Source organism: Bos taurus, chromosome 18 (assembly GCF_002263795.3).
Source record: "Bos taurus isolate L1 Dominette 01449 registration number 42190680 breed Hereford chromosome 18, ARS-UCD2.0, whole genome shotgun sequence".
Lineage (NCBI taxonomy): Eukaryota > Metazoa > Chordata > Mammalia > Artiodactyla > Bovidae > Bos > Bos taurus.
Window position 1 is genome coordinate 61905543 of NC_037345.1, and position 68059 is coordinate 61973601.

Consider the following 68059-nt stretch of genomic DNA (forward strand, 5'->3'; position numbering starts at 1 on the left):
ACCAAACAATTGTGGTATCAGGCTAAAGATCCTCCCCTGCAGCCATGTTTAAAATAGAGGAGACCTGGAAGCAGCCTAAAGGCCCATCAACAAATGAATGGATCAAGATGTCATTCACAGATACAATGGAATATTACTCCACCAGCAAAAGAACAAAATCATGTCTTTTGCAGCAATATGGATGGCCCTAGAGATTGTCATACTGAGTGGTCAGGAAAACTGAAACATTGTATGACATCCCTTATATGCAGAATCTTAAATGATACTGATGAACTTATGTACAAGACAGAAGCAGACTCACAGGGACTTCCCTGGTGGTCCAGTGACTAAGACTCCACACTCCCAACTCGGAGGGCCGGGGTTCAATCCCTGGTCAGGGAACTAGATCCCACATGCAACAATTAAAACTTGATGCAACCAAAAAAAATAAACAGACTCACCAACTTAAAAGAAGGCTCTTAGGTTCTGGAAGTGGGAGAGGATGGGGAGGGAAGGATAGTGAGTTTAGGATGGACATGTTCACACTGCTATATTTCAAATGGATAACCAACAAGGGCCTACTGTATGGCATCACTATATCTTACGTGATTTGGAGAATAACTTTGGTGTTTGTCTTAATTTTTTATTCAATAAAAGTTTTATTAGAAAAACAAAGATCCTCCAGAATTGTACAGTCCTGAAGGGCAACCACTGGCCACCACGTGGCTCTCGAGCACTTGGCACGTGTCCAGGCTGACCTGAGGTGGGCTGCGATGCAGACACCCCTCAGATTCTGAAGACTGAGTACAAAGAGTGTAAAGTACATCGTGAATGATGTCTGTGTGGATTCCACTGAGAAAGGATACTCTGGGTAAACTGAGTGGGTTAAGTATTAAATGAGTCCTTAAAATTATTTCAGCTGTTCCTTTTCACTTTTTAAAGTGTGGCTCCCTACTGTACATCGTTGGTCCTACAAGTTCTTCCTCCTCTAGTTTCATGGCAGGTGGTAGGGAAAATGGATGGAAACTGGTGGATTGAGAGAGTGTGCCCAGCAGTGGCACCCCACTCCAGTACTGTTGCCTGGAAAATCCCATGGATGGAGGAGCCTGGTAGGCTGTAGTCCACGGGGTCGCACAGTCGGACACGACTGAAGCGACTTAGCAGTAGCAGCAGCAGACCGGCTTCAGGGGCCAACACCCCTCTGTCTACACCAGGCCTCTCAGCTTTGGCGCTGCTGACCTCTGGGGGCTGGGCCATTCTTTGCTGTGGAGCTGTCCTGCACACTATGGGAGGTTGACCAGCATCTGTGGTGCCACCCTTCAGATGCCGGAAGCACCGTCAGCCCCGCCCCCACCCAAACCTCTCAGCCGGCTGTGACAACAGGTCTGGCCAAATGTCCCTGGAGGGAACAACACAGATCCTGGGCTACAGAGACACCCCCGTGAATCTCTCCCCTGGATCCCTTTCTTAAGTTTCAGATCCAGAAAACTAGCTTTGTAGGTGAGAACCACACCCATCTCGAAATAGTAACAATGACTAACATTTATTGGGCCTTTCCTACGGTGCCCTTGGACTCCAAGGAGATCCAACCAGTCCATCCTAAAGGAAATCAACCCTGAATATTCATTGGAAGGACTGATGCTGAAGCTGAAGCTCCAATACTTTGACCACCTAATAAGAACTGACTCCCTGGAAAACACACTGATGCTGGGAAAGACTGAGGGCAGGAGGAGAAGGGGACGACAGAGGATGAGATGGTTGGATGGCATCACAGACTCAATGGACATGAGTTTGAACAAACTCTGGGAGATGGTGATGGACAGGGAGGTCTGGCATGCTGCAGTCCATGGGGTCGCAGAGTCGGACAGGACTGAGCGACTGAACAGCAGGGTGCCAGCGGTTGTGGTCGTTAGATGCACCAAGTCCTCAGAGCAGACCCAGACGGGAAGTGTCTTGAGGATCCCAACCTTATAGACGAAACAGAAGCTCAGAGACGTCACGTGATGGGCCGGAAGCCATGCATCCTCAGGTGGGGGAGCCAGGATGGCACTGCCTCTACCTGACCCAAGTCAGAGGTCATGGCCACTGTCTGCGGGCACCTCGGGCTTGTCCCCAGCCCACTGCTGCCATGGTAACAGCCTCCCCTCCCACCCCTCTGCCTCCTCTGGCCTCCTCTCCCTATGGCAACACTGAAGCAATTTTGTAAACCCACCAAAACATGTCACTCCCTAACCCCAAACCCTTCTTGCTGCACTTTAGACTAAACCCCAGAAGCGCCCCAGCCCTGTGTGGACTGGCCCCTAGCGCCACGGTGCCCCCTTGCCAACCTCTCCCACCTCCTGGGCCTTGTATGTGCTGCTCCTCCCTCTGCAATGTTCCTCCCAACCCCTTACAAGGACGCATCCTTTCTGGCCAGGTGGGAACTCAAGTAACCCTTCATCACTGGAGCGCTGCAGGTGATATCAGAGCCAGGGAGGGGAGGGGAAGCCCCCCTCTGCCCCTCGGGCCATCTCCTCTGCATCTCGATTTATGGTCAGTGAGGGTCTTGCTCCTTAACGGATTTGCTATTTTCCTGCCTGCCTTTCCTGCTCTGTCCTGGGCAAGTCTATCCTCAGACTCTAGAAAAGGTCTGGGGAGCCAGGAGCAGCTGAATTCAATACTAGTTAAATGATTGAATGAATGGAATTCAGTCACCCTGCCCGAAGGTAAAGCTCATCTCCCCCACCCAAACAAAATGCCCTGCTTCTCTCCTGGGACAGGGTCACGGTAACACCCTATATCCACCCATAGGTCCCCATCCCACCACCCCCCCCACTCCCCAAAGCCGGGCAGGCACCGAGTGCTCCCTCCCTCCTCCTCCACCCCCCAAGCTCCAGCTCTGGCTCCTTCCTCCCACCTGGGCCCTTGCACCAGCCTTCTCCCTGGTACCCTGGCCCCCAGAACTCCTCCCACCCTGGCCCGATACTCATCTCACAGCTGCCTCACATGCACATCCCCTGTGACCCTCAGGACCAAGTCCCCAAGTTCCTCCGCCTGGGATCTGAGGACCTTCTTGAGGTGGCCCAGCCACATGTGGCATCACCCAGCTCCGACCCAACTGAGGGACCTACTCCTAGGACAGCACTCCAGCCTACAATCCACACCCACAAAGGAAAGGTTCCCACCTTGGTAGGGTTCCAGCCCTACCACTGCAATTTAAAAAGGACTCAAACTAACGAACGTTTATTTTCATCTGCCTCGGCAGGCACCATGAGTTACTAGAAAGAAGTGATGAAGGTAACGTCCTGGCAGTCCAGTGCTTAGGACTCCTGGCTTTCACTGCCAAGGGCGCAGGTTCCATCCCTGGTTGGGAACTAATACTAAGATCCGCCAAGGCGCTACGAAGACTCCGCGAGTTGTTCTGCTCGGTCAAAGGGAAAAAAGAAAAGTTATGCCACACTGTGTGCTACCTTCATATTAGGTGAGTTTGCAGCTCACCTGATAAGGACGCTTCATTCTGTCCCATCTCACAGAAACTGAGTCCAGGATGGGTGGTGATCGATCCCAGGCTATGAAGAGAGACTGTGGGAGAGTCAGGGATCCAACAAGAGACTCCTGCTTCTCCCCGCTGGCCAGGATAGCTGGAGGTCACAAGTAATTTCAGGAGGAGGAAACTGGCCCAGCGAGGCAGCCTCAGATCACAGGCAAGTAAGCAGGGGGCCCAGACCCTGCACTCTACCCTCTGTACCAGAAACGGGAGCCTCTACGGGGCCCCTGCGGTCCCTCCACCGTCCAGGAAATCCCTTCCAGCCGAGCGGTCCTGGACGTGCTGGGCCAGCCGCCGGGCCTCCTGAGAACACAAGAGCACAGCGGGCAGGTGTATGAAGCGACGCCTCCGAATCCTCGCTGGCGTGCTTGAAGACCTCCGAGCGGGAAGTGCTGTGGCTCCGGCGATGCGGGGAGCTCCCGGGGAGGGACGGGGACAGGAGGAGCGCCTGGGCTCCGGCCACACCGGGCCAACACCATCCCCGGCGGTGAGCGGGTGACGGGCCTCCCGAGGTGGGCAGGGTCCATCCTAGGGAAGGAGGGCCCATGGCCCCCGAAGAGGCTCGGGGTCGAGGAGCCCTCTGAGAGCCTGAGGGGCGGACAAACGCAGGATCCTCTAAATTAGCTCTTTCCACGGAACCCACCAGCTCCGAGTCGTTCCGCCCCGCGTGCCTGCGTCTGAGCGGGCGCCCCAGCGGACGCACCGCGCCGCTCGGGCCTCTCCGGCCGTGCGGAGCTCAGGCCCTGCCTCCCGGCGCCGGCTGGCAGTGCGGGAGCCTCTCGGGTCCGAGCGCGGCGGGAAGTGGCCCGAGACGCGGCCCTGGGACATCCGTCCGCGGCGCGGTGGAGATGGACTCTAAGAGCCCGAAGCCCTCTTCCGGCTCCCATTGCGGCCGGGCGGGGCCCGAGGCATCTGTCCCGGCGGGAAACAAACACCCGCGAACCACAGTTCCGGGTGCCTGCGCGCCTCACCTCTGCCATCGGAGGATTGAAAAAAAGAAAATACCCAGCCAGTATAAAGTCACTATTCGGAGACGCGGCAGATGCGGAGGGAGGGAAGACAAAAGAGATAGCTTTTGTCCGAAAAGTGACTTGCCTTTAAAGTCACTTTATCAAAAAATATAAAAATAAAAAATAAAAGTCACTTTATCGTTCTAGGCTGGAGAAGGAACCAGTCATTCTACAATAGGAAAAAGTGTTGTTAGTCGCTCAGTCGTGTCCAACTCTTTATGACCCCATGGACTGCAGTCCGTCGGGCTCCTCTGTCCATGGGGATTCTCCAGACAAGAAAACTGGAGTGGGTTGCCATTTCCCAGTCCTGGAGACCTTCCTGACCCAGGGATCTCCTGCATTGCAGGCAGATTCTTTGCCATCTGAGCCAAGGAGACCAGAAATCGCCCTGGGAGTTGAATGCATCTTTCATGATACTGTCTCCTGCTTCCCCTGCCACCCACGGACTCGCAGCACACCCGAAGGCTGAAGATCATTCAGTGTTAGAAAGACTCAGCATAGAAAAGGATGCTGCCTTGTCCTTCAGAGATGCCAGGGCCTAGCTCTGCAACTGACAGCCCTCGAGCTGGATGCTGGCGGCCTGGGGCAGGATTCCCAGGACGTGGCCCCCTAAAGGCATGCCTGTTGTGCCCTTCCCTCCCTATGCATCCACCATGGGCTTCCCTGATGGCTCCCCCGATGGCTCAGCTGGTAAAGAATCCGCCTGCAATTCGGGAGACAAGTATTCAATCCCTCGGTTGGGAAGATCCCTTGGCGATGGGAACAGCTACCCACTCCAGTATTCTGGCCTGGAGAATACCATGAACTACAGTCCATAGGGTCGCAAAGAGTCAGACACGCCTGAGAGACTTTCACTGTATCTTTCCCTTTTTGTGCCCACATTAGCAGGAGACCCAGTCTGCCCTGATACACCAGGGCGTGCTGACCGGCTCCCTGGTAAGGCTGACCTGCCAGGAGCAGCAGGAGCAGCGGCAGGAAGCTCGGTGGGTGAGACGGGGCGGGCAGAGACAGCGGGGTCCTTTGCAGGCCTTGCCACAAGCTTCACAAATGAAGCACAGGACGTCCGGACGGGCGAGAGCGTGGGCCTTGAGACAGGCCGCGTTCCTGGAAGCCGGCGGGCAGCTGGGACAGCCGCGCGCTGGGTGGGGCCGTGTTACTGGGCTTCCCCACTCACGGCGTCTGTGCCCGTCCAGTCAGTGAGCAGGGATTGATAAGGACAGAGCGAAGGGGCAAAGCAAACGGTTAAATACCCTTGGAGTATCTTTCTCTCCAGCTCCAAGGTCTCTTCCTTTCATGCAGGTCCTGCGACACCAATTAAGTGTTTCCACTGCCCCCCACCCCCGCCATCCCCACCGCGGCCGCCAATGAAGCCTCTCACCTCCAGAGTCTGTATTCGGTCGATCCCATCACCTCCCCACCGTCTCTTTCCAAAGCCACCTCCCCCGCTCCCCGCCCCAAGACCTGCCTGGTTTCCGCCTCTTCTCTGTTCCCAAGAGGCTCGGCACAAACCATAGACAGAGGTTTCTGGAGGGCTACAGTCCATGGGGTCACAAAGAGTCGGACATGACTCAGCAACTAAGCACAGCACATCACTAGCACAGCAGCAGCTGCAAGCACCATGTCCCCTCAGTGGGTCAGCAGGTCCGGTCTTGGTGATCTGGTCTCGTGCTCCAGGGCCCTTACTCCGGGCGTGACCCTTCTGTTCGTCCGTTATGAGGAATGGCCTCCCGAAAGCCCGATCCCGGAGTGCAGGAGGCGAAAACATTAACCCCCTACCCGGGAGCCCTAAGTGGGGACACACGGGCTCCGACCACCGAGCAGAGGGGCGGGGTGGGGGAGGGGGGGTCACGAAAAGCCTTCCGCCCGGAAACATACCCCTCAAAGGAAGGGTTCCAAGGACCTTTAGTTCCGCTGGCTTGAAGCGGAGTTATTTTGTTCAACACATATCTGTTGTGTATTGTTCAACACAAATGGCTCTTAGATACCAGCTTATGGGGGTAAAAGCGTGAGCCAACCAGACCTAGGTAGTCCCCGCCTTCCTCTACCTTAAGAGGCGACACATGTTACCTGCATTGGACACCTGCTGCAACAAGGAACTCTCATAAGCCTCATGGGGGCGACAGAGACCAAAATATTGACATCTTCCCAGGAACCCGAGCACCTAGGAGAAGCAGGTAGGGATGACAATCAAGAGACAAATTCAACAACGACGAGTCAGCATCACTAAAGAATCGGATATATGCCGAAAAGAGACCTTGAACAAGAAGGTGTCAGATTCAGTCCTAGCATTTTACAGATGAGGGAACTGACGCGCAAGGAGTTTAAGTGAGAGGCTGATGGTCCCACAGCAAGTGGGTGCCGGAGCCAGGGTTACATCCTAAATCCGGGAGGTCTTTACACTTTCTCATCCCCAGACCGTCATTTTCGGGAACGTGTCCTATGGTCCCTGAGAGTTAGAGGGGTGCAGCTGAAAGATGGTTAGGGAAAGAGCTGTCCGAATGTGACACAGCCCTCAAGGCTGGCTGTGGGTGCTGGCCAGGAAAAACCAGAAGGCTGGGCTTTCTAGCTCCTACCCACGCAGAGCGCTGGGAATTCACAAACGGCCGCCTTCTTGCCTCAGTACCCACTGTCTTGAAAGAGTGGGCATTCCATGTTTCCTGGCAAAGATCAGATTGTAATGAGGAGCTTAGAAACAGCAGGATTCCAATTCTCGTTTCAAATCAATCAGACCTCAAATTTCTCCAGGCCAACCTCCCCACCCCTCCCCTCTCCAGGCTGCTTGGCTTATGGGATCTTAGTTGTCCAACACCAGGGATTGAACCCAGATCCACTGCAGTGAAAGCACCAAGTCCTAATTACTGAACCGCCAGGGAACTCCTGTCTCTAGGCAAATCTGAAAAGCATGTGATGACTCAGTTTCCTCATCTGTCATGCACTGTTAGACACTCTTTGCTTTTCCTTTTAATCTTACTTTTCTATATTCAGATGTAGATTAAGAAGAAATTTTCAGATGTTGATGTATGGGGAAGTCCTTCTGGCTGATACATGATCTGTCTTGAACTTTATGTTGACCAGAACAGCCTGTTTTATGGCCTGTCAAGCATACATTGTCTTCGTACATCTTCTATAACCAGTAAAGAATGTAAGTAAAATAAAAATGGAGTCACTGTGGCTTAGGCATCAAAAATGGAGCTGGAGGATTTCCCTGGTGGCACAGTCAATAGGAACCCACCTGCCAATGTAGGAGACACAGGTTCGACCCCTGGTCCAGAAAGAGCCTAAATGCCAAGGAGCAGTTAAGCTTGTGTGCCGAAACTAATGAGCTCATGCGCTGCAACTCCTGAAGCTGGAGCACCTAGAGCCTGTGCTCCACAAGAAGAGAAGCCACGGCAATGAGAGGTCCCACACTTCAACAAAGAGTAGCCCCTGCTTGCTGCAACTGGAGAAAGCCTGTGCAGCAAGAAGAACTCAGTGCAGCCAAAAAATACATATTTTTTTGTTAATGGAGCTGGGTAGTCATTGTAGACGTGGTCTCAGATGCACTGTTCCATTACTGAGAACTTGAATTTTGTGAACTGTATCAGACTCAAGGCCAGCACCTGCCATTCTCAAAACAGTATCTGCTAGCAGCTGCCACCTTAGACCTTAACCTGGACTAATCCTGTTTCAAGTGCTCAATACCGATGCATGGCTGGTGGCCTCCATATTGGAGACACTAATCTACGGGAGGCCAACTAACAAACAGGCAACTACAAAGTAGGGTCACAAGTGCGGTGATGAGGCACTCCAGGGGGTCAGAAGGGGCACAGGACCCAACTGGGGTGGGGGGAGGGGTGCAGAATTAGAAAGTTTTCCTGGAGGAAACATCTGAGCTCAGATGTGGACAAAAGAGTTAGCCCGCCTTTGGGAATCGTGAATGCAGTTACAAGTGCAGTGAAGTGGAGGCAAAGGCCAGGACTGCAAACAGCCTAAAGAACCATTCTTCTTTCAGGGTGATGAAACATCCTTGGCGGCTCAGTTGTAAAGAACCTGCCTGTCAATGCAAGAGATGCAGGTTTGATTCCTGGGTTGGCAAGATCTCCTGAAGAAGGGAATGACTTCTCCAGAAATCTTGGCTGGAGAATCCCATGGACAGAGGAGTCTGGCAATCTACAGTCCATGGAGTCACAAAGAGTTGGGACACATTTAAGAACCACAGCTACCCACTTCAGTATTCTTGAGCTTTCCTGGTGATTCAGACAGTAAAGAATCTGCCTGCAACACAGGAGACCTGGGTTCGATCTCTGGGTTGGGAAGATCCCCGGAGGAGGGGATGGCAACCCACTGCAGTATTCTTGCCTGAAGAATCCCCATAGACAGAGGTTTCTGGTGGTCTACATGACTCAGCAACTAAGCACAGCACATCACAAGCACAGCAGCAGCTGCGAGCATCATGTGCACAGCCAGGGACAATGCTAGCTGAGACATCAACAGGGACCAGCTTGAAGAACTTGGAGTTCGTGTCGCAGGCATCGGGGCGAGCTGGGAGTTAATGAGGGAAGTGTCATATGAGGGCTTTACAAGCATTCCAGTAAACCGGTAGCCTGAAGGAGTGCCTCAGTCAGCCTGGGATCTGGAACTAGGCAGGAGTCAGAGGTTGCTTTCTGGAGGAATTAAGGCTTGATGAAATGGCCAGGATCCCCCAGGAAAGGTTATTCTGGGTAGTGAGAAGAGTCCAAGACCTGGCACCTGGAGCAATGAAAGCATGAGGGTTTCACTGGGGGTTATGACATGCTGTGTTTGAAAGATGCACAAAGGGGTAAGAGGAGGTCAGCGAGCTTGGCGGGAACTTCGTTATGAAGGCCTTCCAACGCAGGGCAAAAGGAGTTGAGATTTCTGTCTTGAGTCAAGAGGGAGTGTAGAAGGATTTTGAGCTAGGAAAGGATGAGAGTTTAGAAAGGTCTCTCTGCCTATGTTGTCGGGCTAGAGAGTGAAAGTTCAGAGAGTAGGGAGGAGGCTGGGGCCGAAATCTAGCTGAGAAACAAACGAGATTTGAGCTACAGAAGGGGTGATGGGGCTGAGAGTTCTAAAGAGATAATGTGTGTGCGCGCGCTTAGTCGCTCAGTCGTGTCCGACTCTTAGTGACCCCATGGACTGTAGCCCGCCAGGCTCCTCAGTCCATGGGATTTCCCAGGCATGAGCACTGGAGGGGGTTGCTATTCCCTTCTCCAGGGGATCTTCCCCACCCAGGGATGGAACTCCTGTATTGGCAGGCGGATTCTTTACCACTGAGCCACCAGGCAAGCCCCCACCGCGCCCCCAACCACCCTAAAACACCGAAGGAAATGGTCCTTTCGGCTGTCCGCATTAGAAGCCAATTACCCTCATACCTACCCACCTCCCCGCCCAGCATGGCCCCTCTAGTCCTCCCTCTAGCGCCTCTCTACGGTTTCCCCTCCTACCGCTCTTGCCAGACGCTTTCTCTCGTTTCCCTTCCACCCTGGACCCCTCTATCTGCCGCCAACCTCTCTATGGTCCTCCTTCTCCCTCCTTCATTTATCCGCTCCTCTTCTAAAGTTTAGAGTCTAAACTCCTCAGTATTGGCCATCAGCCTCCCGCACCCATCAGATCCGTCCTCTGAGCTCCCTTTCTGCTCAGTCGAGCGGGAACGGCGGACAGTGGGGTGGTGCTTTTACGGGAGGCCCGGCGGGGAGCGACCCGGACTTCTAAGGGGAGACCCCTGCTAGAAGCTGCGCGATTCAGGCCCTTTGCAAAAATGCTCGGGCTGCAAACACGAAGCCCAGAAAGGAAGATTCCGCTTTGCGCTTAGGCTCTAATAAGAGGGATCCCAAAAGAATCACTCTCTAGGGGAGTTCCCTGCTCCTCGTTTCTTCTTCTTCTTTTTTTTTTTTAAGTTTGCAAACTTGATTTTTCTCTCTTTATAATTTCCCCCCTTTATCTGCACCTGACATGTGGAGCTTCCCTGCTGCTGCTGCTAAGTCGCTTCAGTCGTGTCCGACTCTCTGCGACCCCATAGACGGCAGCCCACTAGGCTCCTCTGTCCCTGGGATTCTCCAGGCAAGAACACTGGAGTGGGTTGCCATTTCCTTCTCCAATGCATGAACGTAAAACGTGAAAGTGAAGTCGCTCAGTCATGTCCGACTCTTAGCGACCCCATGGACTGCAGCCTACCAGGCTCCTCTGTCCATGGGATTTTCCAGGCAAGAGTACTGGAGTGGGGTGCCATTGCCTTCTTATAACCCAGCAAACCCACTCTTGGGTATATATATACCATGAGGAAAGCAAAATTTAAAAAGACACATGCACCTCAGTGTTCATTGCAGCACTATTTGCAATAGCTAGAACATGGAAGCAACCTAGATGTCCATCAACAGATGAATGGATAAAAAGTGCTGGTACATATACACAACGGAATATTACTCAGCCATAAAAAGGAATGCATTTGAGTCAGTTCTAATGAGGTGGATGAACCTAGAGCCTATTATACTGAGTGAAGTAAGTCAGAAAAAGAAAGATAAATATCGTATACTAATGTGTATATATATAGAATCTAAAAATATGGTACCAAAGGATATATTTGCGGGCAGCAGTGGAGAAAAAGACAATAGAGAACAGACTTACGGACTTGGGGAGACGGTGAGATGTATGGAGAGAGTAACATGGAAACTTACATTCCCATATGTAAAATAGATAGCCAATGGGAATTTGCTGTATGTCTCAGGGAACTCAAACAGGGGCTCTGTATCAACCTAGAGGGGTGGGATGGGGCGGGGTGGAGGTGGGAGGGAGGTTCAACAGGGAGGGAACATATGTATACCTGTGGCTGATTCATGTTGAGGTTTGACAGAAAACAAAATTCTGTAAAGCAATTATCCTTCAATTTAAAAATAAATTTTTTAAAAAGAAAGAAAATAGATGAAGTAAATAGTAACAGCACGGCTCCTAAAGGAGGAATGCAGGGCCTTCACAGTCAAGTTCCATCTGATATTCTGCCCCATCTACAAGGATTCTTCTTCACACGTAGCAAAGCACATAGAATTCTTTGCTATAAAATTAGTTAAGCATAACTGCAGAGGTGGGTTTACCATGAATCTAATGAACCTTAAGCTTCAGGGGTTCCTCACTTGCCCAAGATATTTCCTGAGTAGTAAGTACTGACAATTCAAAGAGTCGTTAGATTAGTCACTGCTCAAAAGAAAGCAAAACAAAAAACAACAAAAAACTTGCACCAGGATGTCCAGTGACAGATGAATGGATAAAAAGTGGCATATATCAATATGCAATGGAGTATTGCATTTGTGCTAAGTCGCTTCAGTGGTGTCTCTTTGCGACCCCATGGACTGTAGCCCACCAGGCTCCTCTGTCCATGGGGATTCTCCAGACAAGAGTACTGGAGTGAGTTCCCATCTCTTCCTCCAGCAATGGAGTATTACGCAGCCATTAAGAAAGAATGAAATGATGCCGTTTGAAGCAACATGAATGGAGGAGAGATTATTGTGCTAAATGAAGTAAGTCAGAGAAATACAAATTATATGATACCACTTATATATGGAATCTAAAATATGATACATACGAACTTTTTATACATACATATAAAAAACAGAAATAGACCCACAGAAGTAGAAAACAAATTTATGGTTACCAAAGGGGAAAAGTAGGGGAGGGGATAAATTGGGAGGATGTGACTAACAGAATCATAGTACTGTATATAGATAACCGTCAGAGCGCTGGGCAGCACTGCGAACGTGTCTCTCCTTCCACGGTGCTCGGACAGAACAGGCCCAGGGACGCCCCTTCCTCCAGCCTCCGACCACCTTCCAACCATTTTTCCAGTGGCAACCTTGGAACCAACCAGATGTCCTCGGCCCCCAGGACCAGCCAACGCCATTTGCAGAGATCGGCTCCTTGTCTCCGGCTACCCGTGAGCTCCCAGATTCCTGAGAATCATTCCCACAGGCGGAGGCGCCCCAGCCACCCGGTCCACGTGCAGCCTCCGCCTCCCGCCCCGACCTCTCTCTGGGCTTCCCAGACCACTAGGACCAGGCGGCTCTGGAGGGCGGGCCATCTCCCCACGGATTGGGGGAGAAACGGGGGACGGGGGGCGGGGGAGGCGGGGGGCGTCGAGCTCCATGGAACCTGCAGAGCCAGCGCTGTGGCCGCACGCTCTTCCAGGACGTCCGTCCAGGGCAGGACGAAGGGCTCAGACCCCGGAAGCCTTGGGGCCGCCCTGCTCGCAGAGAAGAACCCGAGCCAGGCCTTCGTGGACCCGCAGGCCCCGGGTCCTCCCCGCCCGACTCCACCTCCGTGACTTCCTGCAGTCACGTCCTGGACAAACGGGTGAAACTCATCACGACGGTGGGCGCCCACCTGACCAGCGCAGCAGGCCGCCTGGTCCCCGGCCGGGCTGGACCGCTTTCTCCTGCAAAGGTTCAGCCTCCAAAGCACCGCTAGGAGCCTCTGGGGGAGAAGGCAATGGCAACCCATTCCAGTACTCTTGCCTGGAAAATCCTATGGACAGAGGAGCTTGGTAGGCTGCAGTCCATGGGGTCGCTAAGAGTCGGACATGACTGAGCGACTTTACTTTCACTTTTCACTTTCATGCACTGGCGAAGGAAATGGCAACCCACTCCAGTATTCTTGCTTGGAGAATCCCAGGGACAGAGTAGCCTGGTGGGCTGCCGTCTATGGGGTCGTACAGAGCCGGACACGCCTGAAGTGACTTAGCAGCAGCAGCAGCAGGAGCCTCTGGAGCCCAGCAGCCTTTGAGGAGCCCTTCTGGTGGCAGGGCTTCTGCCTGAAGCCTCTCTCTGCCACTAGGCAGTTTATTTTTGTTTGTTTGTTTGGTTGGTTGTATTTTATTTATTTTTGGCTGTGCTAGGTCTTCATTGCTGCTCAAGGGATTTCTTTAGTTGCCGAGTCGGGGGCTATTCTGTGGCAAGCACAGGATCTAGAGCTCAGGCTCAGAAATTGTGGCGCAGGGGTTTAGTTGCCCCAGGGTGTGAAATCTTCCCAGACCAGGGATCAAACCTGTGTCCCTTGTGTTGGCAGACAGACTCTGGACCACCAGGGAAGCCCCACTAGGCAACTTGTTAACCACTTTGGAGACCTCTCTGGAGCCTTCCATCAAAGGGAAATAATACAGGTTTTTGCAACAACAAAATAAAAAAGAGAGAGATAACCAAAAAGAACCTACTGTATATGATAGGTAGCTATATTCAATATCTTGTAATAAATTATAACAGAAAAGAAGCAAAAAATACATACATCCAAAAAAGAATATATATATATGTGTGTGTGTGTGTGTGTGTGTATATATATATATATACATATATATGAACCACTTCACTGTAGTGAAACTACCACAATTTTGTAAATCAACTATACTTCAGTAAAAAGGAAAAAAATTGAAACCAACCCAATGTCCACCACCAGGAGAATGAATAAAGGTAATCTGGCATCATCAGTCAGCTATCAAAACAGCATTGACAATGAATGACTAGACTACACTACACTATGGATGTTTACAAATACAAAAAAAGCAATGTTGAGGGGAGAAAAGATTACACTGAAAGACACCATTTATCCTAGAGATGTTAAATGTGCAGGACAGTATCACATTGCATCATGTATGTAGCAAAATAGAAAGACATACATGCATAGGAATGGTAAACAAAAGATGCAGAATCTAATAACCTCTCTCAGGGAAGGGAAGGAGGAAATCGATGGGGAGGGGTACACAGAGGGCTTAGACTGCTTCTGTAAAGTTGTACAGTCTTTGTTTATTAGTGAGAACAGGGAGCTATTTATTATTCTGGATATTTTTTTGTATAGAGAAATGGTTCCAGATAAAATTAATATTAATAAAAGACTCCCTATATTCATCTGTCAATAGATCCTTCTGCAGTAACAACACATGATTATTTTAAATGTTATGTATCTAAGGAAGATGAGCATCAGGTTCTGGTCACTGTAGACACATATTCTGGAATTCAGGCTGATGAGTTCACTTCACTTCACCCTACAAGTCCCCAAGCACAGAACAGCAGGAATGGAAAGTGATCAATAGTTGAGCTGGCTCTTACCTTGTGCTGAAGTTGACACACATCTCTTCCACTTATATTTCATTGGGCAAACAGAATCACAAGGCCACGTCTAATTGCAAAGGAAAATGGAACCTTATCATGTTCCCAGAAGGAGAAGCAGAATTTAGGAATGATCGTCATGTTTAGCATCTCTTCCCCTGTTGCCGGGGGAAATATCAATAACCTCAGATATGCAGATGACACCACCTTTATGGCAGAAAGTGAAGAAGAACGAAAGAGCCTCTTGATGAAAGTGAAAGAGGAGAGTGAAAAAGTTGGCTTAAAACTCAATATTCAGACAACTAAGATCATGGCATCCGGTCCCATCACTTCACGGCAAATAGATGGGGAAACAGTGGCAAACTTTATTTTCGGGGGCTCCAAAATCACTGCAGATGGTGACTGCAGCCATGATATTAAAAGACCCTTGCTCCTTTGAAGAAAAGCTATGACCAACCTATACAGCATATTAAAAATCAGAGACATTACTTTGCCGACAAAAGTCCATCTAGTCAAGGCTATGGTTTTTACAGTAGTCATGTATGGATGTGAGAGTTGGACTATAAAGAAAACTGAGCAGCAAAGAATTTATGATTTTGAACTGTGGTGTTGGAGAAGACTTTTGAGAGTCCCTTGAATTGCAAGGAGATCTAACCAGTCCATCCTAAAGGAAATCAGTCCTGAATATACACTGGAAGGACTGATGCTGAAGCTGAAACTCCAATACTTCGGCCATCTGATGTGAAGAACAGACTCATTGGAAAAGACCCTCATGCTGGCCAAGATTGAAGGCAGGAGGAGAAGGGGACAACAGAGGGTGAGATGGTTGGATGGCATCACCGATGCGATGGACATGAGTAAACTCCGGGAGTTGGTAATGGACAGGGAAGCCTGGCATGCTGCAGTCCATGGCATCGAAAAGAGTCGGACACTACTGAGCGACTGAACTGATGCCCCTACTCTCCCAAGAAAACAATTTAAAGTTGCTCCAATCCAAATATCTTGCAAATTTCTTTCTTATTGGGTTTTACAACCATCTACATTGTACGTGTGAGAAATGCAGGCACGACCCTGAGAAATGTGGTGACCTTTTCAAAGTCACACAACCAGGCCACAGAATGAATTGGACTCTTAAGACCTCAGCCCTGTCCTTGGTGCTGTAAAAACCCATCTTTGGGCTCTTTCCTCCCAAACATCATACCACCTAAGGTCTTTTGCTAACAAACCCCAGTACGACCACTGTGGCTGTTTGATGACTGTATTTCTGCAAATGGACTTTAAAATCCTTACATTGGTAAACTTGGTCTCACTGGGTTAAGGCAAGCCATGCAGAGGAGGTGACCGCAAAAATGTGTAGCATGAAAACAAAAATCATTCAATTCTGGTCAGTGTCAACTGACTGCCAGAGCCTACTCATACAGGTTAAAAAGAGAAATTCGAGTTAGTTTCTCTGGCACCCAGCGCACCACGCAGAATGGCTCCTGAGGGCACTGACAGGTGATTAGAAGAAATTCACCACTTTCTTCCCAGCTCCGTGGATGCCCCGCCCAATCCTCCAGTGCGCCTGCGCCAAGGCGCTGACGCCATTCCCAGGCCACGCCCCCTCCCGAGGCGACCACGGGCCTCGGGGGCGGGGCCTGGGCAGAAGATGGCCGCCGCGCGCCCGGAACCCCCGAGTCCGAGCTCAGCGGCCCCGGAGCCGCCATCCTCGGAACCTCCGGACGTGGTGCGGGCGAGGAAGGGGCCAAGGCTGGGAACTCGAGATGGCAGGAGGTCGCAGGGCTGGGGGCGGGACTTAGGACGGGGCGGGGGTGGCATTTATGGCTCCGGCTCTGGGGGCGGAGCTTCTCGGTGGGCGAGGGGACGGGGCTTATCGTGGAGCCAATGAGGGTGGTGGGTGGGGCCTGGGTGGGTGGACCCCGAGGAGGGGTGGGTGGGACATCTGAGCTGTTGATGAGTTCGGAGAGGAGTTCCAGGGGATGGAGTTTGTCTAATTAGGGGGCGGGGCCTCCGAAATTTTAGGGGTAGCGAACCAGGTAGGTTGGGAAGGTGACCCTCAAAGACAAAGGTGTGGGGTTATAGCTGGGGCATCCACGCTGGGGTGGGGTATGATTCTGCAGGGATCTGAGGGATGCGTCTTGATGCCCAGGAGAGGATTTGGGTGGAGGAAGAAATGACTGTTCCAGGAGACTTTGGACACGCGCTCAGGATGGGAGAGTACCTGAGGACATTCATTCATTCAACAGAATTTACTAGTCCTACTTGGACCAGAGAGATGGAGAGGCGAACGAATACATAAACTGTATTCTTTCGGAGCGCGCAGTGGAATAGGGGAAGAGACTCAATAAACCAGACTTAATTGTGATCTGGAAAGAGTGAGCTGAGAGAGTGGGGGGTAGGGGAGCTAAATTTAGACGAGAGCAGTCAGCTGTGTACCGGCTTATAGTTACACTGGGGTCAGAGAGAGAAGGAGGAGCTGGGTCATGGTGGATGTTAGATGACGGTTTGGGATTTTAAGTGCAATTGGAGTCATGTGACAGTTTTGAGTGGGAAAATGACTGCTGTCTGATTTCCATTTTTCAAAAGGTCATTCGGGCTGCTTTGGGGAGGTGGGTTATAAGGGAGCAGGCGTAGGCACAGAGACATTCAGAGGGTTAGGAAACTTGGCAAGAGATGATTGGCTTTTAAGTGCAGGTAGAGGAGAGAAATGGCTGGATCTGTGATGTATTTTGGGCAGGAGGGGAAGCCTTGATGGTCATAGGGCAGAATCCCGGAGGATAGAGAGCTGAATCTAGAAATCGAGGGGCCCAGTAGGCTGCAGAGAGCGTTTTAATAAGTGGGGCGTGTTGGGGGTGGGGTGTGGCAGAGTCCACAGGCTCCTCTGTTTCTCCCTCTCCCCACTCAGGTCCTGGTGCATGATGATGGCCGCCCGGCCACCCCCCCGAGTGACCTCATCGAGATCCAGGTGGTGAAGGTGACGGACACCACCCTGGTCCCCGAGCCCCCGGAGCCAGGTTCTCTGCACTGTGCCTTGTGCCCGGCTGCCTTCCGGCTGGTCTCCGAGCTGCTGTTCCATGAACATGGTCACCTGGCGGGGGCTGAGGGTGGCGGGCAGGGTGGGGACCCCAGCCGGTGTCATGTGTGTGGCCACAGCTGCCCCGGCCCTGCCAGCCTCCGTGCCCACTATAGCCTGCATACGGGCGAGCGGCCCTACCGCTGCGCGCTCTGCCCCCGGGCCTTCAAGGCCCTGGCCCCTCTGCTGCGGCACCAGCACCGACACGGGGTAGAGCCGGGGGCCCCTCGGAGGCCCCCGGAGGCGGCGGCGGCGACTCCAGAGCAGCGGACCGGGGCGCCCCCGGAGAGGTCGGAGGTTGTGCTGGCGGCGGCAGCTGCGGGCGCGGCGGTGGGGAAGCCCTTCGCCTGCAGGTTCTGCGCCAAGCCGTTCCGCCGCTCCTCAGACATGCTAGACCACGAGCGGGTGCACACGGGCGAGCGGCCCTACCACTGCGGCGTGTGCGGCAAGGGCTTCACCCAGTCCTCGGTGCTCAGCGTCCACGCGCGCATCCACACTGGCGAGCGCCCCTTCCGCTGCAGCCTCTGCGACCGCACTTTCAACAACTCCTCCAACTTCCGCAAGCATCAGCGCACCCATGTCCACGGCCGGGGCCGGGGGACTCTGGGGGCCCGCTGGCACCGGGGGCTGAGGGGCCGGGGAGCAGGTGTGGGGCAGGGAACCCTCCTGAAGAGGGGTGTGGGGAGACGGCCAGAGTAAAGGTGGAGGTCGACCAGTAGTCTGGGAGCGCACATTGCTGCAGAGGAGGAGTGGGTGGGTAAGAGAGGCCAGGGAGGACGAGGAGAGGTTCGGGGTGGGGTGACGTCAGAGCTCGCAGAGATGGCCACGAGCGGCCGGCGTGGGAGAGCGCACGGACAGCCAGGCTCAGGACGCTCACAAGTCACACAGCCCCTGCGTGTGGTTCCGAGAAAGGCACAGTGGCAGCCCTGTGGGTGCTAGAAACCTGAGCTGGATGTCATGGCCTCGTCCGCCTCCCCGATGGCTTGTCCTTGCGCAAGACATCACTTGTCGCAGCAGAGCCTGGGCACTTCTTGGGGCAGGGGGATCCAGGCCGGACCCTTTCGCCTACCTCACTGGATCACACTGACCCTGATACTGCCCACCTGTCCTCAGTCTGCCCGCTGGATCCTCCAATAAAGAAGCTGGGACCCTGTCACCTCAAAGCCAGAGGGTCCCCGAGTCACAGTGTCAAGGATGGAAGCCTGACCCTAAGGGTTTTGACACCAGGAGCCCGACCCCTGCTCCCATGGTGGTCCCTCCCCTAAGCCAGACTCCTCTTTCAAGACAACTAAAAAGATGGCCCACACTCAGCCAGCTGCTGCTCCCCTCTTAAAGCTGTCGGCTCAGAGCCCAGGCTCTCCTGGGGGCTACCAAGTAGCCCCCAGTGGATCTAATTCCCTTCCACTACCAATTGGGAGCAAAGAGCCTACAGGCCAGTCCCAGGCTATCCCACGGAAGGGTTGGTGGATGCCGATGGAGCTGTCCTGGAGGGCCTGTGGCGGGTGTGGGGCAGGAGATGAGTCATTGGGGTGGGGGCAGAGGAGGACCTGGGGGCTGGATGTGGGAGGCCTCCAGTGCTATTCCTATTAAAGGAATTTCTGAAGGGTTTCTCTATGTTGATCTTGTTTTGCGGGGTGGGTAGGAGGGCTACCCTAGGGTCTTGTCCCCAGCAGTGAGTTGTGACTCTCTTCAAACCTCTGTTTCCTCATCTTTAGAACCAGGGAGGGGGTGGTCGGGGGAGGCGTTGGCGGTGGACAGTTTCTGGCTATCCAGAGAAGCTATGCGGTTCAGCTGTGGAACTAGGGGTCAGGGAAGTTCGGCAATATGAAGGGGCTCCCAGGATTGGAATGCTTCAGGAAGGGGAGCCCAGGACTCACACCTCTTCCTGTTCACCCAACACCCCCACAAGACATCCCATAGATGAAAGAGAATTCTGTTTTCACCAAGGAGATGCCCCTGGTGTGGACATCACCACCCAAGCTACACAGCTTGGTGGGTTCCTTAAGCCATCTTCACCCTTCACCCATCCGTCTAATCCCTTATCAATTTCCAGTTGTTGGAATCTGAACGCTTCTTTTCATCATCACTACCCTTGAAGACCAAGCCGACAAGTCTCACAGGTCGGGGCCCCCGCCCTCCTCACTCTCCAGGCTGTGGCCACCTGGACCCACCCTTTGGAAACACAGATCCCCACCTTGTCACCAACCCCCAGCTCCTTGTGGCCCCGAGGAGGGATCCCAAATGTGAGTGCCTATAGGCACTTCATGATGATGTGAGTGAGGAAGGTGGAGGGGTTTCGAGGAGAAACACCAGGACCAGCGAGGTGAAGTGGGCCCACTGACACGTGGGATGTGACAGTGCTGCAGCACTTCGGAGAGTACATGCCACATCCAAAGACAGCAAGGACTACTTGGCCCCGGGCGGATGCAGACCACGTTGCTAGGTCTTCCAAATTTTCAAAAGTTGCATTGCTGTTTCTATTATGTGAACTCGCTCTCTTTTTTTAACGTGGCTGCATTGGGTCTTAGTTGTGCATGTAGGATCTAGTTCCCCGACCAGGGATTGATCCCCGGCCCTCTGCACTGGGTTTCTGAGTCTTAACCACTGGACCACCAGGCAAGTCCCCATATGTAAAATCGTTCCACGTTCAAAGTTTGGCAGCCAAGTCTTTTTTTTTTCCCCTCCCATGGGCTAAACCGGAATCAGTGGCTCAGATCCAGCAGCTGCCTGCCTCCAACCCCTGACTCCAAGGTCATCCGAGCTCTGCTGTTTGGGATTTGTGGCTCTTCAGGAGCCAGTCCCCAACCCTCGGCATCTCCGGCCACACCAATCTATTCAAAATTGGCTGGAACAGCTGGGTTGACTTGGACACGCTTTAATCCTCCACCTGGAATTCAATGCCCACATCACTTGGCAAGCTTCCACAGCCCTGTCATCCCCTGGATGTCCTGCTCCTCCTGAGAGCCTCGTTAGCCCCTCCAGTCTGATGCGGAGAGTGTGCCATGCTCTCAACCCCCTGGGAGACTCCACGTCCTCTACAGCATGGTGCACAGCATCCATGTGACTCACTTTAAGTCCCACGCCAGGTCTGTCACCTGCTGGGTCTCTGGCATTAGAGCAAGGTGGCCACACTGGCTTCCTGCCCTCTCGTGGGTCAAACTGGACTCACCCAGGCAGTGACCCCTGACCTGAGTTGGTCTCCAGGTTTCAGTCCTGAGGCACCCAGGACTGTAGGCCCAGGGCTACTACGAACCTGCTAGGTATCCTTGGAGCCTTTCATCTCGGGGACCTCAGCATCCTCGTCTGACAAGTGGGCTAAGTCAGCCTCACAGGGCATATATTTCACTGCTCTGAGGACCAAAATGAGGGCTGTGAAAGAGCTTCTGGAGTTCCACAAAGTCACCCTGGAGGGAGACATTCTGTAAATGGGCTGTATAATAAACAGCCCTGGCTCACCAGCTCTCTTCCGGCTCATTTGAGGGCCAGGAACGTGTCCACTTCGTGTTTCCCGGTGCTAAGTCACTCAGTCGTGTCCAACTTTTGCAACCCCATGGACTGCAGCCCGCTGGGCTCCTGTCCATGGAATTTTCCAGGCAAGAATACTGGAGTGGGTTGCCATTCCCTCCTCCAGGGGGTCTTCCCGACCCAGGGGTCGAAACCATGTTTCTTACGACTCCTGCAATGGCAAGCAGGTTCTTCCCCGCCAGTGCCAATGTTTCCCCAGTGTCCATCAAAGGGCTGGGCAGATGGGCCCTGGGGAAATGTTGGCCGTGGAATAAACAAACCACAAAAGCATTCTGAAGGGAACGGGGTCCAGGTACCTGGTCGGTTCCCAGAGCCATGACTTAACCTGTCTTGTTCTGCACGTGCTCCACTGGGAGCCCAGAGCCTGGACATGGTGAAGCCTCAGTGACTACCAGCTGATTGAGGAAAAGCAGAGAGAGGCAGGGCAAGGCAGAAGGTGTTGGGAAATCACCATCCCAGGAAGCCGAAGTTCTCAGCCTTCCGTTTGTCAGCGCTCAACCCCCTCCCCTGGGACGAAAGAAGGGACTCCAGCGGCCCTGTTGATAAGATTTATTATTCTCCGCTCTGTACAAGCCGCGTCTGCCCCCCGCCCCCCACCCCCACAAACCAAGAGCACCCAGGCCCCCACCCCGTGCCCTCCCGAACCGCTCGCGCTCCGCTGTCCGGCCAGCTTGCCGGGGAAGGGGGAGAGGCTGTCCAGACCCGGCTCCACCCAGCTCACCGAGGGGGCTGCAGGCTGCTGGGGCAGGGGGGCTGGAGAGGGGTACACATCAGGGGTGGACGGAGGGTCGAGTTCAGTGTCCGATAGGAGGAGGAGAGGGCCAGGGAGGTCCAGGTGGAGAGAGGCAGGCTAGGGTCTGCACGACATGGGCCTTGGGGGAGGAGACTAGTCTGTCTTAAGTTCGGAAGGATGATGGATGGGAGGGCCGGCAGGAGGAGGTCCGCGTCCCCGAGGGACGAGTCCGGGAGGGGACGTCTGATGGGAGTGGCGATGGGGAGGCACACTCCCCGGTCAGGCGTCCTTCCCGGGCAACGGGCCGGCCCCTGTTCCCGGCCCCGCCAGGCCCTCAGCCTTGTGCGCCAGGCGGTGTTTCTTGAGGCCGTATGTGTTGGCGAACCCCTCGCCGCAGGAGGAGCAGCGGAAAGGCCGGCCACCCTGGTGGGCCGCCAGGTGCTTCCGGAAGTAGCCGGGATCCTTGAAGGCCTTGAGGCAGGCGGGACAGCGGAGCTCGGGCCGCGGCGGCTCGTGCGCGCGCTGATGGCGCAGCACGGAGCTCAGGTAGAAGAAGCCCTTGCCGCAGTGCTCGCAGCGATAGGCGCGCTCGCCAAGGTGCAGCCGCTGGTGCTCCAGCAGGTTGGAGCGGTAGCGGAAGGTCTTGCCGCAGGCGCCGCAGCGCAAGGGCCGCGCCACAGCGTGTAGCCGCCGGTGCTCCGCCAGGCTGGACGACTGCGCGAAGCGCTTGGCGCACACGCCGCACTTGAAGGCGCGCTCGCCCGTGTGCACCACGCGGTGCTGCCGCAGGTACCAGGAGCGCAGGAAGCCGCGGCCACACACGCCGCAGCGGTAGGGCCGCTGCTCCGTGTGGCAGCGCTGGTGGCGCATGAGCAGGGCCGCCTCCCAGAAGCGCTTGCCGCACACCGGGCAGCGGAAGCCTCGCTTCTGCCGGTGGCTGCGCCGGTGCAGCAGCAGGTCGTAGGCGCCCGCGAAGCTCTGGCCGCACAGGCCGCAGCCCAGGGTCCGGCGCACCAGGTGCACGTACTTGTGGGTCACCAAGCCCAGGAAGTGCTTGAAGCTCTGGCCGCAGGTGGCACAGCTGAAGCGCTCGGGGCCCGCGCTGGCGCCCCCGCTGCCCCCGGCCGCCGCGGACCCACCAGCGTCCTCGCCCCCGGACACCCCGGCCAGCGCCGCCACGGCTGCCCCCACCTCCCCGGCCAGCCCGTTGTCCAGCACGGTGGCCGCGTCGGTGCCGCCGGAGCCCTCCGGGGGCTGGGCGCCGCCGGGCGCGGGCGGCAGCAGGCGCTCGGGGGCCGCCTGGTGCACCAGCTTGTGCCACATGAGGTTCTCGATGAAGCCGAAGGTCTTGCCACAGGCGTCGCAGCCGTAGGGCTTCTCGGCCATGTGCGCCTCCTTGTGGCTCATGACGTGGAAGAGATCCGGGAAGTGCTCGCCACAGTCCGAGCAGGCGTAGCTGAGCCCGTCCGCGGCGGCCCCAGACGCGGCTGAGCTGCTCGGGCCGGCTGCCCCCGCGGCGCCCTGGGCGGCGGGGAGGCCAGCGGCCCCGGCCAGGGCGCAGGGCAGCTGGAGCCGGTGCACTTGGCGGTGGCGCGTGAGGCTCTGCGGGTAGCCGAAGACCTTGCCGCAGAGTTCGCACTTATAGGGCCGCTCGCGGGTATGCACCACGTGGTGCTTGCTCAGGTGGAAGGACTCGCGGAAGCGCTTCCCGCACACCGGGCACTGGTGCGGCTTCTCACCCGTGTGGATCCGCTCGTGCCGCTTCAGGGTCTCGCGGCGCCCAAAGCCACGCCCGCAAATGCCACAGCAGAACGTCTTGCCGGGCGTGCCGGCGCCCGAGCCCCCAGCCCCGCCAGGGCCGGCCCCGCCGAGCAGCAGCGGGTGGGCGCCCAGCAGCGGGACGGGCACGGCGCCGTACACCACTGCCGCGGCCGCCGCCGCCGCCGCCTTCTCGCCGTCTGAGGCGGGCGGGTCCGGGGGCAGCAGGTAGGGCCCCGGCGGGAAGGCGGGTGCGGGCGGCGCGCCGGGGGCCGCCGCGTCCTTGGGCGCGTCAGGGGCAGCGGGCGGGCCGTGCGCCGCCTTGTGGCGCAGCAGGCTCTGCGGCGCTGAGTAGGACTTGCCGCACAGCTCGCAGGGGTAAGCGGGCCGCGGCCCGGGAGCGCCCGCGTGCGCCGCCTGGTGCTTGAGCAAGTAGGCGGCGTCGCGGAAGGCCTTGCCGCACACGCCGCAGGGCAGGCGCAGCAGGTCGGCCGAGTGCGTCTTCACATGGCGCTTGAGGCTCTCCCGGCGGTTGAAGCTCTTGCTGCACACGGAGCACGAGAAGGGCTTCTCGCCCGTGTGGATGATCTGGTGCTGGTGCAGGTGGCTGGGCTTCTTGAACACCTTCCAGCACAGCGTGCAGGCGAACGGGCCGTCGCCACCCCCCGCCGCCGCCGCCGTCCCCACTGGAGGGGCCACCCCGACGCCCGCGCCCGCGGGGGCCGCGCTGCCATCGGTGGGCGCGGCCGGGGGCCCAGGGGGCGCCGAGGAGGGCGCGGCAGGCGCTGGCAGGCCCAGCGGCGGGAGCGGCGGTGGCGCCGGGGCGCCCGCAGCCGGCGGCACGTCCTTGTGGCAGCGGCGGTGGCGGATAAGGCTGGACACGTGGTTGTAGGTGCGGCCGCAGACGCCGCACTCGTAGGGCCGCTCGCCCGAGTGCACGAGCATGTGCTGCACCAGGTGCGAGGACTGCTTGAAGGACTTCTGGCACACGCCGCATGGGAAGCGCCGCTCCATCAGGTACTTGAGCCGCCGGAAGTAGCCTTTGTCATCCTTGGCCGCGTCGCAGCCTGCTGTCCCCGCCGCCGGACCCGGCGGCGCCTGCGAGGCAGCGGGGAGTGGCCCAGGGGTCCCCGGGGGCGCGGCCAGCCCCGGCGTGGCCCCTGGCCCGGAGGCCGGCCCCCCGCGCTTCAGGTTCCCAAACAGGTGCTGGTGGCCCGAGAGGTCCACGATGCCCCACTGCGGGGCAGGGAAGGCCGTGTCGAAGATCGGGGGCGGCGGTGCCCCAAAGGCGGGCGGCAGTGGCGGGTCGGGCTTCTTGGCCTGGGAAGACGACGACGAGGACGAGGAGGAGGACGAGGACGAGGAGGACGACGAGGAGGGGGCCTCGGCCTTGGGCTTGAAGCTGGCCTGGGGCGGGTAGTCGTACTGGGGCGGCGGTGGCTGTGGCGGCGGCTGTGGCGGGGGCCCCGGCGCGCAGGGCAGCGCAGCTACCGCCTTGGCGTGCTCCCCGTACAGCTCCATGGGCTCGAAACGCTGGTGGTTGAGGAACTCCAGGAAGTCGAAGGGGTAGCTTTGGAAGTGGACCCCGTCCTCGCCCCCCAGGCCGCCGCTCCCGCCGCCCCCGGCGCCGCTGCCCGCTGGGTTGGCCTCCATTCTGGGCGGCGGGGAGACGGGGGACCCTGCGGAGAAGAGAGCGGGGCTCAGGAGGCAGGGCCGCATGGGGTCCCCTAGCTGCGGGCACTAGAAGAGCCACAGGCACCAGTCGGGGCCCCCCCCCCACTATCCGTCCTCGCCCGTCGGTCCCTCTGTCCTTCCCCCGCAGCGAGTGGTCTTCCCCCAGGGCTCCGCTGGCACGCTGACTGACCTATCCCACTGGGCCTGCCGCCTCCTGCCCGCGACCTCTCTGGCCCTCGTCTCCTTCCTCCTCCAGAGATTCCCCCTCTCCCTTCTTCCCGCGGTTCCCACACATCTCCATCCATCCCCAACACCGCCGGCACGCCTTGTTCTGACTCTGGTCTCAGGCCCCTGTGAAACACTTTCAGTCCTCCAGGCTGGGTTGCCCAGGCCCTCTTCTCTGTAGCCCCCACCACCACACACGCACTAGCCCAAGCCCTGTGCTCCCAAACCCCTCAGGTTCTGCCTTTGCCAAAAGACAAGAACAGTTTCAATCAGAGTGGTTAAGAGGGTGGCCTGTGGAGCCACGATGCCCTGCTAGCCTCTCGCTGTGTGACCCTGGACAAGTTCCTGAACCTGTCTGTGCCTGAACCTCCCCATCTACACGTGGAGGTGACAAAGCATGTCCCTGTCTCCCAGGGCTGCTGCGAGGACCGGACAAGCTACGGTGGGTCCGGTGAACACTCGGGGCCCTCTGGGGATTCTCATCCTCATAGTAGGAACACAAAGTCAGGACAAACGGGGTGGGGGGGGGGGGGAGAGCTGGGACGAGGGCCATGTGGGTAGTTCCTGCACTACCTACCAGGTAGGAAGGAGGCGCTGCCAGCCTGAGAGGAAAAACAAGCAACAGTAGGAAACATGCCGGGCCAGGGTTTAAGCCCCATCCCCATCCTGACCTATGCTTGTAAAGGGGGCGCTGACCCCCAGAAGGAGGGGGACTTAAGGGGGCTGGCTGGCAGAGCTCGCTGGCCCAGTCCCTGGAGCTACGTGTACCTTCATGGGCATCACGCGCCTGGAAGGAGCCTGGTGGCAGGTGGTCCAGGAGCGGGGGTTCCCGCCCTCGCCCCTGGGGGCAACTCCTGCTCCCTCCACCCAGCAGTCGTTCTCTAAGCACTTTTCCAGGACCTCTCCTTCCAGACTGCAGCTGGCCAGCATCCGTCTGCCTCAATCCAGTGTCCCCTGCAGTTGATCTCAGCCTGACATCCACCAGGGGCCCCGGGAAATGCCTCCACTGAGCGGGTGCAGTGCCACGGGGAGAAGGGTCCGCCCGGTCAGGCGTGCTTCTTAGCCATTGTCCCCCCTCTGCTGGGGCCCAGGCCCTGCGGCCAGACCACCCCAGGGGCCAGTGGGCCCGTCCGCGCCACCTGCCCGTTGGGCTGCCTCTGTCCCCAGACAGGTGAAAGGTGAGTGCCTCCCCGACCCCTGCCCGGAGGTCAGTATTTTTAGCCTCCAGCTCCTGGTGTCCCTGGGTGCGACTCAGGCAGCGCATGCCCTTCACACTCGGCTGGTTGATCTGATCTCCGGAACGAGCAAAGGCGTGGCCAGGTGCTGGTGGAAGCCTGTGCGCGAAGCCGAGTCCAGGAGGCAGTGCTGGAGTGGGCTGGGGAGGGGACCGTGGGGAGGCATGTGAAGGATGGCGGGGGGTGGGTAGGGAGCTCCCCACGGGGGCAGGGCCGGGTCCGGGATGAAGCCCCGCCCCACCCCCAAGCACACAGCTAAGGCTGCGGGGCGCTCCCCCAGGCCAGCACCCTCGGAATCCCCGCCATGACGCGCACGCACAAGGAGGTTCCCCGAGGAGGAGGAAGGTGAGGGTGGAACTGGGGGGACAGGAGCCTTACTTTGGGGGCGCTCTCTGGGTTATGAGGGGCGTTTCTACAGGGGCTGGGTGGGAGGGGGGTTACCTTCCTGAACACATGGCGGTGAGGCGGTGCGGCTGCTCCCTCCTGCCTGGACCCTCTTCCCCAGACCTCACGCCCCCTGCCCTAACCCCCTCTGCTCCGGGTCGATGTTGCCTCCAGGAGAGGGGACGTGCACCCCTCATCCTGCTGCACTTTTTTCACCAAAGCCACTGCTGCCAATATACTGCGCATATTTCCTCTTGCTGTCGCTTTACTGTCGGCTCTCCTCGCCTAAGACAGTGAAGACTTGGCCTGTGTGGCTCACCACTGGGCGCCCAGCACCTAGCACAGCGCCTGGCGCAGCGTGGCTACTCGGTAAGTTATTTGCTGAAATGTGGGAATTAAACAGCACCCTCCCTCATCACCAGTGGGAAATCAGATGGACAAAAATGGAAAAGTAACAAAAGTTAGATGCAGCTAAAGCTGGGCTCAGAGGCAAACTTGTAGCTGTTGGTGTCTACTGATATAAATTCGCTGAATAAAGGGAATCGACTGTGCTGAACAGTACTTCCGGGGTTGGCGGGGGGTGGGGGTGGGGTGGCAGCATTTAGCAGAGATGCAGCTGATATTGTCCAGGTGTGGCCAGGAGGATGAGTTCTGGTGGAAATGATGTCGTGAAGAGGGCCTCCAGGGCAGGTGAGATGCCGAAGGACTGCGGCCGAGAGATGCAGGCGGTGGGACTGAAGGACAAAACTGACCGGGCTCACAACTATTTCCACTGGGAAAGGAGCCACATTTCCTGTCTCCGGGGACCTGAGTCTTAAACTGCTGTCTTTCTAAGGGGAGATGTATGGTGTATTTCGTGCAGAGTGGCCTGAGGGGGTAGCCCCTCCCAAGGGGCAGGAGTCCCACAGCAACTGCAGTCACAGTCCTAACAACTTGTGTTTACTGTCTGATGGGTGTCATGTGGACCATCACCCTGATGCCTCCTAACGTCCTGTACATTACTGGATCCATTGCACAAGGAAGGAAACAGAGAAGTGGGAGGGGGCCTTTCCCCAAGGAGGGGAAAGCAAGTACTGGATTCCAGGCCCCTGATGCCCAGACCTGTGGGCCATGCTGGTGCAATAAAGCTGCCCTGTGATGAGATTCTCATCTGTAATGACAATAACAATGACACACAGTAACGGGGAGCCTGAGTGCTTCCTACGTGGCAAGTACCCTTTTAAATCCTTCATGTGTGTTGACTCAATGAGTCTTCCCAATAACCCTAGAAGATGGTTCAGATTATTAACCCCATTTTACAGAGGAAGAGACTGAGGGCCCGAGAGGTCAATTAATCTCCTAAAGTCATACCACCAACAAGTGGCAGGGCCAGGAATCGCAGGCCAGTGATGAGGTTCAAGAGGACATGCTGTTATCCTCACAACATGCTGTCTATCTTTTTCTATTTTTGTGGTAACAACTCATGGCTTGCAAGATCTTAGTTCCCTGATCAGGGATGGAACCTGGTCCCCCTGCAGCGAAAGCATGGGGTCCTAACCATTAGACCACCAGGGAATTTCCATGCTGTCTTTCAATCTCTCTCTCCAAAATAAAAATTTTTAAAAGCCTTCACTCCACATTGTGCCGGAAATACACTCTGCCCACTCACTCTGCCACCACACAACGCCAGGACTGGCCACTGGCATTTCCTCCATGCTACCAGCATCACACTGTTTTATGTGTCTTGTTTCAATCACACTCACAACAGACTCGCAAGATAAGCATTCCTGGGACTTCCCTGGTGATCCAGTGGTTAAGAATCTGCCTTGCAATGCAGGGGAAGTGGGTTCAATCCCTGGTTGGGGAATGAAGATCCCACATGCCGCAACTACGGAGCCCGCGCACCACAACTAAGACCAACTGAGCCAAATAAATACGAAATAAGGAAAAAGATAAGCTTTATTATTGTTCTCACTTAGTAGACAGAAGACTAAGACTGAACCATGTCACTGTTGCTCCTCTGCTCAAAACCTGCAGTGACATCTCAGAGGTCAGAGAAGACCTCCACAGCCCCAGCTGCCTCCTGGCAGCTCTGGCCACATGCCGGCTCCATCGCTGCCCCAGGGCCTTTGCACAGGCTGTTGCTTCTGCCTGGAAGGCTGGGACTCCCATACATACGGCTCTCTCACCCCCTCATCTCCTTCACGTCTGCTCAGATGCTGTCTTCTCAACAGGGTGCTCCAGGACCACTATGACCTGTCACCCAGAGCAACATTCCTGCTCACCCCAGCCTCCTTCGCTTCTCTCCTTTCCAGTCAGTGCATGCGCGTGTGCGTTTGCAACCCTATGGACTGCAGCCCACAGGGCTCCATGCGGATTCTCCAGGCAAGAATACTGGAGTGGGTTGCCATGCCGTCCAGTCAGTACCACCACGTATGTTCTATTTGTTGCTGGACTGCCCCTCCTGGAGGTGGGCTCCAAGCAGGCAAGATTTGCATCTGACTTGTTCACTGGTCTAGCTCCAGCACTTAGAACAGGGCCTGTCTCGACAAATGTGTTAAATGAGTGACTGAATGAGGCCTGGAAATAGGGAGTGGTCTGCTCAGAGATATGAAGGCTAGTGCGAGCCAGGTTTCATGCTCTTAACCATTTCACTTCCGGGTGAGGGGAGCATTAAGGAGCCCCCCATCCCCCCTGGAGGACTGCAGCTGTCCAGGAGAGCAGTCTACACACCGATCTAACTTCTCGGTGCTGGGGGGACAGGGATCTCTTGAAAGAGGCCTTCCTGTCACTTCCTCTGACACTGCGGCCCTGCTATGCTCTTACCCTGCTGTATTTCTTTCACACAAGTATCTATATTTTGCTTTTTAATTGTCTGCCCCAGAGCTGGCATATGCACTCCACGAGGACAGGGCTGTCTGTTTTGTTCTCTGCTGCATCCCCAGTGTGTAGCAGGTGTTCATTGAACAGTTGTTGAACAAAGGAAAAGAATGAACAAATGAAGAATGCTCTGGGCTCCGCAGAGCTGATCAAGGCCAGGTGACTGATCACAATGCCCCCACCTCTGAAGCCCTGTGAGATCACACCGTCTCCCCCCTCATCCTCCCTTCCACTCCTCTGCTCCAACCTCACCACCTCCCCTGCTGCCCCTCCCATCAGCACGCTCACAGCCACCTCAGGGCCTCTGCCTGGGAACAATTCACCCAGATCTTTCCGTGGCGAGGTTGCCTGTGCTAATTCAGGTTTCACCTCTGAAGTAGCTCTTAAGGCTCTCAGAAAAACCCAGAAAACAGCACCGATCTTGTTTACTTGCTTTTGATCTGTCTCAACCAGACTGTAAAGACCCACAAAACAAAGACTGTATGGCTCTCTCCCCTTCACGCTGTACACCCTGGACCTGGAACAGCAAGTGCATATTCGTTCAGTGAAGAGTGAACGAATGCATGTCCAAGGGAAGAGGCGGCTGAAGCTGGGTCTTCCTTGGGGAGTCCAGGAGAAGGGGCGTGGGGACAAGCTGCAGGTGAGGATGTGAGCTGTTAGGGCCAGGGGCAGAGGAGCTTTCTGAGGGGAAAGCCTCACGTGGGGTTCCCTGGGAGGACCCCAGATAGGCGCTGACCCCGAGGAGGGCGGGGTGGGGGGTGGGGTTTCAGGGGAGCCTGGGGCTAAACCGGCAGCTATTCCTACCTGAAAGGGGGGAGGGTGTGTGAGAGCACAACTCTAGGGGGAGCTGTTTATGGAAGTGGGGAGTGAGGGTGTCGGTCATCGAAAGCAATATTCTCAAGGGGGATTATTATGGGGAGGGGTGGGGGAGAAAAGGAAAAAAGGTATTTTGGGCGGCTGATCAGAATGCAATGTATTTTTACAGTAACGAAAGGGGCGTTGGGGGGGTGGTTAGGAGCTTTGGGGGCTGTTGTGCGTGGACAGAGAAAATAGGGGTCTGCTATAAAACACTAATACCACACTCTTGCGAAGCAACCTACAAGAATACCAAAGGGAGGGTTCACGGACAGCTGCTCTGCACGGGGACGAGCAATGCCGATGGCATTTTGGGGGCTGTCCTTCAGGAAGCAAAGACGGGGGGGCTGTGTAGAAAGGGAACCTATGAGAAAGCCTTAGTGGGGGGCCCTGGCAGCAGCTGAGGGATCGCCACGAATGAGAGCGCTCTGGTAGCTGTCCTGCACTGGGGGCGGTAATGGGGCGCTATCCGGAGTAGTCTTCTGGGGGAGCAGCCATGGGGGGGCCCCCAGCGAGGGCCGGGCGCGAGAAGCACTGATAGGAACGCTCTGGGAACCAAGACGGGCCAGGGCGGGACCCCCCGCCCACGCTGCCCCCGGGCCCCCGGGCCACGCGCCCCGTCACTCACCGGCGCCGGGGTCTCCGCCGGGAGGAGGCTGAGGAGGCGGAGGAGGCGCCGCCGCTCCGGGGAGACCCGAGGGCCCGACCGGAAGTGCCACCCCCTCCCCCTCCCCGGCAGCCCCGCGCCGCCCGCCTGCCCGCCCGTCCGGAAGCGGAAATCGCGCCCGTCTCCGAGGCGCCGGCGTGGAGGAGCGGAAAGGGGAGGCGGCGGCGGAGACCGGGAAGGGGAAGTGCGCCTGCGCGCTGGCTCGGGGGCCGCAGGGACAGGGGGAAGCCGGCCCTGCTTCCGGTGGGCGAGCGGAGAGCAGTGCGCCTGCCCCTTCTTAGGGCACCGCCCACACGCCCCGGGCCCCTCGTTAAGCCACGCCCCTTATGCAAAAATCAACGCCTAAGCCCCGCCCCAGCCCCGACGACTCCTCTTTCGGAGCTTATTTAGCATAGTCCCCGCTCACCGCCTCAGAACCCACCTTCGTCGACCCAGCCCTTGAAGTCTGCCCCGTACTCCCAGTCTCAAAGGCCCCCACTCTCTGGAAGCCCACCTCTCCCTGGTAACCCCCGCCTCTCGGAGCTTCTGGGGCCGAGCCACGCCCCTGAGCGTGAGCCCCGCCTTTTCCGCTCTCAGTATTTAAGCCCCCGCCTCTCTCACCGCTTTCACGTTCAATTGTTTCGCACTTCCAAAGCATTTCGCTAAGTCAGGGGGTCTGAAAGTGCGGCTTGAATACCTGCGGCAATGGCGCCACAGGAAATTCGTTAGAAATGTAAATTCCCAGCCCCCTACCCCAGATTCCCTGAATCACAGACCCTGGGGGAAGGGCCTAGGGACCTGCGTTTTAAAACACCCTTCAGGTGATTTTGACGCAGGCTGAAGTTTCGAACCACACAGCTTTACCACATTTTACACGGCCCCTCTCGTATACTCGCTCTAAGCCTCGCCTCTAACTCAGCCCCACTTCAAGCAGCTAAGCCCAAGTCTCTCCAGCCCTTCCTCCTAAACTCTGCTTTCCTCTGGGACTCTCCTTTGGTACTCCTCTCTTAAGGACCCTCTTCTCTCCCCTTGGCCTGCACAGCAGTTATATCCACCGCTCAGCATCCTCACAGTTCAAGTCCTACCTGTCCCAACACCTTGCTCTCCAGCAGTTTCCCCTTGAAGCCCCTCCCGTCGGATAAACCATCCATTCCCTCTAAACGCCCTGTTTCTGCCCGCCAACCCGCCCACTTGCTTAAGCCCCTCCCCGTCCTCAGTCCCCTTATCCTAGGCCCCGCCCACAGCCATCACCTAACTGCGCAACGTCCTGACATCTGCAGGTCCAGGTCACTCCTTATCTAGTTGCTGCTACTGCTGCTAAGTCGCTTCAGTCGGGTCCGACTCTGTGCGACCCCATAGATGGCAGCCCACCAGGCTCCCCCGTCCCTGGCATTCTCCAGGCAAGAACACTGGAGTGGTCAGTCCAGCACGTAACCCTTAATTCTGTTGTGTCTCTGCAAACAGCTCCAGAACAAAGAGATGGGCCAAAGTGGTGAATAATTAGAATGGAATCTGGTTAGAATGACGCGGGGAACGGGGACTCGGGGTCACGTTTGCACCGAAGGTTCTATGTTTTACCTGAGTGGACATTAAAGGGAGTGCTTTGGGGTCCACTGGAGATGGGAGCGGCGGCAGAGGCTTCTCCCAACCCAGTCTTTAGCGCCAAGCTAATGAAGCACGTGGCATGGGGGTGGTGCAGCGGCAGAAGAGCATTGGAAGGGAGAAGGGGGCCAGCCCTGGGACCCTGAGGGAACACACACCAGTGGGCAGTAGGCAGAGATTTATTTCCACAGTCCCTGCCTCCACAGGCCTGTCAGTCCGGGGGAGGGTGGTAGAAGGCAGCAGGATCCAGAAGTTGAGGTCTGCACCCTCAGCCCACTCCCACAATGGGAAGACCACCAGACAAGGTGTCCCGGCCTCGCTGCCCAGGCCCCACGCCCGCGGCACACCCAGCTCTAAACCTGGCCGGGGGAGCGGTGGCCGGGGGTGTGGGTCAGGCCAGCTGTTTCCCCTCCAGCTCTTCTTCGTCGTCGTCGGCCCCTGCCGTGGCCGGGATACCGTCGTCGTCCCACTGCGCTTCAGGCTCTGGGTCCGGAGGACACAGAGGTGCCTCCATGGCCTCGGGGTGCTTGCGTTTGGCGTGGCGCCGGAGCGTGTTGGTCTCCATGAAGCGCAGCCGGCACACCGGGCACTGGTAGGGGCGCTCGCCGGAGTGGACGCGGTGGTGGTGGGCCAGCTCGCCCGCCTCTCGAAAGCGGCGGGGGCAGAGCGGGCAGCGGAAGGGCCGCAGGCCCGCATGGATGTTGCAGTGCCGCCGCAGGTGGCTGGACCGCTTGAAGGTCTTGCCGCAATCCTTGCACTCGTGCGGCTTCAGCTCTGAGTGTGAGATGCTGTGACGCTCCAGGTCGGAGAGGTAGGGGAAGGCCCGAAGGCACACCGGGCAGAAGTGCGGCGCCTTCTTAGGGCCGGGGCCGGAGCTCTCGGGCCCGCCGGCCACTGACCCTTCGGAGACCGTGTAGGGCACACCCTGATCATCGATCAGCAGGAGGTCACTGCTATCGCCGCTGCCCACCGGGGCGCTCACCCCCTGTGCCAGGGGGGCCTCCTGCTCTGACTTAGCAGGGCGACCCCGCTTGCGCGGGAGGGAGGCCTTGAGCGTCCGGTGGGAGGAGGTGGCCCCCCCAAGACTTCGGCCTCGGCGGCCCCGGGGAACAGGAGGCGGTAAGGCCAGAGGTTTCTCTTCTTCCTCAGGCAAAGGCGAAGGCCACGGGTCTGGGCTGGGGGTGTCCATTGAGCAGTGGGGGACTTGGGTCTGGGCACTGGAGCCGGGCTAAGAGAAGAGAGGGGCAGCCGTCAATGCAGGGTGGTCTGGACTAGCCCTAGTACCCCAGACAACTTCCTGGGTTCCAGTCCGGCGACCAGGGCATGGCTGACATCCGCTTGGACGCGCAATTAAAGCCAAGCTAGTGGGTAAAATAGCAGGATAATTCTGTACCAGTCGCTAAACACCTGAGCCCCACAGCCGTCTCCCAGACCTCCCTGACTCCTCCTAGACATTCAGGGTCACCAGCAAAAATAAAGAAAACAACTCCTGGGGGGACAGAGTCCAACTGAGGGTGCAGGCCAGTATTTGAGCCTCAGAACAGAGAGAAGAGCCAGCGAGGCCTCAGAAATGTTTTCTCTCTCTTCCTGACGAGGTGAGAGAAGGGGGGCGGGGTGTCAGGACTGGAAGAAAAAAGAAAGGGACTTGTCTGTTCCTGAGTTGTGGATGAGGATGTATGTCAGAGCTGTTAAGAGCCTGGGCTCTGGAGCCAGAGGTTTGATCAGAGCTCTGGAGCTCAGATTCCTGAGCTTGTCACTCTCTGTGTGGTGGCCTTGGGCAAGGCGCTCACCTCTTTGAGCCCCAGCTAAGCCTTTCCAAAACAGGGTATTTCCACCTACTTGCACAGACGTGCCATGAGGATAATATACGTAAAGTGTTCAGTACGCAGGGGGCTTCCCTGGTGGCTCAGACAGTAAAGAATCAGCCTGCAATGCAGAGGAACCGAGCTCCATCCCTGGGTAAGGAAGATCTCCTGGAGAAGGGAATGGCAACCCACTCCAGTATTCTTGCCTGTAGAATCCCATGGACCCAGGAGCCTGACGGGCTACAGTCCATGGGGTCACAAGAGTAGGACACGACTGAGCGACTAACACTTTCATACACAGAGGTCCTTAGGAGATATTAGCTCTTATCAGGGCTTGTAACTAAGCTTTACACCAACCCTCTGAATAAAGGTGTATCACCTCCTTTTTGCAAATTTGGAAAACGAAGGCACAAGTTCCAACTCCCTCCACTGGTAAGCGGCCGGGTCAGGACTTGTTCTCAGAGACCCCGGTGTCTCAGGGAGTAATAAGAAATGGGCCCAAGGGACCTCATGAGGTCCCTTAGCCCTGCGTTTGAATCCAGCTCTGCTAACTAGCAAGCGGCCTTGCCTCTCCGAGCAAGTTCCCACCTCTGTAAAATGGACATAGCAGAGTTGCCAGTTGTAATAAGCACCAAACGATCTACCATCAGCAACACCACCAGGGCCTGGGACCAGGGAACAAGAGTGTACTAAAGTGCAGGGCGAGAGACACAGGTGCACCCCATTAGAGCAGGCACCCAGAGTGAGACCCACAGAAGGGCAGCCACTTCTCCGTGACCACACGGCTCCCTCTGTTGCGGGTGCCTAGGCCAGAACCCGGGTCTCTGGAACAGGGCCTAGACCCTCGCCCTCCTCCACCCGGGGCGCAGGCGCGCGCTCGGCCGGCGGCCCCGACCGCGCGGGGCGGGCCCTGCGGGGGCGGCGGCCAATGAGCGGCGCCGAGCCGCGGACGGCTAGGCCGAGCCAGGAAGGGGGTCTGCGCGCGCGCGCGACCAGGCGGGCCGGCTCGGCGGGGCGCGAGGTCGGCGCGCGCGCCTCGGCGGTCGCGCGAGCCGGAGCAGGTGGGGGGCGCGCTCCAGGCGCGCACGGCCCCGGGTCTCCCCTCGCCCGCTCCCGTCCCCCCACCCGGGCCCCCCGCCTCTCGGGTACCTCATTTGCATGCCGCCTGGACTCGCGAGTGTGCGCGCGCGGGGGCGCGAGGCCGGCGTGCGGGAGGGGCGGGGGAGAGGGGGACCCTGCCTCCCGGCGGCGCGCGCGCGGCCCCGCCCCTCGGAGTGGACGCCCCGCCCCCGGCGCCCCCGCCCGGCCAGGCTCAGCCCGCGGGGAACAAAGGGCACGCGCTGGGTCCTAAGGGCCGTTCACGTCCCCATCGGCAGGCCGCTCCTGAGCACCCGCCGCTCTCGCTGGCCCCGAGCGGTAAAAAATTACCGTACCAACACATCCTACACAAACAGAAATATCATTCTCCCACAAAGGACCCAGCCGGGTGACCCAATAAAAGAAAGGTACCAAAAGGAGGAGAAGCGGGAAAATGGCGGCGGGTTCCCGTAGTTAACATGGCGCCCGACGGGCTTCAAAGCCCACTGGAAGAGTAAAGCACAAGATGGAGCCCGCTCTTTCCTTCTGTCTCTGTCGCAGGCGGCGAACTTCAATGTCTGTTTTTTCCTGATGCAACTCGACGTCCTACCCAGGAGAAGCCTGAGGCTGCGACGAGGGAATCAAATCTGCCCTCATCTTTGTTAACACCCACCAGCGTCGACAACGCCGGGATGAGGCCGCGCGCTCGTAGCTTGTTGCCCATAGTCTGTATGGTGCCGAGGGTCACCCTAAGTCCCGCCCCTTCCCCATGCCCTCACCCAAGATGGCGCCGCCCTGGCTTCTCTACCCTCCAGCAGCTGGGAAAGGGACGGGAAAGAAGAAGGGAGGGCGGCGGGGAGGAGGGAAGCCAAGAAGGCGGGAGGAAGGGGGAGTGAGGGGGAGAAGGGAGCCGAGGCGGAAGTCGAGGGGCCCCCCGGGTGGAAGTGACGCTACCCCCGCTGCCCAAAATGTCGGCGCCCAGAGGGAGGTGTAAGTAATTAAAGAGGAAAGCCGACTGACTTTCCCGGCCTCCCGGGGCCGCCTCAGGGCTCCAGAAACCCCGCTCCGAGCGAGCAAGGTGGACTCGCCGGGCCGCGGGCCCAGCCAGACCTGCCCCCGCCTCGGGCTCCCGGGCCCGCACCTCAGGGACAGGGGGGAGGGGCACAAAAGGCCGGCTCTCGGGGCCTGGGTCCCCGAGCAGACTGGGGAGGGGGGCCAGCCCCGCGGGCGACTGGGTGGGGAGGAGGCGGGACTTAGCGGCGCCGGGGCGGAGTGATGGCTACGAGGAGGCTGAGTGGGCGTGGTTTGGGGAGTGGGCGGGACTGTGGTCGAAGTGGGAGGAGCTTGGGCAAGGGGCGAGGTTTGACGAAGGGGCGTGGCTCCGGGAGACTGGTAGGCGGGCCCTAGGTTGAAGGGTCCCCACTGAGGCTGAGTGGGGAAAAGGGTTCAGTGTGGAGGTGGGAGGAGCTAGGAGAAGGGGTGGAGTTTGTCGAGGGATGAAGCTTTCAGAAAGTGATGGGCATAGTGGAGGGGGGTGGGGTTTAAGCGTGTAATTTGGGGGCGTCTTTAGTGGAAATAGCAAGTCTTTATAACTGCAGGTGAAATGACTTAGAGAAGATGGGGAGAGTGTCAGAGAGGAACGGCTGAGGTGGCAAGAGAGGGAGAGTGATGGGGCCTTGGAAAGAAGGGGTTTACATAAAGCCTGAGCTTAAGGAAAAAGCGGGATTTAGGAGGTGGATCTTGGAGAAGAGATGGGGACTTCAAGAGGAAGCTCGGAGGAATGTAGCAGACAGCAATTAATCAAAACAGTTTAGCTGTTGAATCTTTGCTGTGCGGTCAGTAAGCACTTGGCGCGTGTGGCCACAATTTTGCTTAGTCCTCACCACCTCCTGAGGTAGGTCCTCCTAGTATCCTATTTTGTGGATGGAAATAGAATCGGTTGGTTTTTTCGAGGATAGTCATGGTCACCCTGGAAGGTTGATTCATATGCCCTTAACCCAAAATCTTTGTTCTCTCACTGGCTAAGAATGTCAGCCTTCCTCCGAAGATGACTTTCATCTTCAAAGAAGAGAGGGGGTGGCTTTCAGAAATACAACAGCCTTCGGGAACAAGGAGACTTTGGAAGGAGTAGGTGGGGCCTGAGTGCGAGTGGGCGGGGCTTAACCACAGTGGGTGGGGCTTGGAGCAGGGTGGGAGTCCAGCTTAGAAGTGATTGGGAAGATAGGCAGATGAGTGGGGGGCGGGGGTCCAAGGAGAGTGGGAGGGGTTTTAAGAGCAGTGGGTGTGGCCTTTGACAGATGGGCGTGGTTTAGGAGTTAGTCCCCTGGGTTTCTAGGGACAAGTGGCTGGTCTCTGAGTCCAAGGAGCCTAATTGGGGAGGCTGATGGGGAGGTGACTCCCTCACCCCGCTCCATGTCTCCCTGCTCCAGAGAGAGCCCCCACCCGCCACTGCCCTTGCACCGCGCCGCCATGGATGACGCGCCGCTGCCAGCTCCCCCGCTCCCCGCCCGGGCCCCGGCCCCGGGCCCGGCTCCGCCCGCTGCTGCCCCCCGCGTCCCGTTTCACTGCAGTGAGTGTGGCAAGAGCTTTCGCTACCGCTCGGATCTGCGGCGCCACTTCGCTCGGCACACTGCGCTCAAACCCCACGCGTGTCCGCGCTGCGGCAAGGGCTTCAAGCACAGCTTCAACCTGGCCAACCACCTGCGCTCGCACACCGGCGAGCGACCCTACCGCTGCTCCGCCTGCCCCAAGGGGTTCCGAGACTCCACCGGCCTGCTGCATCACCAGGTGAGTCCTGCAGGCCGGCCCTAGGCTGGCCTCGCTGTGCTGGACTTGCCCTCAGAGTCCCGGAGACCCACTGTGGGCAGTAGCAGACAGCTGGCCCCTGAGAATTTCTCTCTCCCTCCCTCCCCATCAAAGCATCCTGACCAGTGAAACCATGAGGTGTTTCTCTTTGAGTCACCACCCAACCCAGGAACTAAAATATTCACAGTAAATCTGCCCCTCCCCTGTCCTGTGCTTCTGCTCATATGCCAGCATCTGCAACTTTGTGTTCATCTTCCCGTACCGTTTTTCAGATAGATTTACCATATATGAACTTAATTCCTTTACTCAGCAATTATCTATCAACTGATTTCCCAGTTCCCAACCCCGGGGCTACCAGGATGAAATCAATAAAGTCCGTGCCTTCGGAGAACTTACATTCCATTGAAAGTGGCCCATAGCCAGGTAGACAATCAGCAAATTCACAGGCGAGGGTGATCTAGAAAGGAAGAGATTTGGGGAAGGAAGTTAAAACAGCAACAGCACTAATAACCATCTGCTGTGAAGGAGAAAAGGGGGAAAGCTCTGGGCTACTAGACAAGGTAGGAAAGTCAGGGCAAGGTGATGGTGCAGCTGAGACCTGAAGGAAAAGCAGGAATTCGCCGTGCGAACAGCATATCAGGAAAAGGGAACAGCCAGTCCTGAGGCTGGAGGGACCAAAAGAATGCGGACAATGGCTGGACGCAGAGAATGAGAGGGTCGCAGCTAGATCCTGGCCCGGTGGACCTGGCCGGAGGCTTCCCCCGCGTCCCTTCGGGAGGCCAAGACTCTGTCCCCGGGGCCAGACTCTCAGCCCTGCCGGGCTCTCCCTCCTGCCCTTGCAGGTCGTCCACACTGGTGAGAAGCCCTACTGCTGCCTCGTCTGTGAGCTCCGCTTCTCCTCGCGCTCCAGCCTGGGCCGCCACCTCAAGCGCCAGCATCGTGGGGCGCTCCCGTCCCCGCTGCAGCCCGGCGCAGGCCTGCCCGCCCTGAGCGCGCCCTGCTCGGTCTGCTGCAACGTGGGGCCCTGCTCGGTGTGCGGGGGCTCAGGGGCGGGCGGGGGCGGTGCCGGCGGCGAGGGTCCAGAGGGGGCAGGCGCCGGCGCGGGGGGCTGGGGGCTGGCTGAGGCCGCGGCGGCTGCAGCGGCGGCCTCCCTGCCCCCGTTCGCTTGTGGCGCGTGCGCGCGGCGCTTCGACCAGGGCCGTGAGCTGGCGGCCCACTGGGCGGCGCACACCGACGTGAAGCCCTTCAAGTGCCCGCGCTGCGAGCGCGACTTCAACGCGCCCGCGCTGCTGGAGCGGCACAAGCTGACCCACGACCTGCAGGGCCCTGGCGCGCCCCCGGCTCAGGCCTGGGCCCCCGGGGCCGCCGGCGAGGGCGGCGAGGCTCAGCCAGCCTGGGACGGCGGGCTGCTCCTGGGCCGCGCCGGGGGCGGCGTACCTGAGCTGGGGGTGCTGCTCCCCGAGGGCGGCGGCGAGGCGCCCGCGGAGCCGTCGGAAGACACGCTGTACCAGTGCGACTGCGGGACCTTCTTCGCGTCGGCGGCGGCGCTGGCCAGCCACCTGGAGGCGCACTCGGGCCCCGCGGCCTACGGCTGCGGCCACTGCGGGGCACTATACGCGGCGCTGGCGGCCCTGGAGGAGCACCGGCGCGCCAGCCACGGCGAGGGCGCGGGCGCGGGCGCAGGCGCGGGCGGCGCAGAGGCGGTGGCAGCGCCTGCCCGCGAGGGGGAGTCTCCGTCCGGGGAGCCCGCGTCTGCCTCAGGCCGCGGCAAGAAGATCTTCGGCTGCTCCGAGTGCGAGAAGCTGTTCCGCTCGCCGCGCGACCTGGAGCGGCACGTGCTGGTGCACACGGGCGAGAAGCCGTTCCCGTGCCTGGAGTGCGGCAAGTTCTTCCGTCACGAGTGCTACCTCAAGCGCCACCGGCTGCTGCACGGCGCCGAGCGGCCCTTCCCCTGCCACGTCTGCGGCAAGGGCTTCATCACGCTCAGCAACCTCTCCAGACACCTGAAGCTGCACCGGGGCATGGACTGAAGCGGCCAGGCCTGCGCCCCGCTGTCCGACCTCCCCTCCCCGGCGGGCTGGACTCAGGGCCCGGCCCCGGGGACCTAGGGACCACGAGGGAGGCCCCCCACTGGCCCTCCAGAGCCAGGCACGAGCCCTGGGAAGAGGGGACCCTGGCTGGAGGACAGGGGACCACCCAGCACCTGCACGGGCCCCTGAGCTGGTGGGCGGCAAGACTAACCTCAAGGGTCTGGGATCTATGGAGAGACTCCTAACCTCGAGGCCCCTGGAACACGTGCTGACCACCCCCAAGTCAATCGGCCTCTAAGATGTGGGGACCTGGGGATGACAAAGGGGTCTCCACAAGTCCTTCTCCTCTTGAGGGCCCTAATAATAAAAGATGGGCACCCCCTTCCCCACCCCAGGGAAGACTGCCCCTCTTCCTAAGAGCCATCATTCCAACCACCTAGATCTGGAGAATGGGGGCAACCATGTCCCCGGATTTCCCTGGATCCCCCCCAAATGCTACCCACCAGGAGTCACTGGTGCCCCCAGATAACAGATATAGCCGGAATCTGCCTCCTCCCCTGTCACTTATACCCTGTGTGGAAAGAGGACCAGGGTAGTTGCCCGGTCTCACTCCCCTACTGCGGAATGGATGGACCCTAATGATCTTCCTCGCCCCTCAAAACTTAGAATAGGCTGGTTCAGAATCCGACACCCCCCGCCCCCGTAGGATGGACTGATCCGGATGCACGTAGACTCCACCCACTGCCCACTGGAATGGGCTGGTGCGGGTTGTGGCCTGCGCCCCACCTCCTCAGAGTGAATACGGCAGACATTCCTCCCCTCCCTCCAGCGTGGGGGCCGGTCCACGTCATTCCCCTCTCTGTGAGCTCAAGAGTGGGGCGTGGGGTTCACCGGGGTATCCCTCGCTCTGCTGTAGCACCTGTCTTTCCATCTCTTGTCAGTTTGTCTCTGTGTTCTTCCCAGCGCCAAGGGGAAGGGGGATTTGGCTGGGGGGATGTCCCCTGTGAGCCTTGACCTCGCCTCCTCGCCCCACTCCCTAGCTTCTCCTGGACCCCAATAAACGCTGTCCTTTCAGCCACTCCCGTCTCATGTCCTGATCCTTGGTTTTTAGGGACGTGGGGGCTTCTCCCTCCCTGAATTAGGGCAGGGAGACAGACAAAGACAGAGCTTTCCTTTCGCCGGAGACATTCGAGTCCTCCACTCCCTCACAGAGACTGCCTGCCACCTCGTGGCATGTGAGAATCTTAATTTTCCCGATCAGGGATCGAACCCGTGTCCCCTACACTGGGCGCGTGGAGGCTTAACCACTGGACACTGCCAGTCCCAGTGTATGACCCTTTTAATGTCAGGGATGGTTTAGATCTCATCCGGGTGGAACCCTGCCTCTGAAAAGCAAAACCCATCCCCAACGGATGGACATGGCCCCTGGGACCAGACACACGCTTTAGAAACCCTCAATCCCACAGCACACGCCCCCTAAACACCTAAAGGCCCCGCCCCTTAGGTGCTGTCTCCCAGGCAACCAAATACGTCCCTTAGAGTCCTTACCCTAGATTAGGATCCGCCCATCTGAGAGTGAGCAGACTTTCCACACTGTCTTCTACACACTAAATTTTATTCCTATACTGAGTGCCAGGCACTGTAATTCCCCCTGGGAATCCAGCAGCGAACAAAATTACTCCCTAAGAAAACAAATGGCTGGGCTGTGTCACCGTAGGTGGAGTGGTCTGGTGTGGGGAGCAGGGGTGTTTCTCTGCAGAGGTGACACCTGATCTGAGACCAGAAGGGTGGGGAGGGGCCGGCCAAGTGGACAGCTAGGTAAGCACAGGAGGGGAGGGGGTGGTGAGAGGAGGTGGAGAGGTGAGCAGGAGTCAGGGCATGCAGACCCTTGGCTGACATAGGCATCTGGCTGTGCTCCGTGGACACAGATAAGCACGACTGTAAGTGTGAAGGGATGTGACTGATGCTGCACTTTCCAAGGGTCCCTCTGGCTGCTGAGTGGAGAAGGGGGCTGAGGAAATGCAGAGCAGGCTTCTGCAGTCCACCAGGAGAGAGACGTGCAGGCTTGGAGCCGAGCGGTGGACAGAGCTGGGGGGGCCCCGAGATGAATCCTGGAGGTGGGATGTGGGAGGGTGTGTTGTGTGTGTGCGTGTGTTTAATGGAAAGGGAGGAATCCGGGCGGGGGCTGGTTTCATGGTAGGGCCAAAAACGTAGAGAAAGCAAGTTTAGGTAGTGGCTAGGGGGTCACGAGTGCCATCTTGAGCTTCTTAAATTTGAGATGCTTGGGAGGTGGTGGTGTTCAGTCGCTAAGTCATGTCTGACCTCACGAACTGCAGCACGCCAGGCTTCCCTGTCCTCCACTATCTCCCAGAGTCTGCTCGGACTCCTGTCCATTGAGTCAGTGATGCCATCCAACCATCTCATCCTCTTGACCCCTTCTCCTGCCCTCAATGGCAAGCTTTAATAAGGCTCTGCTATTGATAGGCATGAACCCTAGAGAAACCTTGAACTCAGAACCACTGAAATACTCATTGATATGATCTGAGTGTGTTCCACAAAATTCTTATGTTGAAATCTTAGTACCCAATGAATGTGATGGTATTTGGAGGTGGGGGCCTTTGGACGGTGCTTAAGTCATGAGGGTGGAGCCCCCACGAATGGGATTCATGCCTCATAAAGGGCTTCTTTGTAACTGAAGGGACTCCAGAGAGACTGTAGCCCCTTCCACCCCATGAGGACACAGCGAGAAGGCACAGCAGTGAACAAGGACCCTCAGCAGAAGGCAAATGCTGGCACCTTGACCTTGGACTTTCAGGTTCCAGAACTGTGAGCAATAAACTTCTGTTGTTTATAAGCCACCCAGTCTGTGGTATTTTGTTATACCAGCCTGAATGGACTAAGACATTCATCACCAATACAGTGAATAAATAAAAGGTGGTATATTTATCCAGGCTTCCCTCGTGACCGGGATGGCGAGGAATCCTCCTGCAATGCAGGAGACCGGGGTTCAATCCCTGGGTTGGGAAGATCCCCTGGAAAAGGAAATGGCAACCCACTCCAGTGTTCTTGCCTGGAGAATCCCCATAGACAGAGGAGCCTGGTGGACTACATGGGTCCACATAGTTGCAAAAGGGTTGGACGTGACTTATCGACTGAACAACAACAACAACAGATATTATGCTATGAAATACTATAGGGACTTCCTTGAAGGTCCAGTTGTTAAGAATCTGCCTTGCAATGCAGGGGACACAGGTTCCATCCCCAGTGGGGGAACTAAGATCCCACATGTCTTGAGCACCTAAGCCCACATGCCACAAGGAACCTGCCCTAACAAAGACCCAACCCAGCCAGATAAATCCATAAACACTATACAGGAAGATAATGCATGAGTACAGAGACACACAGTTTCACAAGGGAAAGTTACAAAGAAGCCAGGCCTAAGAAACCAGATAGGTAGAGTCCCTTTTCGTATCTACCACATGGAAGCAGCAAAACTGAACTGTAATGTTGTTTAGGACACCCTGTTGGTATGAGCCATCTAGAGGAAAACTTTTATTTTCCCCTGTAAAACTCACAACAGTGTGGATAGATGGGTTAAGCTCGGGGTGGGACATAGTGGAACCTTCTATGGGGCTCTGGGGCGGCTGCCAACACTCCTTTTCTTAATCTGATGATTATTTTATAATTCTTTGTTAAATTGTGCGTTTTTATCATGCCCTTTACACCGATACGTCTTATACTTCACACAGAAAAAAACATTTAAAGGAAGGAAATAAGTTTGAGAGCAAAGAAGTGGGAGTTTGTCATTCAAGAAAGACGTTTTGCCTGGAGATCCACACGTGCCCACTTGGAAAGGTGGCAGGTCGGCCCCTGGGAATGCTCAACCTCTCCTCTCTACCCCCACTATTCAGCAAGGGGAAGCAGACTCACCCATTTGAGGTAATATATATATATATACACATATTCCTCCGAGTTGGAAAAACAAGACCCACCTCCTTAGGTACAGGTACCGCCCCCAGGGACAAGACCTGCCCACTTGGAGACCCGCTCGGCCTGCAGAGCCGAGGGCCTGGAAACGTGCCAGGGTTGTCATGGAGACGCCCGCCTGGCAGTAGGGTGATGAATAGGGACCTCCCTCCCACCTCACCTGCACACCAATCCTTTCTCTTCTGAGACGGTAGCGAAAGGAACTCACCCCCTTTCCCGAATGCTCCCCAGTGCCAGGGGTGGCCTGGACCTGGTCCCCTACTCGCGACACGGAGACCCCATTTTATCGATGTGCTCATTGAGGCTCAGAGGCTGAAAGGGTGGGTTTTACCCTGGGGGCGATCTCAGCTATTCCGGAGCATCACTTACTAGCCAGACGCCGGCGACTCCCACGCCTCTGTGGGCGGCGCTGACTCCCGCGCGCAGACCCGCTCACCTGCGCTCCGCATCTCCCCGCTCCCCATGGTAGTCTTCCCTTCCGGGGCGCCTCAACTGCAAAACCGCGTCCTTCTCACCTCGCGTCCCTCTTTGTGTGCGCGCTATCAGTCGTGTCCCACTCTTTGCGACCCCCTGGACTGTAGCCCGCCAGGTTCCTCGATCAAAGGATTTTCCAGGTAAGAGTACTGAAGTGCGTTGCTATGCCCTCCTCCAGGGGATCTTCCCCACCCAGGGATCGAACTTGCGTCTCTGAACGTCTCCTGCATTGGCAAGTGGGTTCTTTACCACTAGCGCCGCCTGGGAAGCCCCTCGGCCCTCTTTATTCACCTACAAATATTGCTCGACGTGCGACGCTCACTAGGGTAAAACAGGTAAACAAACAGGTGAAGAAACCCCCGCCCTCGGGCGTTTATATTCCAGTGAAAGGGGAAATAGACAATCAGTGGGCAACTGATACACAGACTAATATTTGTAATACGTACAATGTTGAAAATTAGGGCCAAGAAAGGACTAGATGGTGACAGGAGAGCTCTTAATTTTATTTATTTATTTGAACGCGCTGCGCAGCTTGTGGGAGGGATCACAGTTCCCCCATGAGGGATCAAACCGATGCCTCTGCCATGGAGGCGCAAAGTCCTAACCACTGGGCTGCCAGGGAATTCCCAAAATGGCTACCTGAGCTAAGGTGGACGGGACAGATGTCTCTGAGGAGATCTGTAAGAAACGACGGAAGTAAGGAAAACATGATGGTAACCCAGGAGAGGGCTTCCCAGGTGTAAAGAATCCGCCTGCAGTGCAGGAGAAGCGGGTTCGATCCCTGGGTTGGGAAGATCCCCTGGAGAAGGAAATGGCAACCCACTGCAGTATTCTTGCCTGGAGAATCCCATGGACAGAGGAGCGTGGCGGGCTACAGTCCATGGGGTCACAGAGTCGGACACGACGACCTAGGAGAAGAGCATTCCAGGCAGAAAAGTGCGCGTGCAAAGGCCCTGAGAGTGAACGAGCCAAGAGCGCGGTGAGGATGGAGCAGAGGGAGAAAGGCTGGAACCCGTTAACGGAGGCTCCAGGGTTCAGGTAGGTAGGGCGGGGAGCGGGGGTGTAGGTGAGGTAGGTGAGGAGGAAGAGGTGAGAGCCCCGGGACAGTGTTCAGCGCGGGAGCAAAAGTGATTGCGGTTTCCGGGTGCTGGAGGCAGGACTCCAGGGAGGGGCGGGGCCGCGATGCAGGGAAGCCAATGAGGAGGCGGCGGCGGCGGGAGTAGCACCCAGAAGGGCAGCGCTGGGCCAATCAGCACCAGGCCCGCCCCCAGGCCAGGGACACAGCCCCCTGCCCGGGACCCCGCCCCCTACCCCTGCCCGAGCCGGCCCCGCCCCCTGCCCGGGGACACCGCCCCCAGCCCGAGCCGGTCCCGCCCCCTGCCGGAGCCGGCCCAGCCCCCGGCCCGCGGACCTCGCCCCAAGCCCGAGCCGGTCCCGCCCCCTGTCCGGGAACCCCGCCCCCAACCCGAGCCGGCCCAGTCCAGGCCTCCTCACGCACCTGGACCTGGGCCCCGCCCCTCCCTGCTCCTCTCCTCCGTCTCCCCTGCATCCGGCCGGGCCTCCGCGCGGGTCCCACAGGAATTTCTCTAAAACACTAATCGGATCATGTGACTCTCCAGTTTAAAACCTTTTCAATAGCTCCTCAGTACACTCGTAATGCGTCCGGCCTTCAGCCTGGACTGGGAGGCCGGACGTCCTTGCTCGTGCGGCTCTCGCCATGCCCCCATCCAAGGCCCCACGTGTCCCCTCAAGGCACGGATTCCCACGGCCGCCGCCTGCACATATGGACAGCACGCTGATCCCTCTGAAACTGCTTTCCCTCACCTTCATTCCTGAATTCGTTTCTTTCTTTTATTTAGGAAAAAATACTTTAAGGCCTTAAAATATATATAATAAAATAATAGCACACACACCTAGGTATGTACCCAAAAGAATTGAAAACAGCCATTAAAACAAAAACTTTACACGTAACGAATGCTCCTAACAGTACTGTTCACAAGAGTCCAAAGGTAGAAACTACCTAAGGTTCATGAACAAATGAATGGGTAAACAAAATACAGTAACCCATACATGGAATATTCAGTTCAGTTCAGTTCAGTCGCTCAGTCGTGTCCAACTCTCTGCGACCCCATGAATCGCAGCATGCCAGGCCTCCCTGTCCATCACCAACTCCCGGAGTTCACTCAGACTCACATCCATTGAGTCAGTGATGCCATCCAGCCATCTCATTCTCTGTCGTCCCCTTTTCCTCCTGCCCCCAATCCCTCCCAGCATCAAGTCTTTTCCAATGAGTCAACTCTTCGCATGGAATATTACTCAGCCATAAAAAGAATGAAGCATTGGACACACAGCACACATACGTGGTGACACATGGATACTAATTGGCCTGCCAATGCAAGGGACACGTGTTCAATCCCTGGTCTGAGAAGATTCCACATACCATGGAGCAGCTAAGCCCTTGAACCACAACTATTGAGCCTGTGCTCTAGAGCCCATGAACTGCAACTACTGAAGCCTGCATGCCCAGAGCCTGTGCTCCGCAACAAGAGAAGCCACTGCAATGGGAAGCCAGTGCACCACAGCAAAGACCCAGTGCTGCCAAAAATAATTAAATCAAAAAGAATGAGGTGTTGACACAGGCTACACATGGATGAACCTGGAAAACACTGTAAGTGAAAGAAGCCAGTCATAAAGGACTGCACACTGGATGACTCAACTGATATGAAACAGCCACAGTAGAGAAGCCCATAGAGACAGAAAGACGATTATTGGTTGCCAGGAGCTGAGGGGAGAAGGGAATGGGGAGTAACAGATTAATAGATCTGGGTTTCTGTCCAGGGTGATAAAAAAGTCCTGGAACTAGACACTGGAGTTGATTGTACAACTTTGTGAATGTTCTTAATTTCACTGAATTGTACACAGTTCCAATTGGCTAAAATAGTAAATTTTTATTTTTTATTTTTTGGCTGTACCGCAAAGTATGTGGGATCTTAGTTCACCAACCAGGTGTCGAACCCACACCCCCTGCAGTGGAAGCCCAGAGTCCTAACCACTGGACCACCAGGGAAGTCTCTAAAGTGGTAAATTTTATGTTATGTGTATTTTAACAAATAAAAATATACACACACACACATTCATATATTGACTACTAGTTTTAAAACATAAGGTACTCCTGACTGCATAGATCTTTCCCCTCCCCTGACTGCCTCTCCCTTCTCAGAGGTCACCCTACCCCAAATTTGGTGCTTATTGTTTCCATGGATGTGTTTAGACTTTTGATCCTTAAAATACAGCATTATCGACCCACTATCATCTCTCTCATCTCTTTGTGAGATAGAGACTTAGACCCACCACTTTGAAACTCTCAGGACCTCACTTTACTGCTCTGTGAAATGGGAGAGTAATGTTACCCACTTCCTAACAGGCTGGAAGGGATTGGGGGCAGGAGGAGAAGGGGACGACAGAGGATGAGATGGCTGGATGGCATCACCGACTCCATGGACATGAGTTTGGGTGAACTCTGGGAGTTGGTGATGGACAGGGAGGCCTGGCGTGCTGCAATTCATGGGGTTGCAAAGAGTCTAACATGATTGAGTGACTGAAGTGAACTGAACTGAACACGAAGAGGAACAAATGGGTTTGTGTTTGTAAAGCACTTACATTGTAAGTCATCGTTTATTTTCATTTCATCCCATACTTTGTGAAGTGTGGAACACATTCACTATGGTTTCAAGTTCCAAAAGTGCAAAAGGAGAGAGTGTAGGCACTTTCAGTCCTGGGAGTTAGACAATGTTGCGAGCTCTTTGCTCTCCTCCCAGTTCTCCCAGTTCACCCAGACACAGCCTGCTGATAAGTGCAAACGGGCAAGCTGTGCTCCGTCTTCCAAATTTTTCTCTGTTATCACTTGGAACCTTTCCATATTTTTACACAGCAAACTTCTTTGTTCTTTCTTTTATGAACACACAGCATTCTTCTGGGTAGATTTATCACTCAAATCCCTGACCAATGGGCATTTAGTTCACTTCCCCTGTTTTGAAGCAAGGCACAATACTGCAACGATTAACCTGATACAGACACCTCTCCTGGCATGTTTCTGAGTAGCGCTGGTATATTTCTTTCCTATTTCCATTTGCTCCTCTTCCCATTTCTAACTCTTGGTTTTCATCCTGCGGGTTTCAGCAGAAACACTGTTGCCTCCAGGAAGCCCTCAGGGGTCACTCTCACTCAGAGGCGAGTCTGCTCCGGTAATCCCACGGCATCCTGTTTCCTGCCTTGGAGCACACTCTCCAGGAGGGCAGGAGGGCCTGTGACTGTCTCCTGCTCCGTCAGACCGGGAGCTCCCTGTGCACTGGGTCCGGTGGCCTCTGTCTTAGCTACTTCAGCTCCAGCACCAAGGACAGAGCTAGCTCATAGTAGGTGCTCAGTAAACACCGGTGGCTTCGGATGGAGTGAAAGTACGTAGCACAATGAGTAACTGGTTTCTTAGCGTCAAGTGGATAGCCACGGGGGGGTTAATCACGGAGGGCGAGACTGAGGCTCACAGAGGGAACGTCGCCTTCTCAGGCAGCCGCGTGACGGCTGCAGCCAGGTTCCCGTCCCGATTGCGGAGACTTTTCCGTCGCCTGTCACTCAGGGCCGCATTCACCATCTTTCCCGGCCACCCGCCTCGCCCCGCACAGTGCCTGGCGCAGACAGGACCTGATGAATGTGCATGTGTTGAAGGAATGAATGGGTGTGTGTGTGTGTGTGTGGGTGGGTGTGGGTGTGTGTGTGTGTTGTGAGAGGTGGGGGCTGACCTCCTGGAGGCAGAGGACGGGCCCTCAGCCCCCTCCCCTTAGAGGACCCAGGCGTCCGAGCCGCCCTGCGTCCCCGCCTCCTGGGTCCCCCCGTCCACCCGCTTCCGGCCTCCCCGCCAGCCTTTTCCCCTTCCAGGCGCGGACGAGGAGCCGGGTTTCCGGGGGGAAGGCTTAGGCGGCGACACCGAGGCGGCCTCCTCCCCCGCCCCCGCCCCCACCGCGCTCCGGGGCCCTGCCTCCCCGCCACCGCCGTCCGCGCTCGGCCGGCCGCGGGGAAGGAAGAAAGGAGCGGAGAGGCGGAGGGCGCGGAGGTAAGGGCCGGGCGCCGGGCCGAGCCGCGGGCCCAGGGCTCAGAACCCTGCTGGGGAGGCCGCTACCCGCCGCCCCGATTCTGCTGATCACGCCTGCGGGGGGCCGAGGGCTCGGCCCGGTGGGGGGACGGGCCCCCCTCGGGGGCCGGGGGCTCCCCACCCAGCCCCAGTGGCCTTTCCCGGGGGGGCATCCAGGCCCGGGCCCCCAGCCCCCTTCTCTCCCTTGTCTCAGGCGCCCGGCCCCCTCCCCCAGCCCTCTCCACCCCCGGGGACCCCGGAATCCACACCCCCCACCCCAGGTACTCAAGTCTAGATGCGGGTACCCAGCAATTCCTCCCCAGCTCTCGCGCACCCCCAGCCCCCGGAATCCGAGCCCCTGAGCCCCCTCCCAGCCCAGGACTCCCAGCCCTCCTATCCCGGCCTCTCCCAGCCTCTGGCCACCCGGGCACCCACACTCCATTTCCGGGGCCTCCGGACTCTGCCTCCCACCCCCTCCTCTCTGGCACCGGGGACTGTGTCCCGGCCCCTCCCGGCAGGCTCCGGCCGGGTCCCTCCGGAGGAAAAGCGCTTCACCGACTTTGCCCCCGTTTCTTCTGTCTGTCTCCGTCTCGTTCTCTGTCTCCCTGTCTCTCCGAGCTCCATCCTGCTACAGTCCCGCTGGCCTCTGTGCTGGCCCCATCTCTGCCTGCATCTCTTTGTTTTCTCTTCATCTCTGTCTCTGCTGGGTGTCCCCATCTCTCTCCTGCTTTCTGCTTCTCGCCGTCCCATCTTCCTGCTTCTCCAGGTCTCTGCCTCTCACCCCGGCCCCTTTCCTCCGTCTGTCTCTCCCTCTCTTGCCTCGCTAACCCTCTGACCCTCTCAGTCTCTCCATCGCTCTGTCTCTGCATTTCCGCACCGCCCCCCCCCAACCCCACCCCCAGCCCCCGCAACAATATCTCTGTCTTTTCCCTTTCTCTTTACAGGCATGGATCCGCAGCCCCCTCCACCAGCCCAGGGCAGCCCACCTCACCGGGGCCGGGGCCGGGGCCGGGGCAGAGGCCGTGGGAGAGGCCGAGGCCGTGGCCGGGGGGGCGCCGGAGCCCCCCGGGCGCCCCTGCCCTGCCCCACGTGTGGCCGCCTCTTCCGCTTCCCCTACTACCTCTCCCGGCACCGGCTGAGCCACTCGGGCCTGCGGCCCCACGCCTGCCCCCTGTGCCCCAAGGCCTTCCGCCGGCCGGCCCACCTCTCCCGCCACCTGCGTGGCCACGGGCCGCAGCCCCCGCTGCGCTGCGCCGCCTGCCCTCGCACTTTCCCCGAGCCGGCGCAACTCCGGCGCCACCTGGCCCAGGAGCACGCAGGAGGCGGCGTTGAGCTGGCCATCGACAGGGCAGCCAAGGAGGCAGCCGAGTCCGGCTGGGGCCCGCAGGACAAGGCCGCCGAGCAGCCACCCGGCGCCGGAGCCGAGGAGGAAGACGCAGCGGCTGAGGAGGAGGCAGCGGCGCGGCCCGAGCCGTGGGCCGCGGGGGAGCCAGGCACGCCAGCGGCCGCCACAAGCGCGGGGCCCCGCGAGCCGGAGGGGGCCGAGGCCGAGGCCGGGGCGGCGGAGCTCAGGGCCGAGCTGGCGCTGGCGGCTGGGCGGCAGGAGGAGAAGCAGGTCCTGCTGCAGGCCGACTGGACGCTGCTGTGTCTCCGCTGCCGGGAGGCCTTTGCCACCAAGGGCGAGCTCAAAGCGCACCCGTGCCTGCGCCCCGAGGGCGACCAGGAGGGCGAGGGGGGACCCCCGCCGCGCCCCAAGCGCCACCAGTGCTCCATTTGCCTCAAGGCCTTCGCCAGGCCCTGGTCGCTGTCCCGCCACCGGCTGGTCCACTCCACCGACCGCCCCTTCGTGTGCACGGACTGCGGCCTGGCGTTCCGCTTGGCCTCCTACCTCCGCCAGCACCGCCGCGTCCACGGCGCGCTCAGCCTGCTGGCCCCGCTGCCCGCAGCGGCCAAGAAGGACGACAAGGCGGTGGCAGTGAGCGGCCGGACCTCAGGGAGGGGGCCCGAGGGGGGCGAAGGGGCGGAGGGGGGGCCGGGCGGGCAGAACGGAGGCGAGGCGGCCCCGGCCCGGGCCCCGGCCGGCGAGCCCCGCTTCTGGTGCCCAGAGTGCGGCAAGGGCTTCCGGCGCCGGGCGCACCTGCGGCAGCACGGGGTGACCCACTCGGGCGCGCGGCCCTTCCAGTGCGTGCGCTGCCAGCGGGAGTTCAAGCGGCTGGCCGACCTGGCGCGCCACGCGCAGGTGCACGCGGGGGGCCCGGCCCCGCACCCCTGCCCGCATTGCTCGCGCCGCTTCTCCCGCGCCTACAGCCTGCTGCGCCACCAGCGCTGCCACCGTGCCGAGCTGGAGCGGGCCGCTGCTGCGCAGCAGGCGATGCAGGCCCCGGCCTCGCCACCGCGCGCCCCGCCGTCCCCCGCGGGCCAGGAGACCGAGGGGCTCCCGCTGCCCCTCGACCACATCAAGGAAGAGCCGCCATCCCCGGGGTCCCCGCCCCAGTCGCCGGCGGCGGCACCCCCTGTCTTCCTCAGCGCCTCCTGCTTCGACAGCCAAGACCACTCAGCTTTCGAGATGGAGGAAGAGGAGACTGAGAGCAAGGCTCACCTGCGCGGTCTGGGGGGCCTGGCCTCCTGACCCGCACCCACCCCCTTCAGCCCCACCGTGGGAGCCACCCCTGGTTTGCAGCATGGAGGAGGGAAGTGAAAGGAGAGGAGCCTCCTCTGTGAACCCACCCTCCCCTTCCAGCCCTCGACACTAGGGGCGGGGGCTGGACGCCCCTCAGTCCCCATCGCCCACCCCCAGGCCCCTGATGCTGGTTAGAAACTGCTCGCCCCACGTCTGTAGGCAGGATTCTGAGTCGGAGGCGGAGGACATTGGCCAGAGGGATGGACACTGAAGGGGGGACCCCCCCCCAGCCTGGCTGCCTCCCCGTTTCACACACTGGACACCATCACCTCTTTGGAACTGCCGAATCCTGGGGTGGGGGGCAGTCCCCAGTGAGCAAAGGTCTGTCCCTGTCCCTTTGTCCGTCTGTGAATAAATGTGAGTTTGTGGAACTGGAGAGAGTGGGGCTGTCTGTACGGGGAAGGCCAGTGGGGTGGGGAAGTCGGGAGCAGGGCGGCGTCCGCCAGGCCCTGAGCCTTGGCTCAGAGTGGAAGAAGGTAGAGCCCCACTTCAGGGGACGTGGGCCCGCAAGCCAAGCAAGACACTCATGAGAAAAGCCAGGGGTGGGAAACAACAAGCTGCCCTCTGCCCAGGGGTCTTTGGGGACCCCTACATGCACTCATTCACCGAATACTGCCTGGGCGCAGCGTGAGGCCCTGGAGACGTGAGAAGAGGAAAGCCACTCTGCGGGGACCCGGGACTGCCACTCAGCACCGGCTGACACGGTGTAGCCGCAGGCCCCAGGCGGTGCTCCCGCTGAAACGGAAAATAATACATTCATGATAAAATAATTAAAACAGAATAAGATTAAACACTCCTCAGTCACACTGTTTCAAGTGCCCAGTATCCCCCTGTGGCCGGTGGCTACCCGGCTGGACAGCACAAATCTAAAACATTCCACATCACCAAACGCTCCACCAGAACCTCGCTGTCCTAGGTAATAAACCAGTCTGCACCACAACATCAGGTACTGATAAGGGCTTCCAGGAGGACTGCAGGGCGCTGTGCAGACGGAGCCCAAGGGGACGGCAGGGCCTCTGGGGAGATGACCTCTGACCTTCTGACCTTCTGACCTGAATGAAGAACCGGTGGAAAGAGGGAAGAGCAGGGGCAAAGGAGGAGGTGTGTGTGTGTGTGTGTGTGTGTGTGTGTGTGTGTGTGTGTGTGTGTGTTGGGTGGCTTCTCCCTGTTTAAGAAACCACAAGGAATCATGGGTGGGGTGGGCAGTGTCATTGTGTACACAGCCTCGAGGTCTGCGTGTGTGTGTGTGTGTGTTTAGCCCATTTGTTTAGGTCCTAGTAGTGGAGAGGGGATGTCTCCAGGCCAGTCCTCCTTAAGCTCCCTCTCTTTCCTCCTACCAACATCCTGCCCCCCCTCCCCCGCCCCGACATGGGTGCCCGTCGACGGCTCTCTCACCCTGTGCAGAGAGTGGCCCTGACTACTTAGGTTATCTCCACACCTGGGAGGCCAGGAGAGGGCCGGGTGACATCATCCTTGTTTTCCAGAGCAGCAAACGGAGGCTCGAGGCTCAGGGAGGGTGTCTGCTTCCCTGGTGCGATGAAACACTGGCAGAGAGAGCGGGCAGGAGGGAAGCTGCGAAGATGGGGGCTGAGAGGCAGGCCGGGGAGACGATGACCACTCGGCACTTTGCAGAATTCCCAGATGTAACGAGACGCATTGTAGCTGAGCCCTTGGAACGGTGCCCGGCACGTGGGAAGGTCTCCATTTGTGCTGCATTCACCACACCCCAGGCTGCATGTTGGCGCCAAAGACCAGAGGAACACCTGCCCTCGGGGAGCTCACAGACTGCTGGGGAGGTAATCACATATCGGCAGAATAATGACAGTTTCCAAACAAGCCCCATTCTCCAGTGCACCAGATCCTACCTGAAACTATAACTTCACCTTGGGTGCTGGGGGAAAAGGGGCTGGGGTATGTTTCCTTACAGGCCAGCCACCTCCCTCCCCAGGAACCTTCAGTGGCTCCCTATTACCACACACCAATGGCGGGCCAGACACCGTTTCAGCACAATCTCACAGATGCAACTGCTTGAGGAAGGTGATTACACAGCCCCGTTTATAGAAGAGGCAAACTGAGGGTTCATGCTAAGAAGGCATTTGTCCTACTTCCGTGATCACTAACATGAACTGAGCCCTTTGGATCAACGTATTACTGTGGGGAATTCCCTGGAGGTCCAGTGGTTAGGACTCTGGACCCCTACTGCCAAGGTCCTGGGTTCAATCCCTGCTCAGGGAACTAAGACCCCCACAAGGTCCATGGCATGACTGAAAAAAAAAAATCACTTTGTGGAAAGAGTTGAAGACAGTGGTTGACACCTGGGGGAAAGTTTTTGCTGCTGTTTCTTTCTTATTGATATAGATATGATCTCAGGGGATCATAGTTCCCACAGGGAACATCCTCACCATTTTCCAGAGGAGTTAACACCGCTTGGAGCAGGACTCTCTTGTCCAAAGTCCCATAGGTAGGCAACGGTGGATGCGGGATTCCAATGCAGGCTGGATTGGTTCCACACCCTGAACCCTGCACCAAGCCCATATGACCTTCACAATCAGCTCCCAGCCATATAATCCACCTTTCAAGGCCCCCCCACACACATCCTGGCCTCCAAGCCTCAAGGCACCCCCACTACAGGTGTGCCCACTACCCTCCCCCACCCCACATGCTTACTCATACTTCAAGACACTACATCTGAAGAGAAACATTCCTAGAACAAAATATAGGACATACGGCAAGAAAAGGGCCTTAGAGACACAGTCCACGTCTCCCATTCTACAGATGAGAAAACTAAGGCCCCTGTACATGGGACAGCCCCAGGAAATTGTAAACCAACCAAGCGATTGGTATTATTGTAAAGCAATATTAGGGCTGTTCGTGAATCTTAACTCTGTGTTGATTGCTGTCTTTCCCTGGAGTGAGCATTTTACACAGACGATCTTGTCACACTTGATCATAATAATACAGAGCAGATTTCTTGAGTATTTGCCCTACGTCTCTAAGGAGATTCATGTAAATTAGCTCACAGTCTTCACAATGGCATCATTAGAGAGATACCATTATAGGCTCTGTTTTTTTCTTCTTAAGCATATTTGTTGAGGTGTCACTTACATTCCACAGAATTCACTCATCTTAAGTGTGCTGGTCAATGATTTTTGGTAAATTCACAGGATCATGCAAGTATCACCACAATCCAATTTTAGAACACTTTCATCACTGCTCCCCACCCCACCCCGCTCCAAAGATCTCTTCTGCTCATTAAATGCACTTCCAGCTTCCACCTTTAATCCCAGGCAGACACAAATGTACTTTCTGTCGCTAGAGACCTGTCTTTCCTGGACATTCCACAGACGTGTGTCACACAGCACATGGCCTCTTGTATCTGGTCTCTTTCACTTGATGTCCTCAAGGTCCATCCAGGTTGTAAATTGTATCGGCATGCCATTACTTTCACGGCTGAATAATATTCCATTCCATCCATTCATGGGCCTTTGGGTTGGATCCATTCTTTGGCTCTTACAAATAGTGCTGCTATGCAATGAAGGCACAGACATAGAGAAAGGACTGGTGGACACTGGGGGAAGGAGAGAGTGGGAAGAACTGAGAGAGCAGCACTGAAATATATACATTACCATGTGGAGAATTAGACAGCCTGTGGAACCTTGCTGTGAGACACAGGGAGCTCAAACCCAAAGCTCTGACGATCCAGAGGAGTGGGAGGTGGGAGGGAGCTTCCAGAGGGCAGGGGTGTGTGTGTACCTATGGCTGGTCAGGCTGATGGATGGCAGAGACCAACACAATACTGTAAAGCAACTGTCCTCCAATTAAAAATAAATAACTTTAAAAAACAGTGCTGCTGTGAACACGTGTGTACAAGTCTTCCTGTAGACGTGTGTCTCCGTTTCTCTCGGGCAGATTCCCAGGAGCGGAATTGCGAGGGTGTGTGGGAAGTTTAAGGTGAGCTTTCCAAGAAACTGCCAGACTATTCTCCACCTACAGTCCCACCAGAGAGACACGCAGGCTTCCCAAGGGAGCTCTATTTTCCTGAGAAGGAAACTCTAGTCCAGAGACGTGAACGGACATGCTCAAGGTCTGGTAGGAAGCGGCAGTTCTCGATATGACCCTGAGCACAGTGGTCCCAAAGCCTGTGCTCTTCCCCGCCTCCCACACCACCACTTTCTAGCTCTTTTTCTACTGAGGTAAAACAGAACATAAAATTTACCTTTTTACCCCTTAAGTGTGCAGTTCAGTGGTATTAAGGACATTCATATTGTCATGTAACCATCACCATCTTCAATCTCTGGAACTTTTTCATCATCCCCAACTGAAACTCTGTGCCCATTAAGCAATGATAACTCTCCATTCCCCTCCACCTGGCCCCCAAAAATCACCCTTCCACTTCTTGTCCCTACAAATATGACTATTGTAAGTATGTAAAGAAAACTCTTCTGTCTTTCTTCTCCACTCTACTCTAATGCTACTCATGAAATACTTCATCTCTGATACTCCTAGTCATCAAATGTCTGTGGCATTTGGTCACACATCAAGCAATTCATTATCAAACTTTTGTTGTTTAGTCACTAAATCATGTCTCACTCTTTTGCAACCTCATAGACCGTAGCCCACTGGGATCCTCTGTCCATGGAATTCTCCAGGCAACAATACTGGAATGGGCTGCCAGGGGATCTTCCTGACCCAAGGATTGAACTCGCAACCCCTGTACTGGCAGGCACTGGCAGGTGGATTCTTCACCACTGAGCCACCTGGGCCGTCTAGAATTCAATTCAGTTCTGACACTGTCCACCCAGAGATAACGTCAGATCGCACAGGGTAAGGGCTCAGCCCCACAAGACTGTATCTCCTCTCCCCACCTCCAGAACCAATCCAAGTCTAGGTTGTCACCATGCCAATGCCTGTGATTCATCCTTATCCTGTTCATTCATTTATTCATCCTAAACTCTACGGAGCGTCTTGTGTTTAGAGGTCAAACATCAGCAGATCAGCAAACAACCTCACGCTCCGGTAGGGGATGCATATAAATATACTCAGGACATCAGTTCAAGATAATACTTACTGGGTTTCCCTGGTGGTCCAGTGGTTGAGAATCCGCCTTGCAATACAGGGGACATGGGTCCAATCCCTGGTCTGGGAAGATCCCACATGCTGCAGGGCAGCTAAGCCTGTGCGTCTAGAGCCTGTCTCCACAGTAAAAGAAGCCACCACAATGAGAAGTCCGTGCTCTGCAATGAAGGCCCAGTGCAGCCAAAAAGTAATGAGAAAATGAAATAAACAAAGAAAATGAAATTTAAAAAACAAAGAAACAAAACACTGAACTCCCACTCTGGGCTGGGCACCGTGCTAGCTCACACGCTGTCTAATGAAACAGACACGAGGCCGTTCCCACGAGGGGCTCCTTCCTGGCGGGAGGATACAGACATGAAAACGCAGTGATCAGGGAAGAGACAAAGCATCTTCAGAGGGGATGATGTTGTGGAGTGGGGAGATGCGGGACAAGGTGGGAGTGCAGTGGGAACTCCAGGCTGTCCAAACAGGAGCTGAAGGAGGGGGCCTCGAAGATAACTGGGGACGTGTCCCAGGGGAGGGCAGAGCGGCTGCAGAGGTCCTGAGGTGAGACTGTGACCCGTGTGTCCTGGGAGCAGAGAGGCCAGCCTGAGCGGAGGAAGAGACGGGAGAGGAGATGAGCGACGGAACGGGACCAGATCCAGCAGCAACTCACAGGAGCCTGCTCTCTGCTCCAGTGAAGTGCAGACAGCGCCTCGCAGGGACTCGTGAAGAGGCTGGCAGGACCTGATCTCCCTTTCCCTTTTAACACTTTATACATCTGTTTATTTAGGCTGTGCCACGTGGGTTGCAGGCTCTCAGTCCCCCAACCAGGGATTGAACCCAGGCCATGGCAGCGAAGGCACAGAATCATAACCACTAGACCACCAGGGACCTCCCCGTCCATCTTTTAAAAAATAAATAGATTTTAATATCTAAAGCTGCCGGGAGCAGGAGCTCACCCATGGCAAAGGTCATGAGGAAGGAGGCTCGGCATACGCAAAGGCGGGATCAAGCCTCAGGAGTCCCCCTGGAAATTCTCGAGCATCTACCCCCAAAACCAGAGTCTGCCTACTTTCTGCTTTGTGCTCTCACCTACACCTCTGACTTTATGGGGGGCTGTCCCCCACTACCTCTCTCTGAAAAAAAGAGTTAATTTACAGCTCCAGTTAATAAAGTTCCTGGGTGTGATAGTGTTTCAACCTAGAAACTCCTTTGGAAGTCCTCTAGCCTGCCTGAATAGGTTTTTCCGGCCACATGTGATTGCTCAGAGCCTCCCAACTGTGAGAGGCATGAGATGTTCTAAACTGTCTAAATACAGATTCCTTTGAGCAGTTAAAAGATTGATTAGAAATTGTATTGGTGAAGGGTTTTTCACTTGTTGGGCCAATGTTTGCTGCTAAGTCTCCATATCCCTTACCTGCTGTGTTCTTGGCAGTGTATTGATTAATATAATTGGTGTAAGTAGTAGCTTTAATGTTTGTAACCTTGGACCTTTGAGTTGGTTCTTTTTCTTGTTGTGGCCCACCGCAACTTTGCCCTATGGGAGTGCAGCTTTGATGCTTTCGGAGGGTGGCGCCTGACTAATCACCTTTAAAGAAAAATAAGTTTTCTGAAGAAAGGGTCTTAAAATGTTAACAGGCCTCCGGGCCAGAAGATGATGCAAATCACCTAAACCTTTGCATATGATAAGTTTGCAGGAAGAAAGCCTGGCTTACTGCTGACTCTACCCCTTCCCCCATTATCCTCTACGCACAACTTAAGGTATAAAAACTACTTTGGAAAATAAAGTGCAGGCCTTGTTCACTGAAGCTTGGTCTCCCCATGTCGTTCTTTCTCTCACCTTCTGGCTGAATTATTCAGCCTCTTTTCTCCACTGAATTTCCTCACTGAGCTATCCTTATTTAACCACTCTTTATATCTTTAATTAATGCTTAATTGATCTATTGTTTCCTGATGATCGCCGAAGCCCTCTCCCCTTCGAAACCCCTGACTCCACCAGGGCTGGACCCCGGCATAAAGCCATTTTAGGTTCACAGAAAACTTGAGGAGAAATACAGACAGTCTCTATCCACCTATCCTTTAAAAATGCATTTCAAAGCAATCTGCAAACATGAGTCCACATCACTGCTAAACACTTCAGCATGTGTATCATACCAACATATCAAATATTTACCTAACTTCCTTGTCCTATTTAAAATTTAAATTCATTGAAAAGCATGCAGGTTATGTTGCTGCTGCTGCTAAGTTGCTTCAGTCGTGTCTGACTCTGTGTGGCCCCATAGATGGCAGCCCACCAGGCTCCTCTGTTCCTGGGATTCTCCAGGCAAGAACACTGGAGTGGGTTGCCATTTCCTTCTCCAGCAGGTTATGTTACCATCCAATAAACCTTGAGAGCTTACAGAAACACCTAAGTAGCACAGATTCTTCTTAAATAACTTCTTCCTTCTGGAATCATTTTTTTTTTTTTTTGAATCATTTTAAATGTACAGAGAAGTTGCTATGATGGTACTGAGGTTGGGTACCCCTGACCCAGGTTTCCCAAATATCATCATGTCCTTACCATCCAAAACCAAGACGCCAATATCAGCAGGTTTCTATCAACCAAATGCGAGCCCTTCCTCAGATTTCGCTTGTTTTCCCTATTGTCTTTCTGTCCCAGGACCCCCGCCCTCCGCCTCACCCCCAGGACACCGTGCGGCCTTCCGTCCTGCCCCCTGAGCCTCCACTGGTCTGTGTGCACTCCTGAGGCTGCCTGGGTCTTGCACGACCCTGGCCGTCCAGAGCGATTCCTGGACGATAGGCCACGCCCACGCGCCCCGTGGCTCCTGGACGCAGGTACCCCCTGACGTCACTGAGTATGCTCCCCTCACCTGGAGGTTTGCATGCTGCGGAGTGACCCCCACCCCAACCGCTACTCTGTTAACAGACCGCTGAGCGCAGCTCCCCGCCCCTCGCGGAAGGAAGGGGGAGAAAGCTCCGCCTTCTGGAGGGGGCTGTATCCAGATACGTTTGGGGGGAGAATTCTTCTGTCCCTTCTGTTTATTTATGTATTCAGTCATTTATTTGAACCCGAATGGATTCACAGCTGTTTCTTTTATACTTTGAGCGACAAACACCACGTTATCTCATATAAATAGTCTACATTACCGTCCAATGCCACCTTATGAATCCCATAGAAACTCACCTGTGTTTGATTGCCATGTGTTGTCAAGGGAAAGAAGCACAGGGAACTCGGTGTCTTGTAGTAACCTATAAGGGAAAAGAATCTGAGAGTATGTGTGTGTGCAAGCGTGTGTGTCTCTGTGTGTGTGTAACTGGGGCTTCCCCAGGAAGAGTCTGAAACTGTATGTGTGTGTATGTGTCTGTGTGTGTATGTAACTGGGGCTTCCCCAGAAAAAGAATCTGAAAGAGTGAGTGTGTGTGTGTTTGTGTGTGTAACTGGGCTTCCCCAGTGGCTCAGTGGTGAAGAATCTGCCTGTCAGCTCAGGAAACGCAGGTTCGATGCCTGGTTGGGAAAGATCCCCTGGAGAAGCGAATGGCAACCCACTCCAGTATTCTTGCCTGGAGAATCCCATGGACAGAGGAGCCTGGTGGGCTACAGCCCATGGGGTTGCAAAGAGTCGAATGCAACTGAGCATGCACACACTTGTGTGTAACTGTGTAACTGTGAAGCAGTTTGCTGTGTATCTGAAACTAACACAACACTGGAGATCAAGTACACTTCAATAAAAAAATCAAAACCAGAGAGAGAACCAGTGCTGAACGGGAAGCAAGGGCTTCTGGCCAGCGTGTGACAAGAGACAAGACTTCAGCCTGCTGATCAAGGAGGGCTTTTGAGGAGAGGTAACGGGAGACTTGGGCTTCCCTGGTGGTTCAGTGGCTCAGTGATAAAGGACCTGCCTGCCAATGCAGGAGACCCAGATTTGATCCCTGGGTCGGGAAGATCCCCAAGAGGAGGGCATGGCATCCCACTCCAGTTTTCTTGCCTGGAAAACCCCATGGACAGAGGAGCCTAGCAGACTACAGTCCAAGGGGTCCCAAAGAATTGGACTTGACTGAGCAACTGAACAATGATTGGGGATTTGTCCCAGACAGGCTGAGGAGCTGAGCCAGGGAGGGGTTCTGAGGCCCACAGGGTCGGCCACCTGCCCGGAGCTCACCCGCCTCTCCCGGGCACCAGCCCCACGGCAGCTTCAGCCCTCTGCTCTCAGCAGCCCTGGAGGGCAGTTTGGAATTCAGCTGCCAAGGCCAAGTCCCCAGCCTCCTGTGGCCTCTTATCTCGCCACGCCCGGCCCTGTGCCTGGCACCGACCCGCGCTCTGCAAATACTCCCCGCCACTCACCCGGCCGCCCGAGCCCCCGCTGCCCTCCTCCGCCCTCCTCCCAAAGCAGCTCTTTCACCTCCAGGAGGGAGGGGGCACTGGTGGGTCCTGGCGGGAAGCCAGGGACGTGACCCAGCTGGGGTGGCCGGGAGAGAGCTGAGCGGCCTCCAGACTTCTAATAATGGGATAATCAGCACGCTACTACTTGTTATCTGGCCTGTTTGCTGGCGTCAGGCACTTCACACGCCTTTTCTGGTTTCATCTCCACAACAACTCGCTGGTTACCAGCACAGACCATGCTGCCTGGCCTTGTGGCCAGGGACGGGCCAGCCTCTTGGCCTGGAATGACCCTTCCCCCTCCCCCCAGGAGGCCCACCCTGTACCCCAGCTCTCTAGGGAGAATTGTTAGATGACCCCCAAGATCCCTGGTCCCTGGGTGACCACACACCTCTTCCTAATTATTCAATCAGATGTGGATGTCGGTGCTGCTGTGAAGGAACATTGAAGCTGGAATTAAGGTTCCAAATCTCAGATAAGAATTGGCTCTTTGGTGGATTTGGCCTTATCAGGTGACCTCCCAGTAGGAAGTGTACCTTCATTGGCCTGGTCCCAGCAGGTGACCTCCCAATAGGAATTGGCTCTTTGATGGGCCTGGTCCATCAGGTGACCTCCCAGTAGGAAGGTCTCTTCAGTGGGCCTGGCCTCATCAGGCGACCTCCATTGCAACCTCTGGAAAAGGAGACTCAAAACAGGAGGGGTGTTCAAAAGCAAGGAGATTCTCCATTGTTACCTTTGAAGGTAGAGGGGATCCCACAACGAGAAGGTGTATCTCTGTGTCTCCCACTCAATTTTGTTTTAAACCCAAAACTGCTCTTAAAAATAAGTTTACTTTAAAAAAGAAATTAAAAAGAACCCCACAAACCAAGAAGGATGCTGATAGTTCTTCCACAATAATGACTGAACATCATTCTGTTACATACAGGACAGGGGGTGTTAAAATGACATAGGTCCAATACCTCAGGTCGCTGGGGCTTCTGGTTAGAATGCGTGATTCACTGGGACAGGAATTGTTTTTATCTCTTTATTGAGATACAGTTCCTAGACCCTACAATGCGTCCATTTAAAGTGTACAACTCAGGGGATTTGGTGTCATCACAGACTTGTGTGACCATCACCACAATCAATTTCAGAATACTTCCATCACCCCAAAAAGAAACACTGTAAAAGAAGACAAAATAATAATAATTAAAAAATAAAACAGAAAGAAAAAGAATAAAAGAAACACGATAGCCCTTAGGCATCCTCCTCATTGACCCATCTCCTGGGCAACCATTTCGTCCCCTCTCCATCTCTGATATTTGCCTCTGATGGTGGGGGTTGCACACTCTGCTCTGATGTGTCCCTAAAACCTGCAGTCCTGCTGGCTACATCCAGCAGGCAGGTGCTCCGCAGTTGAATGTAACTTGGTAAAGCAACCACCTGCCAATGCAGGAGACACAAGAGATGTGGGTGGCTTTGATCCCTGGGTCAGGAAGATCCCCTGGAGGAGGGCATGACTACACACTCCAGTGTTCTTGCCCAGAGAATTCCATGGACAGAGGAGCCTGGCGGGCTACAGTCCATGGGATCGCAAAGAGGTGGACATGAGTGAAGTGACTTAGCACACACGCACTCGATCTGTTTTTGAGTTCCAGTCACAACTGCTCTGTCTCAGAGCCTTGTCTCTCCCTCACCCACTGTCCAGCAGGACCTTTCAGAGTCACCTCCGTTAGAGCAGGAAATACACTGCTTCACAGTTGCCTGTGTCCTTGTCCAGGGCACCCTCCGGACTCCTCGGGCCAGGGATGGAATCTACCTGGTCCTCTTGGCTCATTAGGCCCCGGGGATGTGGGTGTTGCCTTTGAATGGAAACCAAAGCAGTCAGCATCCTCGACACACACGTGTCCCCAGCCTGCAGCCCAGCAGAGAGGCCCCGGGGGTGAGGCACGGAGCCCACCTGTCCCTGAGTGAGTCCTGACTTCGCAGCTGACCCCCAGCGGGACGCCGGGCAGGAGATTTAATCTCTGCGAGTCTCCCTTTCCTCAACTATAAAACGGAGCTAATAATAGGACCTACCTCTTCCCCATGGCTGCGAGGATTAGCACAGGGGCTGGTAATACACAGAGCTCCGTAAATACTGGCTATAATTATCGCTAAGCATGCGGGATTTATGAAGCCGTGACACACGCCCTTTGCTGGTCCATCCAGCGGCCGCCTCGCCCCGCACACGTTTCCGGAGGAGAGGGAGCGAGATGCAGAGCGCCTCCGGGGACTGTGAGTCCTTCCCCGTGACTGGGGTGTTGGGTGAAGCTGGGTGGGGCGGCAGATAAGACGGGGCCAGTGCCAGCCCCGAGAGGGCTCTGAGGCCAGCCTGGGGACCGTGGTCTCTTTCCCCGAGGGCAACAAGGAGCCAGCGGGTCGTCCTGAGAGGCTGAGGGACAAAGGTTATCTCTGAGCGTTAGGAGGATGGCTTTGGGGGTGACAAGGGGCGGGGGGAGACTGGAGGCCTGCAGGAGGTGGAGGCAGCAGGGTGGCCCACATGGGAGACGAAGCGGCCATGACCTTGGCCTTCAGCCCAGTTCGCGTGGAGACTGCCATGATTCTGAGCCCACCGCCTCTAGACTTCTAGAGAGATCTGGGAGGGTCTGCAGAACCGCTTTCGTCTGCCAGCCATGTGCTTCCATTTTTACAGACGCAAAAGAGACAAGCGGAACGTAATTGTGAAATGGTTTCGTTCACCCCATACGGTGTATTTTTTTTCCTTACTCACGGTAGTGATGCTTTATAGCCCGGCATGAAGAAATGAAAGTGTTAGTTGCCCAGGTTGTGTCTGATTCTTTGTGACCCCATGGACTGTAGCTCCCCCCAGGCTCCTCTGTCCGTGGGGATTTCCCCAGGCAAGAATTCTGGAGTGGGTTTCCATTCCCTTCCCCTGGGGGGATCTTCCCCACACAAGGATCGAACCCAGGTCTCTGGCATTGCAGGCAGATTCTTTACCACTGGGTCACCAGGGAAGCCCCCTATAGCGGCATAGTGAACCCTGGATAACTGATCCTGAACTAGTGCAGGGTGGGAGGGGAAATACAGGGTTAGGCTCCTGATAGACTTTGATCACGCTCTGTTGTTGCTATTAATTGATTTATACATAATCTTGTTTTATGTGTGTTTCCACTTAAAGGCACCTTGTCTAATGCACACTGTTGACTCACTGACATTGAACTCAGAGCCAACAGTGCTCTCACGCCCAGAGGAAGCTTATCTATCGTTTCCTCCATAAGGCATGTCCCAGCTCTCTTAGGCTTTTGAGACAGCATTGGGCTTTATGTTTGGGCCTGAGTAGCGGGTGTTTGAAGCAGTAAAATCACCAACAAAAAGCCCAATACTGCGAAAAAAGAAAAAAAAGATGGTCCTTTACTGCGATGCAAGCTTGTTCCCCCTCAGCTGGGAACACGTGTCAGAGAGGAGAGGTGTTGGCCGCTCTGCGCATGCGCCAGGGGCCACAGCGGCATCTCAGTGGATAGGCGAACTGGCAGATACAGGAATCCGCCCAACGATGAGCTCGACTGTATATCCAAAACATTATCATGTCATCATGTAATTAATAGAAATGTCACCCACAGATAGCTTACATGCTCTTTTTCGTGCTAAGTCTTTGAAAGCCGGGGTCTGTTTTGTATTCACAGCGCATCTCAATTTGGCCTGGCCACGTTTCAAGTGCCCAAGAGCCCCACACGGCTGGTGGCTGGTGTATCAGTGCAAGTCCCTGCAGCTTTCTTCAGACTCTCCAAGGGCCCCGTGAACTCAAAAATAAAAATTGGAAAAGCAACATCAGATACGGCCATCTTGGAGAGAGCTGTGTGGAAATACCTAAGAATTTAGCTGCGAGTTCTTCTTTCCACCCAGAAATTCCACTTTGAGGCCAGTGCACCATGAAGTGTACTACTTCACACCAGACAACCCATATAAAAATGTCCTTTGCACCCCTGCCTGTAAGAGCACCATAGGAGAGAAAAAGAAAAGGTCTGTGCTCAGAAGAATGCATCTGTAAAGCACAGCATGTCCACACACTAGATTCTTCAACACCTTTGCAAAGAAAGGAACCTGAGGTCCCTCTAACAACACGGAAGAAACGCAGAAACAGGGTTGAGCGGGTGAGGACAAAAGCAGCCTACCAAAGGTCAGGGACCTGATACTATTTATACAACATTAAAAAACATGCAAGGCAATCCTCTAGGGCAGTCACGGATTCATACATATGTAGCAAAAGTATCTTTTTTAACATGAAGAATAACAAACGTCTCCTTAGGGACGGTGGTTACTTCTGGGATGGAAGGGGAGGATTTGGAGAAAGGTAAGTACACAGAGGATTCCAATTATGTTTGAAAAGTTGTATTTCTTCAGCTGCACGCTTGTGGGCGGGGAGGCACTAGTTATGCTTATTCGGGATATTTTGGGCGTGTGTGCCTGAGACATTCTTTTGCACAAGGAACCACAGCAAAGTTTTGTGCTGCTACATGACCTGGTCAGACAGACAGTGAGGGGGCATGTGTGGCTTTGAAAAATACTAGAACTAGGATCACAGGTCGATGGTGAGGGTTCTGTGAAACTCCTGGATGGGGGATAAAGCCCCCAGAACCGTATCTGGCCTGTTGTAACTGTCATCAGTGTGTCTGTTGCCGGAAATCATATGGATAAGCAATTGCTCTATTCTAGGTCCTACGTCTCAGAGAAGGCAATGGCACCCCACTCCAGTACTGTTGCCCGGAAAATCCCATGGACGGAGGAGCCTGGTAGGCTGCAGTCCATGGGGTTGCTAGGAGTCGGACACGACTGAGCGACTTCACTTTCACTTTCCACTTTCATGCATTGGAGAAGGAAATGGCAACCCACTCCAGTGTTCTTGCCTGGAGAATCCCAGGGACAGGGGGGCCTGGTGGGCTGCCGTCTATGGGGTCGCACAGAGTCGGACACGACTGAAGTGACTTAGCAGCAGCAGCAGTAGCAGCAGGTCCTACGTCTAGTGTCTTCGTCCATTATTTTATTTAACAGTGTTTATTCAGTGTATGTGCTGAAACTGAAGCTCCAGTATTTTGGTCACCTGATGTGAAGAGCCAACTTATTGGAAAAGACCCCGATGCTGGGAAAGATTGAAGGTGGGAGGAGAAGGGGCCGACAGAGGATGAGATGGTTGGATGGCATCACCGACTCGATGGACATGAGTTTGAGCAAGCTCCAGGAGATGGTGAAGGACAGGGAAGCGTGCTGCAGTCCACGGAGTCACAAAGAGTCAGGCGTGACTAAGTGACTGAACAACAACAACAACAAAAATCCAGTGTATGTAGAAATAAAGCCACCCACCCCGTGGGTGTGACTGAGACAGACGTGAGTGCCATGAACACAGGAGGGCAGGCGGGGAGCCCAGTCCTCATGATGCACCATGATAACCGCCAACAGTTAAGGTTTCCCAATTAAAGTCTTACTCTTTACAGATG

At 56.2% G+C, this 68059-nt stretch overlaps 5 protein-coding genes and 1 long non-coding RNA gene across 12 annotated transcripts; 3 read left to right on the forward strand and 3 right to left on the reverse strand.

Moving 5' to 3' along the window:
- Positions 1-3185: 3185 nt before the first annotated feature.
- Positions 3186-10245, reverse strand: LOC132342879 (uncharacterized). The gene is made up of 2 exons (XR_009491451.1): positions 5894-10245; positions 3186-3808 (listed from the first exon to the last, which is right to left on the reverse strand). It is a non-coding gene; the product is annotated as an uncharacterized lncRNA (long non-coding RNA).
- A 5993-nt stretch (positions 10246-16238) lies between these two features.
- Positions 16239-19278, forward strand: ZNF784 (zinc finger protein 784). The gene is made up of 2 exons (NM_001099731.1): positions 16239-16323; positions 17503-19278. Exons 1-2 carry the CDS (start codon positions 16246-16248, stop codon positions 18367-18369), a joined length of 945 nt encoding a protein of 314 aa, NP_001093201.1. The 5' UTR covers positions 16239-16245; the 3' UTR covers positions 18370-19278.
- A 99-nt stretch (positions 19279-19377) lies between these two features.
- ZNF865 (zinc finger protein 865) lies at positions 19378-33239 on the reverse strand. 3 transcript variants are annotated; one of them, XM_024979362.2, is made up of 2 exons: positions 32007-33239; positions 19378-25365 (listed from the first exon to the last, which is right to left on the reverse strand). In XM_024979362.2, exon 2 carries the CDS (start codon positions 25337-25339, stop codon positions 22208-22210), a length of 3132 nt encoding a protein of 1043 aa, XP_024835130.1. In that variant the 5' UTR covers positions 25340-25365; positions 32007-33239; the 3' UTR covers positions 19378-22207. The 3 variants fall into 3 exon arrangements, with proteins under 3 accessions (XP_024835130.1, XP_010813806.2, XP_059733597.1); XM_010815504.4 differs by lacking the exon at positions 32007-33239 and adding an exon at positions 31547-31626; XM_059877614.1 differs by lacking the exon at positions 32007-33239 and adding an exon at positions 31547-31626 and having other exon boundaries at positions 19378-26960.
- An 88-nt stretch (positions 33240-33327) lies between these two features.
- On the reverse strand, positions 33328-38089 carry ZNF524 (zinc finger protein 524). Of its 3 annotated transcripts, none has more exons than XM_010815499.4 (2): positions 36828-38089; positions 33328-34394 (listed from the first exon to the last, which is right to left on the reverse strand). In XM_010815499.4, the coding sequence occupies exon 2, from the start codon at positions 34353-34355 to the stop codon at positions 33558-33560; it is 798 nt and encodes a 265-aa protein (XP_010813801.1). In that variant the 5' UTR covers positions 34356-34394; positions 36828-38089; the 3' UTR covers positions 33328-33557. The 3 variants fall into 3 exon arrangements, with proteins under 3 accessions (XP_010813801.1, XP_010813800.1, NP_001192392.1); XM_010815498.4 differs by lacking the exon at positions 36828-38089 and adding an exon at positions 36481-36799; NM_001205463.1 differs by lacking the exon at positions 36828-38089 and adding an exon at positions 36121-36486.
- On the forward strand, positions 37010-41961 carry FIZ1 (FLT3 interacting zinc finger 1). 2 transcript variants are annotated; one of them, XM_005219725.5, is made up of 4 exons: positions 37010-37038; positions 38075-38175; positions 38478-38835; positions 39696-41961. In XM_005219725.5, the coding sequence occupies exons 2-4, from the start codon at positions 38096-38098 to the stop codon at positions 40881-40883; spliced, it is 1626 nt and encodes a 541-aa protein (XP_005219782.1). In that variant the 5' UTR covers positions 37010-37038; positions 38075-38095; the 3' UTR covers positions 40884-41961. The 2 variants fall into 2 exon arrangements, with proteins under 2 accessions (XP_005219782.1, NP_001094778.1); NM_001101308.1 differs by lacking the exon at positions 37010-37038 and adding an exon at positions 37598-37942 and having other exon boundaries at positions 38075-38179.
- An 8405-nt stretch (positions 41962-50366) lies between these two features.
- Positions 50367-53520, forward strand: ZNF579 (zinc finger protein 579). 2 transcript variants are annotated; one of them, XM_059877615.1, is made up of 2 exons: positions 50367-50750; positions 51414-53520. In XM_059877615.1, the coding sequence occupies exon 2, from the start codon at positions 51416-51418 to the stop codon at positions 53096-53098; it is 1683 nt and encodes a 560-aa protein (XP_059733598.1). In that variant the 5' UTR covers positions 50367-50750; positions 51414-51415; the 3' UTR covers positions 53099-53520. The 2 variants fall into 2 exon arrangements, with proteins under 2 accessions (XP_059733598.1, XP_002695427.1); XM_002695381.6 differs by having other exon boundaries at positions 50367-50451.
- The last annotated feature ends 14539 nt before the right edge of the window (positions 53521-68059 follow it).

What these genes read in the sequence shown, in the direction of transcription:
- ZNF784 (NM_001099731.1), top strand. Translation starts at nt 16,246, where the DNA reads ATGGCCGCCGCGCGCCCGGAACCCCCGAGTCCGAGCTCAGCGGCCCCG. An exon ending in CCTCGGAACCTCCGGACGTG is followed by an intron (nt 16,324 to 17,502) that starts GTGCGGGCGAGG and finishes CTCCCCACTCAG; the next exon opens with GTCCTGGTGCATGATGATGG.
- ZNF865 (XM_059877614.1), bottom strand. Translation starts at nt 25,405, where the DNA reads ATGCGGCCCTGCCTCCTGAGCCCCGCTCTCTTCTCCGCAGGGTCCCCC.
- ZNF524 (XM_010815499.4), bottom strand. Translation starts at nt 34,355, where the DNA reads ATGGACACCCCCAGCCCAGACCCGTGGCCTTCGCCTTTGCCTGAGGAA.
- FIZ1 (XM_005219725.5), top strand. Translation starts at nt 38,096, where the DNA reads ATGACTTTCATCTTCAAAGAAGAGAGGGGGTGGCTTTCAGAAATACAA. An exon ending in ACAAGGAGACTTTGGAAGGA is followed by an intron (nt 38,176 to 38,477) that starts GTAGGTGGGGCC and finishes TCCCTGCTCCAG; the next exon opens with AGAGAGCCCCCACCCGCCAC. An exon ending in CCGGCCTGCTGCATCACCAG is followed by an intron (nt 38,836 to 39,695) that starts GTGAGTCCTGCA and finishes CTGCCCTTGCAG; the next exon opens with GTCGTCCACACTGGTGAGAA.
- ZNF579 (XM_059877615.1), top strand. Translation starts at nt 51,416, where the DNA reads ATGGATCCGCAGCCCCCTCCACCAGCCCAGGGCAGCCCACCTCACCGG.